Below are 70,464 nucleotides of genomic sequence, written 5' to 3' on the forward strand. Positions count from 1 at the left end.
CAGAGGATATAACTTAAAGCTCCATCAGCGTGCTCATTCTGGTGAGAAACCATATAAGTGTAGTGAATGTGGGAAAAGTTTTTCCAGAGGATATAACTTAGAACAGCACTATCTTATTCATTCTGGTGAGAAACCATATGGTTGTACTGAATGTGGAATGAGTTTTTCCCAAGCAAACCACTTAAAACATCACCAGCTTATTCATTCTGGTGAGAAACCATATAAATGTAGTCAATGTGGAAGGAGATTTTCTCGATCTTATCACTTAAAACATCACCAGCTTATTCATTCTGGTGAGAAACCATATAAATGTAGTCAATGTGGAAGGAGATTTTCTCAATCTTATCACCTAAAACAGCACGAGCTTGTTCATTCCGGTGAGAAACCGTATAAATGTAGCGAATGTGGAAAGAGATTTTCTAGAGGAAATCATTTGGAACGGCACCAGCACATTCATTCTGGTGAAAAACCGTACAAATGTAGCGACTGTGGAAAACATTTTGCTTTAATGGAGTATTTAAAAAAACATGTGGCAACACACTGAATTTTTAGAGTGTCTCCCCTTTGTGTGCATAGTAGAAATCCTGAGAACAAAGTGGATGAGATTCAGCTGCAGTTCAGTGTGAATAGTATGTGTCAGATCGCTTCTGTAAAACTCATTTATTCAGGAAGGAAACTGATCTTCATTTGAATTCAGAAGAATTATTGGTGTTGGTGGGAAAGTATGTACTTCAGGCTGTACTTACCTTACTCTCCTACTGGGTCACTGTCCTGTCTCATTCTGTGTTCTTCATGTGAATCTTGAACTACCGAAATGCCCACGGCAGCCATAGCATTTTATGAAATGGTCACTTGCAGAATAACTGTAAAGTCTGAGATACTGGATGCACATACTGGATGCAAATATTTGTTTTTACATCCCTGACAGGCCAGAAAGCATCAGTGAGTCTAAGTCTTGTGTATGAAATTCACTAAGTATTGTTGAATGAATCCTCTTGGACTCAGCCCTGAAAGATTTAAGAAATAGTTGAGTAATTTATGTATTTACTTTTTTGGTTGAATGTATTCAAACTTTAATTTACTAAAGACATTTACTACAAGAGATTTTACTGTATAGTATGAAAAGTAGAAGTTAATTTTTACTAAGTTCAAATGAAGATAGATTTGCTCTAAGGGTCTGTATCCCAAGTAAACTTTGTAAAAGACTACAATAAAATTTTAATTTCAGTTTTTTGAAGTATTGATGTTCTGTGTGAGATCTGAGCATTAAAAAAACCTACCAGTGTCACAAGGTCTGGATTAAGGATGGCTGCTTAAGTTCAGTCATCTCTTGAGAAACCCTTCTCAACTTCTGTCTCTGTATTAAAGAGGTTGCAAAAATTGACAATTTTTTTGTCAGTCTAAGGGCAATAAGGGTTCTCCAGTCTCCTTGTGAAGGAACAGTAGCTAGCTCAGGGACCCGTTACCTAATGATGCACCTAAAGATGCACCTGATGCAGCCAAAGGCATTGTGGTCTTTAGCCTTCTTTGCTCTTAAGTAAATGGTGAACTTGCTTTAGAAAAATGCAGTAGGGTAAAAGTCCATTAGAAGGCCTTTCTTACTGGCTCATTAGTTTACTCAATGTGGATTTCAAACTCGTAACCAAATCCTAAGGCTTAAAACTCTCCTACTGTCTCATGTGCCTGGCGCTGCTGTTCAGTGCTTCTTCAAGGCCCACAACATCTTCAGTTTCCCTGTCAATCATCGCCATTTGCCTCGTGTCACCATTCAGCACGACCATTAGCATCTCTGTGACTCTCATCGGCACCACCGATTCGGCTGCTTTGGGGGGGCTTTCTTTCATAATTATCCACGTCAAACCATTTTGGTACTTGACAGATTAGCTTAAATAACCCACGAGTCAATATAAAGTACTAAAGTTTTAGGAATTGACTTCAGCAATATCTCCTAGATTGTCTTCCAATTTATGTCCTCCTCAAATTGTAATGGTTCATATTCTTCAGTCAGTTGCTATATGCCTTGCCAGGTACTAACTTCACTATCACCTCCAAACTGTTGTGCGGCACCACTCGAACGTCTCTCCACGGCCTCACGTTGCCTTCACCCACTAGAGCCACTGCTTCCTCTGCCCCACATGAAGCGCTGAAGTTGCAGTGAGTTACCTTCCGTTCTTGATGGAGCTCATACCATGCACAGCAGTGTTACTGCTCGAGTCTAAGGAAATCCTTTCAACTCAAACTTACCTCCACTAATACCTGTAGAAGAATAGCTGGTTAGATAGATATTGGTTAGCGCTGTTGCCTTTAGATCCAAAGCTCACAGGTTCAGATCCAACCTCCAGTTGTGGTACTATTGAGAAAAACCCTATTTACCCTCCATGGCTCTAGTAAAATTACCCAGCTCTACACATGCCATGGGTAAATAATTGTAAGTTGCTTTGGAGGAAAGTGTCCCTAAATTTACAAAAAAAAAAAAAAAAAAAAAAACATAGAATGGAGAGGTGAGCTGGCACTTGGACCTAGAGGTTTAGTTTCATCCTGACTGCGAGTTTTCTGTTCTTCTCTCCTCAGCTGCCACTTCTCTGCAAATCCAAACTGTACAACCAACCAACAAAATGAATCTGCCAAGAGATCCAAGTCATGGAGTTAGCGTCACCAATAAGTTCAAATGGCTCGTTTAGACAGTTCACCTGTTTCTCTAAGTGGAAACACCAATGTATCTCGGGGATTCATCATAAATGTGCTTTCAGGTCCAACGACACACTGTTGTTCATAACCGCTAGCGTAACGTGAATTGAGAGGACCGGGCAGGGGAATTTTCTAACTCCTTTTGAGCCTTTCCGCTCCCCGTATTTCTCTACTCGTCTCGCGTTTTGAGCCTTTCCTCCTTCCGTACTTCCCCCGCGAACCCCATTTATAGGTGCTTCACCGTCACAACATGGCGGACAGCCAGTTGGCTAGCGGTACTTTTCTGCTCCAATTCGCCGCTTTAAGTTGTTCTCTGCGCCTCTTTCTGTAAGTGGGAGACATGAAACCCGTCCGGTTTGTTCGTGTCGGTTGAGCGCTACTGCAGCTGTCAACACATCACTCACAGGTACACTGACTGACTAGCCTAGCCTAGGAGGAGCAGGTGGGAAAACTGTGGCACGCACTGCCTGCTGGCAGAGAGTGTGCAGTGTGTTTCCGATGCTGATTCCTCTTTAGTTTTTTAATCTGTCTCATAATGTCCTTTCTTCGTGTGTCTTTCAGCCTGTATTTCAAAGCAGAGGAGGAGACACATGGATGGACAGAAAGGGAAGTGGACAATGAATGATTCATGATTGAGAGGAGACGAAGAAAGAGGATTTCCCTGAGCAGTACTGTAACGAAGCGCAAGGAGGGAGAGGCGACTGGAGACAAGGATCATCATGATGGCAGAAGCAGGAGCTGAACACCCTTCAGTGTCACTGCACAGCCTCCCATGTGAATCACACTGTTTTGGGGACACGGTGACCTCTTACTCTGAGGACTCAGCAGCACTCATGGATATGTGTGTAAAAAGTGAGCCTGAAGATGCGCACATTTCCCAGCCTGAATATTGTACTGAGGTTCAAGAGATGGGCTCAGGGCTGCACCTGGAGGCCGAGCACATTAAATCTGATATTGTCACGGTCAAAATAATGGAGGACAGTACTGATCTACAGTTACAGTACAGAACTACTGAGGGGTTCTGTCCTCAATCAGAGCACTTAAACTCTTCTGTTTGCCTTTTATCAAAGCAATGCAAGTCAGAGACCCGTGAAGTAAATGTAGGGAAGGACGAGTATGCAGATTTACATATCCATGAATTAAGCACTTTTCCTTGCCTTTTTCCCAAACAATGTAAATTAGAGATGGACAAAATTAAAGTAGAGCAGCATTCTCAGTTGCAGGTGCAACCAAGTTCAGAATCAGAAGTTAATGATGCACATGGCTTTCTGTGTGATATCCAGCGTGGGACAAGTTTTCCTAAAAATTGTCAGTCGAAGCAGCACCAGGTTAATTGTTCTGGTGAGAAACCATATAGATGTGGTGAATGTGGAAAGAGTTTTTCCAGAGTGGATAACTTAAAACAGCATCAGCGTATTCATACTGGTGAGAAATCATATAAATGTAGTCAATGTGGAAAGAGTTTTTCCCAAGCAGGTACTTTGAAACACCACCAGCTTGTCCATTCTGGTGAGAAACCATATAAATGTAGTGAATGTGGAAAGTGTTTCTCTAGAGGAGATAACTTGAAACAACACCAGCGTTTTCATTCTGGCGAGAGGTCGTACAAATGTCAATTTGGAAAGGTTTCTTCTCAAGCAACTCACATAAAACACGAGTTAATTCATTCCGATGAAAAACCCTATAAATGTGGTGAATGTGAAAAGAGTTTTCCGCGATCAAATCACTTAAAACTCCACCGGCGTGTTCATTCTGATTCTGGTAAGAAATCGTATAAATGTATTGAATGTGGGAAGAGTTTTACTCGATCTGGTCACTTAAAACTCCACCTACGTGTTCATTCTGGTGAGAAACCATATAAATGTAGTGAATGTGGAAAGAGTTTTTCCCAGGCAGGTACCTTAAAACTCCACCAGCTTATACATTCTGGTGAAAAACCATATAAATGTATTGAATGTGGAAAGAGTTTTTCCAGGGGAGATAACTTAAAGGTGCACCTGCTCGTTCATTCTGGTGAGAAACCATATAAGTGTCGTCAGTGTGGAAAGAGTTTTTCTCAATCTAGTCACTTAAAACAGCATCAGATTACTCACTCTGGTGAGAAACCATATAAATGCAATGAATGTGGGAAAAATTTTGCTCTGAGACAGTATTTAAAAAATCATGAGAGAACACACAATGTTTTAATGTATATTTCTTTAGTATGAATACTGTAAATCCAGTGAACCCAAGCTGATCAGAAGCAACTACAGTTGTGTGAAAAGTGTACATGTGTAATATATGATTAAATCTTAAAAAGTAAATAGAGTGATGTAGATTTCAATAGAAATACATTTTTGATGCTCGTGGGAATTTTTTGTACTGAGGTTTTTGCTTACACACTGTTTTCTTGGATCACCCATACAACCCATTTGCTGGGCTTGGGTATGATTCATTGTTCTTTCTGCGTGTGATCCACAGACATTAAACCGTTCTTTGAAATTGTCAGTATTTCTGTAATTGTATGCTGAGATTGGGATGGAAATGGAGACAATACATAGTATTTACTACTGTACTGTATATTTTCTTGTATGGTATGAAAATTAGTGGTTAACTTTGTTTCAGTTCAAATAAACATTGACTTGCTTGTGTACATCAGAACCTTGTAAATGAATTAAAATGTTAATTTTTATTTTGTAAAATATTGTTTTTCTGTGTGATCTTTCACCTTAAAACAGAGGTTCTTAAGCTTTTTTATGCCATGGACCCTTTAGGCAGCCTGAAGCCTGTGGACCCCTTCTCAGAATAATATATTTAAATGTAAAAAAAATACACAGGATTAGAAAGGAAACCAATTATACTGAAATATGCTTATCAAAACATAAAAAATTTCAGTTTGAGGTAAGTGAAAAGAGATTTTTCACATACCTCCTGAAATGTATCCAAGCACCTCCTACATTAAGAACTCCTACTTCTAGGACTAAATGAACAACATATACAAAAGCCCTACACCTGAAAAAATTTTCATAAAAACCCAAGGAGATTACAGCCAAAGGAGGCCCTTCCACCCGTCCTTGGTTTTGAAATATCCCTATTGTGTGACGTGACATGATGTTCTTGACCTGCCTCTGTCATACCAGTACAACCATTACAAATCCTTCTAGTGTCTCTGCCTCCTCCTGCTCATATTTTTTGCTGAAAGGAACCCATTTCGGAAAGCTGCTGAAATCTTTCTGCTTCTCCCATTCAAAGCAGGTGGTCTTCTTTATGATCATCTGCATCCTCATGCTCGTCCTCTTGACCTCAGGACACTGGCTTGTTGCTCCGGAGGTCACTGTCGTCAACGTCACAAGAACTGGGCAGCGGTCAAGCCAGTTGAAATCACACACATTTGGATCCATGGGCTACTCGGAAGGAAACTAAACCCGAAAAGAAGGTAGAGCTTCCCTGAGGAGGCACTGGTTGTACCGGCCATGGACGCAACTTGTGTTCAACCGCCTGCCTCGAAAACGGACAAAAATGCATTTTGCGCTTGGATCTTAGCTGAAACGCTGAGGAGCGGTCACTGGGAAAGGCTGTGTTCCTCAACTTCTCACTAACTATACCCATCTGCAAATGTAATGTATTTAAATTACAATTACAACTGCACAATTACAAGTAGGCCTATACTTTACAGGGGTAGCTACAAATAGAATTGCTAGAGGGTAAAAAATGCGGAAATAGGTACCACTAATGACAACGTTACAGGAGTAGTTGCATGTAGAATTGTACAGATACAAAGGTATTGGTGACAAATGGTTAAAAGTCAGTTTGTGAGTTTTTGTTAGCTGTTGGGGCTCGGGAACGTAAAACTGACATTCACCTGAAGCGAATGGTAATTACGTCTTCGAGTTTTGATAATTCACTTTACGGAGTGTTGAACAAATTTCCTTCGTAATTTGTACCTTGGTACCTTCTTGAAGAAATTGCCTTCGAAAGGCGAAATTGTCGTTTAAAAAAAAAAAAGAGCGGTAACTTTTGTTTTTCTCACTCGTTTTGAGCCTTTCCTCCTCCCGTACTTGTCCCGCGAGCCCCAGTTGTTGGCGTTTCAACGTCACGACAGAAAGGAGAGCGGAAGTAGCGGCTCGTTCAGCAGCTGCACTTTTCCCGTCAAATTGAACGCCTCGAAGTGTTTTCTGACGCCTTTTCCGTAAGTATTTTTACACGCGGTGTTTCGGTCGTTTCTGCTCTGGAAGTGGCCGATTAACGCCAGTTAGTGATCCATATTTCATCTAATTTCGGTTCAGCCTTATTGTCTTCAGGAGAACTTTGTTAACGCGGCCCAGCAGCAGCAGCAGCGGTGCGACGAAGTCACAGCCTGTGAGCCTCTGAGGCTGAAACTGACACACACAGAGAATGGTGTATTTAACAGGGTATTGTTACAGTACGGTACAGTAGTGTGCATAGTAGTCGAATAGAGGGTGGACGTGCAGAGGGATCGATCCCACACTGCACTGCATGAACTTGACACTTCCACTGTTCCAGTACAGTAAATGACCTGTATGTAACGCGGTACAAAGTACTGTGTGTTGCCCATGGGCCATGATGTGGCCTCACATTAACAACACAGCTGAGAAATGTCTATGGAAACATCCACTGAAGGTCTAATTCTGGGAATCATGGATTTTGAGTAAAAGGGATGTTTCTCATGGTAGCAGCTATCATTGTTTGTTGTAATTGTGTAAAAAGTCTAAGTTCAAGACTCAATCTTACTGTACTGCACCTCCAGTAATAGTGATATGAACTTTTCTTAGTCCAAAAAAGTTGACAGGAAACGCAGTTGGTGACTCCAGGTTGCTGCACAGGTGAATCTTCCCCTGATGATATAACCGTCGGAGTTTGTTCAGATAAGTAAAGCGGTGCAAAGACCATAGACACCTTGCTTAATTTACATTGTCCGTGTAAAACAATGCTGACAAATTGTGGTGGAATCGAAATTGTCTGAGGTCTTGGCACATTTCTTCATTGCATTATGCGATGTCACCTTTATCAGAGAAATGTGGAAATTGAGCCAGTATCCTCCCCAAATTAGATGCAAACTACCAGGGTATTCGAAGCCAAAATCCAGCTCGGGACAACTGTCAGGCACACCAACTCAAGATGCAACTTGGCCTGTAGTAACTGACATGAACAGTCCTTAAAACCCTCTATCACATCCAGCTCTACTGGCTGTGCCACCGCTTTGTGTCAGAATGAAATACATTTGGAGTCACATACCTCAGTCTGCATGCCACAGATTGATGGTACTTCTTGTTCCTTTTCCTCATATGTCTTCCAGTCAGTGCATATTCACGTTGGAGCAGAGGGGACAGTACGCAGCCAGAAGAATAAGTGAACGCTCAAAGGAGATAAACAGGGCCTCGCTGAGCTGCATGGCAAAGCGCAAGGGAAGAAGAGTGGAGAGGATTGTCATGGCAGAATCAGTACATGAACAGGATTTACTGTCATGTGACAGCCTCAGTTCTGAATCGGACTGTTTTGGGAACGCAGCGAGCCCTTATTCAGAGGAGTCAGCAGTCATGGATATGTGTATAAAAACGGAGCCTGAAGATCAGGACATTTCGCACCCTGAATTTTGTACTGAGGTACAGGACTTTGGTGCTGAAGAGATGGGCTCAGGGCTGCAGCTGGATCCAGACCAAATTAAAACAGAGATTGTCATGGTGAAAATAATGGAGGACAATGGCAATCTACAGCTGTGCAGCACCACTGAGGACTTCTGCTGTTCCTCAGAACAATTAAACTCTTCTGCTTGTCTTTTATCCAAACAGTATAAACCAGTCAGAGGTGGAGTTGTGGTGGAGCAGCAGTCTCACTTACAAGAACCTTCTTGTGCAGAGAAAGAAGTTAATGAAGATGCTCATTTTTGCATAAAAGAAGAGTATGCAGATGTACATGTTCATGAATTAAGCCCTTTACCCAAACAATGTAAGTCAGAGGTAGGTGAAGTTAACGTAGAGCTGCATTCACAGGCACAGAGGCCTTCGAGTTCAGAGACAAGTTTTCACTTTTCACGGCACCAGTGTTGTAATTGTAAACAACAGAAAAACTGTCAGTGTAGGAAGACTGTGTCCAGAGGAGATGAATTAAAGCACCAGCAGCTTAGTCATTCTGGTGAGAAAAGATGTACATATAGTCAATGCGGAAACACTTTTTCTGAAGGAGGTAGCTTAGAAGTTCTCCAGCTTGTTAATTCTGTAAAGAAATTTGAATGTCGTCAGTGTGGAAAAAAGATTTCTTGTCAAAAGAACTTAAAAAAACACGAGTTCATTCATTCTGCCGAAAAGCCATATAAATGTGATCAATGTGGAAAATGTTTCTCCAGAGGAAATAACTTGAAACGACACCAGCTGCTTCATTCGGGTGAGAAACCGCATAAGTGTATTGAATGTGGGAAAAGTTTTTCCCAACAAGGCTACTTAAAACAGCACCAGCTTATTCATTCTGGCGAGAAACCATATAGTTGTAACGAGTGTGGAAAGAGCTTTTCCCAAGCAAATCACTTAAAACATCACCAGCTTATTCACTCTGGTGAGAAGCCATATGAATGTGGTGAATGTGGAAAGAGTTTTTCTCGATCTTATCACCTAAAGCAGCACGAGCTTGTTCATTCCGGTGAGAAACCGTATAAATGTAGCGAATGCGGAAAGTGTTTTTCCAGAGGAAATCAGTTGGAACGGCACCAGCGCATTCATTCTGGTGAAAAACCATACAAATGCAGTGACTGTGGAAAAAGTTTTGCTCTTAGACAGTATTTAAAAAAACATGCGACGACACATTGAATGTTTCAGTGTGTCTCTTCGGTGCAAATACACAAATGCAGTGAGACTAGTTGATGAGATTCAACTGTTGTTCAGTGGAAAAGGAAACTCTTTACTACAGACTTAATTTTTACAAAGGAAGGAAATCTATACATATTTGAATTTTTAAATATTATTGGTGCTTCTGGTGAAGGTTGCAGTCTGTGTTCAAGTCTGAACACTGAACTCCTAAAAATGACCACAACAGCTATAGCCTTTCAATAGTTGGTCACTTGTGGGATAACTGAACTCTGAGATTGCTTTAATGCCTGATGTTTCATTTAGTTCATCTAGGAGAACATCAGTGGCTCTGAATCTTGTGTACAAAGTTCACTAAGTATGGTAGAAGGAATGGGTAACATGTATTTACTCTTTTGTTTAAATGTAGTGAAACCTGAATTTAGGAAAGACATTTACTATAAGATATTTTCTTGTATAGTGTAAAAAAAAATAGGAGCTAATTTTTGCCGAGTCCGTTCAAATGGACAGATTTGCTCTTAAGTTGTGTACCCTGAGTAAACTTTGTAAAGGACTTCAATAAAATGTTCATTTCTGTTTTATGTAGCATTGGGCTTCTGTGTGAGGTTTAACGATGTAAAAATGTACCAGAGGGTCTTGAGGCCTGGAAAAAGGACAGCTACTTAAGTTGTGTCATCAAGAAATGCATAATGTGGTGAATCTTTTCTGCTTCTCTGTCCACTCCAAGAGGTTGCAAGTGACAAATGTTGCTCCTTCTCACTCGAGTCCAACTTGAAACACTTTGTCGGCCTGCTCTAGGAGGCTAAAAGAGCGAAGGAAAGTAACTCGGGGCCTGTTGCCTAATGAGGCACATAAAGATGTACTTGATGCACCTGAAGAGACTGTGGCCTTTATACCTGCTCCTGTGCTCCCACAGCGCTGATGGGCTCTGTGCTGCCTGTGGATACCGAGCACATTAAAACAGAGAACTCAGCTTCAAGACAGACTGCGTTGATCTACAGCTGTGCAGCACCACTGAGGGGTTCTGCCTTCCCTCAAAGCACTTAAACTCTTCTACTTGCCTTTTATTCAAACAGTGTGAGAGAGAGATGGGTGCGGTGAAGGTACAAAAGTGGTCTCAGGCACAGGACCCTTCTTGTACAAATAAACACCTTGGAATAAAGAGAAAATATGCAGATTTACAGGTCAATGAATGAAACACTTTTCCTCCTCCTTTATCCAGGCAGTATAAATGAGACAGGAATTTAACATAGAGCAGCATTCTCACTTTGAGGGATCATGCAGTGCAGAGGCAATTAGTCATAGTGTAAAAGGAGTGTGTCGACAGCAGTATTCTCCGTTACACGGAGCCTCCAGTGCACAGTGAGAAATTAATAACTCTCCAAGTCATAGTAGAAAGGAAAAGTATCCTAATGTGCAGGCTGCGCACAACCTTTCGCAGAGGAATCACGTGAATCTGAAGAGCAGTTGAGTTATTTCTGGAAATGGGATCCATGCAAAGTTACATCCTGTACGATCTGTCACCCGTATTTTTCCAGCTTAAAACCTCAGAAGCTTTTTTTATTCTGGCGAGAAACGGTATGTTGTTTTTTTGGTGCTGTGGAATGTGCAAAAATAGTTCTTCCACCTAGCCTGTTGAAATGACACCAGCGTGATCAGTTTGTGCAGAGAAGTCCTGTCTCAGTATCAGTCAGGTGCTTCAAGAGGGGAGTCATGGCAACTGGGTGTTTATGGTATTTAGGAGTATGTAGTGGAGGAAATGGATACCAGCATGGGACACGGGTGTGGGTGTTGGTCTGTGCCTGATCTTCCCTTGTGCTTTGTATACCGTATGTGGGTGCTCTGCGTTGCCAAGGGCAACCACTTTCCAGGAATGACTGAAGGACTACAAAACGCAGTAGCACCAGGAGTGGGCGTGTCCTCCAGGCGTGTGATTGGCTCTCAAAGTGCGCCCACAGGCTGGGATTCCCTCCCTAGCCGTGACGTCAGCAGGCGAGTGGAGGACCAATGAGGGCGCGTCGCCAGGTGGCGCTGTGACGCACTGAGGGCCACTTTCACAACTCTGCCGTTCGGGCTGTGAGCGTCAGAGCTGCGCCGAGTCTCCGACAGGTAGGTGGTGTTTGTTTGCTCTGTCTAGAGTTTTTTTTTTTATTTTTTATTTTTAAAATTTAATTTAATTTTATTAGTGATTTTTGTTATTACTATTTAACAGTTTCGTAATTATATATACACGTCCCGCCGTCTTGACTTGTGTCGTAGAGCGGAGAGCAAGGGACTGAGTGAGGGAGCTTTTCAGCGCCGCTCCTCTCTCTTTACCTTCACATCATCACACTTTTCACCGCGGTCATGTTATTGGAAAAATATTCAATGAAAAATGGTAAAAACCCTTTGCTTTACTAAACCTGCTTACTCCCGTAACACTGCAAATCTGAGAGGATACAACAGCCTCGTTACCACAAACTTTTTCCACACAACAACACGCCCTAACACTAACTACTTACTTACTTACTTACTTGTACTCTTACAGCCGTGTACTTTTTACCACCACGCCACGGTAATTTAGGATAACTGTCTCGATCAAGGCACTACAGCAGAGGTTTGGATTCGAACCCGGAGCCTTCTGCTGGCCGTTGACAGCTGTAACACAACACTCCCCGTTGCCATAGCAACAAAACACACTGCGCAGCAAGGGATGATGGGAAGGTGTGAAATTGGCGTGTTTTTACGCAGAAATGCTGCACTTTGCTAAAGGGAAATCACTACATGCAGGTAAAATATTTTGCATTATTTAAACAGCCACTTTGAAAATTAGACATTTTAAAGTTTTAAAAAATGTTTTCTGTGTCATCAGATTGTAATATAAACTGACCTGTGAGCACAATGTGACTCGGTGCAGGTTTCAGTAACAGGTTCTGTTCAGTCTGCTTCTTTCTATTATTGTGTGTGTGTGTGTGTGTGTGTGTGTGTGTGTGTGTGTTTATAAGTCATTTAATGGGTGAAGTTCTTCAGTCGTCACCCAGGGAACAAAACTGAGCATCTGCACCTCCGTTTCTCTCCGAACCCTTTTCCTTTTGTGACTCTTCCACAGTCCTCAGTGGCTCCTTTACTCGGGGATTAATTTCAGTGTCACTCTTGTACATGTTTGCTTACATACTCTACCCTGTATTGATGGTAACTGCTCTCCCTTTGCTCGCCTCTCCTCCAGGATCTCGCTGAGCAGTACTGTAAGAAAGCACAAGGAGGGAGGGAAGACTGGAGACGAGGATCATCATGATGGCGGAAACAGGAGCAGGAGCTGAACACCCTTCAGTGTCATTGCACAGCCTCCCATGTGAATCACACTATTTTGGGGACACAGTGACCTCTTACTCTGAGGACTCAGCAGCACTCATGGATGTGTGTGTAAAAAGTGAGCCTGAAGATGAGCACGTTTCACACCCTGAATATTGTACAGAGGTGCTGAGCTCAGTAAAGCATCTGGAGTCTGACCAAATTAAAAAAGAGATCGTGATGGTCAAAATAATGGCGGACAGCACTGATGTACAGCTGTGCAGCACCACCGAGATGCTGTGTCTTCCATCGGAGGAGTTCACGTCTTCTACTTGTCCTTTACCCAAACAGTATAAATCAGAAACAATAGAAGTAAACACACAGCAGCAGTGTCTGTTGCAGCAACCTTCTTGTAGAGAGAAGGACATTAGTGAAGCTTCTCATTATGGCGTAAAGGAAGAGTGGACAGATTTCCAGGTGGACGAACTGGGCGCTTTTCCATGGCCGTTACCCGAACGGTGTAAGTCGGAGATGGAAGAAGTTAAGATAGAGCTGCATTCTCAGTTAGGCGGATCGTCCCCTTCAGAGGCGGCACTCGATGCTGATGATGGTGGTGGTGATGATGATGGTGATGCCTACGAACCTTTATGCCGTATGCAGCGTGGAACGGGTTTCTCTCAATCCTGTCACCTAGAAGAGCAGGAGCTAGTTTGCAGTGTGGAGAAACCATACAAATGTGATGAATGTGGAAGGAGTTTCTCCAGAGTAGACAACTTAAAACAGCATCAGCTTGTTCATTCTGGTGAGAAACTGTACAAATGTAGTGAATGTGGGAAGAGTTTTTCTCATGCACGCACCTTAAAGCAGCACCAGGCCATTCATTCTGGTGAGAAACCGTATAAATGCAGTGAATGTGGAAAGAGTTTTCCCAGGAGAGACAACTTGAAACTCCACCAGCTTATCCATTCTGGCGAGAAACAATACAAATGCAGTGAATGCGGGAAGAGCTTTTACCAGGCAGCTTCCTTAAGGCAGCACCAGCTTCTTCATTTTGGTGAGAAACTCTACAAATGCAGTGACTGTGGAAACACTTATTCTCAGATGAGTCACTTGAAACACCATCAGTTTATTCATTCGGATGAGAAACCCTTTAAATGTGTCGAATGCGGGAAGAGTTTCTCTCGATCTAGTCACTTGAAACTGCACGAGCGTGTTCATTCCGGAGAGAAACCGTACTCGTGCGATGAATGCGGAAAGAGTTTTTCTCAGTCAAATTACTTAAAACTCCATCGGTTTGTTCACTCCGGCGAGAAACCGTATGAATGTAGTGAATGTGGCAAGTGTTTTTCTCGAACTAGTAACTTGAAACGGCACCAGCTTATTCATTCTGGCGAGAAACCGTATGAATGTAGTGAATGTGGCAAGTGTTTTTCTCGAACCAGTCACTTGAAACGGCACCAGGACGTTTGTCATTAACAGGATACGTACTGTATAGTCCACATGGATGGACCTCTGTCTGTCTAAACAGCACCAGCTCATTCATTCTGTGATAAATTGTGACTAATCAGTGTCTCAAGATTTTGTGTCAACCATGTTAATTAAGAAAACAGGGTCTTAGATTCTGGGGAAAAATGGTGTATTTGGAATATATTTATATTGTATTTATAAATAGTGTTTATTTATTAAAGGAGCACCGTGTTGTTCTGAAGAGAAACCATGTAAATGTAATGAATGAGGAAAACGTGTTTCTCAAACTAGGCACTTAAAATGACACAAAGTTTCCAGTGCTGGTGAACACCATGTATGTCAGGAATGTGGGGAAAAGTGGAGTGTGTTTGAACGTGGATGTGACGACACACTAAAGGTTCTGATGTGAACAATACAAGTTGGTGATACATTTGCAGTTTAGCGTGAAAAGAAATTGTCAGATCCTCACTACGTAATTAAATTGGATTTACAAAGGAAATTGGTGCCGGTTTGATTATTGGAAGAATCTGTGGTGAACATGAAAACGTTTGTAGTGCGGTCTATACTTACACACCATTCTCCTGAATCACCTCTGCGGCCCACATGTTGAGCTTGGGTCATTGCCCAGTGTGAGTTCATGCTCTTCATCAGAACCCTGAAAAGTGAGTTCACAACTGAGCTCCAGAATGACCACAACAGCTCAGCTGTTAAGATCATCTGTACCTCAGGCGCATGCTCGTTTTTTGCATATGGAGATTAATCTGTTTTTGGAGACTGTTGTTCCAGAATCTCGACCAAATTGCCTCCTTGTAGTCGCTTAAGCAAGTCTTCCACACAGTGATGGAACTGCAGACCTTTGTGAGTCAGAGCGGACCCAGAAAAATATATTTTTACATTGCCAGCTGTATCTTCACCCAGGAGAGCATCAGTAACTCTGAAGCTTTTGTAAGAAGTTCACAAGCATGAAAGACTGAATCCTTTAGAAGTGACCCAAAAAGTGACAAGAATATTGGAGTAATTTAATGTATCACGTTTTGGTTCAATATAGTGAAACCTACATTTAGTAAAAACACGTGCCATTAAATGTTTTCTTCTGAAGTGTGAAAGGATTACTTTTTTCTATATGTTCAAATGAACAGACCTGCAATGTGCGTATGAGAAGTGCCACATTACAAGCAATTGAGTAACTATTTAAAAAAAAAAAAATGGAAGAAGAAAAAGTAAACTTGGAAAAAATACTTTGGCAACATGAACTTGATTGGTGAAGGTGAATCTGTCTGGTGTTGATCATGCAGGCCTTCAACTTCAGGTGGAAATTGTGGCTGAGAACAGACAAAGTACGGGAGAAGGGGTAAGACTGGTGTGAATACACTAGGGGGGCGGGGTGTGCAAGGGCCACAACCATTATCCGTGTAAAAATCACGGTAACTAAAATACTGAACCTTATAGTATTTTGTACTTTATTTAGGTGCAGTGTGTATTCAGGTTTGTGTGTCTATAACTTACATTATTTAGTTATTTTATTGTGGCAGGTAGAGTATGTATATTTATTTTACACAGGGTGCAGCTCAGGTGTGCGGCTCAGGCTGTTAGAATCGTGCAGAGGGGGATCTCTGGTCTTCTCCCAACTCATTCAGCAGAGTTCTTGACAACTACATCCAACTCTCAATGATAGTAGGGATCACAGAGTCTGCATGGACCCTGTTCAAAACCTCCATTGTAGAAGCAGCCAGGTGCAGCTGTGGCCAAAAGCTTGTTGGTGCTAGTCACAGCAGCAACCCAAGAACCCGCTGGTGGACACCGGCGGTGAGGGAAGCTGTCAAGCTGAAGAAGGAGGCTTTTTAGGGCCTGCTTGGCTCTGAGGACTCCTGACTCAGCAGATAGGTACTGGCAGGCAAAAAGGCGGCTGTGGCTGTGGTTGCAGAACCAAAATCCAGTACGTGGAAGGAGTTTGGAGAGGCCGTGGAAAATGACTTTCGGTCGACCTCAAAGAGGTTCTGGAGAACCATCTGGTAGCTCAGGAGGGGTCGGAGGAGCTTGGCTCAAGCTGTGCTCATGAAAGGTGGAGAAACTCTGACCTCAAGCAAGGACATTGTTGGGAGGTGGAAGGAGCACTTTGAGGAACTCCTAAACCCAAGAGATATGCCTCCTTTACATGGAGTCAGGGCCAGAGGCTTCCGGGGTATCATTGTTCATTTTCCTGGTGGAAGTCACTGAGGTAGTTGGAAAGCTTCACAGTGGCAAAGCACCGGATGTGGATGAGATTCGCCTGGAACTGCTTAAGGCCCTGGATGTTGTAGGGTTGTCATGGCTGACACGGCTCTGTAATGTTGCATGGACCTCAGAGACAGTGCCTTTGGATTGGTAAACTGGGGTGGTGGTCCCTATCTTTAAAAAAGGGGACTGGAGAGTGTGTGCCAACTATCGGGGTATCACACTTCTCAGCCTCCCTGGGAAAGTCTATTCCAGGGTGCTGGAAAGGAGGCTCTGGCCAATAGTTGAACCTCGGATTGAAAAGGAACAATGCGGATTCTGTCCTGGCGGAACAGCGGACCAGCTTTTTACCCTCTCACAGGTAATTGAAGGGGCATGGGAGTTCGCTAATCCAGTCTACACGTGTTTTGTGGACTTGGAGAAGGCTTACGATCGTGTTCCCTGAGAAATTCTGTGGGAGGTGCTTCGGGAGTATGGGGGGCCGGGGCCACTACTGCGGGCCATTCAGTCTCTGTACACACGGAGCGAGAGCTGTCCCCACATACTCGGCATTAAGTCAAGCCCATTCAGTGTGGGTGTTTGACTCCGTCAAGGTTGTGCCTTGTCCCCACTCCTGTATGTGGTTTTCATGGACAGGATATCAAGGCACAGCCGAGGTCAGGAGGGCATTCTGTGTGGGGGCCGAATGGTGACGTCTCTGCTTTTTGCGGATGATGTTGTCCTTTTGGCACCATCACATGGATGCCTCCAACACGCGCTGGAACGGTTTGCAGCCGAGTGTGAAGCGGTTGGGATGAGGATCAGCACCTCCAAGTCTGAGTCCATGGTTCTCTCACGGAAAAGGATAGTATGCCCCCTCCAGGTAAGGGGAGAGAATTTGCCCCAGGTGGAGGAGTTCAAGTATCTTGGGGTCTTGTTCACGAGTGAGGGGAGAAGGGAGCGCGAGATCGGCCGCAGACTGGGAGCAGCGGCAGCAGTAATGCGGTCGCTGTACCGGACTGCAGTAGTGAAGAGGGAACTGAGCCATAAGGCAAAGCTCTCTATCAACGATTCCTAATCACAGGTTTTGTTTTAACAGACATTTTCATCACATGAGTGGCAGCAATCCAGAAAAAGATGCAACAGGAGGTGTCAACCGTTCCTGACGGAGGCAAAAGAGCAGCATCTGCAGCAGCTGGAGCAGGGCTGCACAGAGCACATGGACATGGCTGTGGATCAGGAGGGCTGAGGTGTGGGTTCAACGCAGCAGCACCTAGGTGAAGGGTGGCATCTCATCGACACAAGCTGGGTGGCCTGGGTGCCCCAAAACCCCCCAGCACCTTCGACCCCAGAGCACATCCCCAGTGATGAGCCCTGATGACTAAGAAGGTGTATGACAATGAATGTTTTGTGGTGTTGTATTGAGTGGTAATGCGCTCCTGTTACTTTTGCAGGCATTGAATTTTCTATTTAATGGCATTTTATTCTTCTTTTTTCACTTATTGGTAGTTTAGTGGTTCCAGCTGATGCCTACCCAAAGGTTATATATGTTCAAATTCCATCTCCAGCTGCAGTACAATTGAGCAAGGTATTTACAGAGTTGCTCCAGTAAAATGAAAGTAAAATAAATAACTGAGTAGTGTCACAGTGTAAAAAGCGGCAATTCAAGAAACCAACTCCAAGTGTACGTGTCGCGAGCGCTGCTCTTTGTTCGCGCTGCACTGGCGCGCGGCGGCGCCGGAGGACCAATGAGCGGCCGTCGTCAGGGGGCGCTGTGACTGCGCTCGGCAGCGATTGGCCGCTTTTGGCGGTCGGACTGAGCAGGAGCAGAAGCGCCTGGTGTTTCCCGCAGGTAGGACGTGTTTATACTCTCTTTGTCGTGTCCTTTTCATCCTCGTTTAATTTTGTTTTGTTTTATTTTGTCATTTTTAAATTAACGTGTCCGTGGTGTCGTTTATTTCGAGCGGAGAACTAAAGGGACTGAGTGAGGGAGCTTCAGCGCCGCTCCTCTCTCTTTACCTTTCACATCATCACACTTTTCACCGCGGTCATGTTATTGGAAAAATATTCAATGAAAAATGGTAAAAACCCTTTGCTTTACCCGCGGGCTTTCCGTAACATTGCAAATCTGAGAGGATACAACAGCCTCGTTACCACAAACTTTTTCCACACAACAACACGCCCTAACACTAACTACTTACTTACTTACTTACTTGTACTCTTACAGCCGTGTACTTTTTACCACCACGCCACGGTAATTTAGGATAACTGTCTCGATCAAGGCACTACAGCAGAGGTTTGGATTCGAACCCGGAGCCTTCTGCTGGCCGTTGACAGCTGTAACACAACACTCCCCGTTGCCATAGCAACAAAACACACTGCGCAGCAAGGGATGATGGGAAGGTGTGAAATTGGCGTGTTTTTACGCAGAAATGCTGCACTTTGCTAAAGGGAAATCACTACATGCAGGTAAAATATTTTGCATTATTTAAACAGCCACTTTGAAAATTAGACATTTTAAAGTTTTAAAAAATGTTTTCTGTGTCATCAGATTGTAATATAAACTGACCTGTGAGCACAATGTGACTCGGTGCAGGTTTCAGTAACAGGTTCTGTTCAGTCTGCTTCTTTCTATTATTGTATGTGTGTGTGTTTGTGTGTGTTTATAAGTCATTTAATGGGTGAAGTTCTTCAGTCGTCACCCAGGGAACAAAACTGAGCATCTGCACCTCCGTTTCTCTCCGAACCCTTTTCCTTTTGTGACTCTTCCACAGTCCTCAGTGGCTCCTTTACTCGGGGATTAATTTCAGTGTCACTCTTGTACATGTTTGCTTACATACTCTACCCTGTATTGATGGTAACTGCTCTCCCTTTGCTCGCCTCTCCTCCAGGATCTCGCTGAGCAGTACTGTAAGAAAGCACAAGGAGGGAGGGAAGACTGGAGACGAGGATCATCATGATGGCGGAAACAGGAGCAGGAGCTGAACACCCTTCAGTGTCACTGCACAGCCTCCCATGTGAATCACACTGTTTTGGGGACACGGTGACCTCTTACTCTGAGGACTCAGCAGCACTCATGGATGTGTGTGTAAAAAGTGAGCCTGAAGATGAGCACGTTTCGCATCCTGAATATTGTACAGAGGTGCTGAGCTCAGTAAAGCATCTGGAGTCTGACCAAATTAAAAAAGAGATCGTGATGGTCAAAATAATGGCGGACAGCACTGATGTACAGCTGTGCAACACCACCGAGATGCTGTGTCTTCCATCGGAGGAGTTCACGTTTTCTACTTGTCCTTTACCCAAACAGTATAAATCAGAAACAATAGAAGTAAACACACAGCAGCAGTGTCTGTTGCAGCAACCTTCTTGTAGAGAGAAGGACATTAGTGAAGCTTCTCATTATGGCGTAAAGGAAGAGTGGACAGATTTCCAGGTGGACGAACTGGGCGCTTTTCCATGGCCGTTACCCGAACGGTGTAAGTCGGAGATGGAAGAAGTTAAGATAGAGCTGCATTCTCAGTTAGGCGGATCGTCCCCTTCAGAGGCGGCACTCGATGCTGATGATGGTGGTGATGATGATGATGGTGATGCCTACGAACCTTTATGCCGTATGCAGCGTGGAACGGGTTTCTCTCAATCCTGTCACCTAGAAGAGCAGGAGCTAGTTTGCAGTGTGGAGAAACCATACAAATGTGATGAATGTGGAAGGAGTTTCTCCAGAGTAGACAACTTAAAACAGCATCAGCTTGTTCATTCTGGTGAGAAACTGTACAAATGTAGTGAATGTGGGAAGAGTTTTTCTCATGCACGCACCTTAAAGCAGCACCAGGCCATTCATTCTGGTGAGAAACCGTATAAATGCAGTGAATGTGGAAAGAGTTTTCCCAGGAGAGACAACTTGAAACTCCACCAGCTTATCCATTCTGGCGAGAAACAATACAAATGCAGTGAATGCGGGAAGAGCTTTTACCAGGCAGCTTCCTTAAGGCAGCACCAGCTTCTTCATTTTGGTGAGAAACTCTACAAATGCAGTGACTGTGGAAACACTTATTCTCAGATGAGTCACTTGAAACACCATCAGTTTATTCATTCGGATGAGAAACCCTTTAAATGTGTCGAATGCGGGAAGAGTTTCTCTCGATCTAGTCACTTGAAACTGCACGAGCGTGTTCATTCCGGAGAGAAACCGTACTCGTGCGATGAATGCGGAAAGAGTTTTTCTCAAGCAGGTACCTTAAAACAGCACCAGCTCGTTCACTCCGGGGAGAAACCGTACAAGTGCGGTGAGTGCGGAAAGAGTTTTTCCAGAGGAGACAACTTAAAAGTGCATCAGCTTGTTCACTCTGGTGAGAAACCATATGACTGTAGTCAGTGTGGGAAGAGCTTTTCCAGGCGAGATCACTTGAAGCAGCACCAGCGGACTCATTCTGGTGAGAAACCATATAAATGTAGCAAGTGTGGGAAAAGTTTTACTTTAAGGCAGTATTTGAAAAATCACGAGAGGACGCATGGAATGTTTTAATATATGTTTCTTTAGTATGAATAATGGAAACCCTGTGAAGCCTATGAGGTTGGTGACTCCCCCTCAAGGCCACAGTCACTCAATCACGATTGTCTGAGACAAAACACACATTCTGCACATGAAATGTCCAGACTCATGACTACTTTCCAGGGCTATTATTCAGTCTTATTTTTGGGCTCTGAGGAACAGTTTTGCACAGAATAACTAACTTTGAGAATAACTAACATTTATGATGTGCACTGGACACTCAGTAATGTTACATCCCTGATGTTGAGCCTTCATTCACAAGAGGATCAGTAACCCTAAATATGAAAGATTGAATTATGTTACACTGAGTGATTCAAAATGAAATAAGTGTATTTTATATCTCACCTTTTTATTTAATCTATTGAAACCTGAATTTACTGAGTTTTACTACTGGATGATTTCCTCTGTAAAGTAAAAAAAAATAAGATTGTGTATCTCAGAACAACTTTGGGAAAAACAATAAAATTATCATTTCTATTTTGTATATTATGTTTTTTTCTGCGTGAGATTATTTGAGCATAAAGCACAATTTATCTGTTATCAGTAAAACAGGTCTTCTCAGTGCGGGGAACCAAGAAGCAGAACCTGCTGGTGAAAACCAGTGATGAGAGAACATGAAGTAGCTCAGAGAGTCCTGGGCAGTGCCTTTGAAGGAATCTCCTCATTTGCTTGAAATGTACTGACAGTCTAGGAGAGCCACAGAAAAGGTAGTTGGTGAAACAAAAGCTTTAATCCATCAGACGATGCCGACGTCAGAGACTCTAAGACTGAACACTTTGGCACATTGCAAGATCATTCAGTTCCTGCGGAAGTCTCCTGGTCAGCCTCTTCAATGCAAACACTTTCCCTGCACAATACACAACAGCTGCTCAATATATAATGTGTTTGACAGTTTCAGTATAAGAACATGTTTAATTTGAGGAGAACTTGATCATGACTAGATGTGTTGAAGACTTTCAATATATACTAAGGGGATCTTTAACAACCTGAGTATCTTATGGAGTCAGTGTTACCAACAAGTTCAAATGGTTCTTTTAGACAGTTTACCTGTTTCTCTAAGTGGAAATATCAATGTATCTCGGGGCTTCATCACAAATGTGCTTTCAGGTCCAACGACACACTGTTGTTCATAACCGTTCACGTAGTATGAAATGACCGGACCGGGCAGGGGAATTTTCTAACTCCTTTTGAGCCTTTCCGCTCTCCGTATTTCTCTACTCGTCTCCCGTTTTGAGCCTTTCCTCCTTCCGTACTTCCCCCGCGCGCCCTATTTATTGGAGCCTCACCGTCACAACATGGCGGACAGCTGCTTGTCGGCCAGCCGTACTTTTGTGCTCCAATTCGCCGCTTTAAGTTGTTTTCCGCGCCTCTTTTTGTAAGTAATAGATATGAAACCCGTCCGGTTTGTTCGTGTCAGTTGAGCGCTGCAGCTGTAAACGTATGTACGTGGCACTAGACTAGCCTAGGCTAGGTAGGTACGAAAAACTCACTGGTGCTAGCGCTCAGCGCTGCCAGGTGCTGCTGGTCCATGATCATCAACGCTCACGTCTGCACTCGTTCTGTACTCACGGCGAACACAACACTCCTTCACTGAATAAAGGGCTACAGCGCAACACACTTTCCCCCTTCTTACTGCTCAGCTCTTCTAAAAAAATACTTTAGCGGCACACATCATGATCCGATCGCTGCCGGTCTTAAGTTATTAGTAATATTTGAGTGAGTGACGTGCAGGCTTTTTTCAGTTAATTTGAGGAACAATTGTTGTTATACACATTGATTATGCTCATGAAGGAAGTTTTCAAAGAACTCTTAATTGCATTTAATTTTAATGGTGCAAATTCGAAAATAATATTCAGACTATCTGAGCTGTTCTTTACCTTCTCCGGGTGTAAGACCCCCCATGTTTGAAAATTGTTCATGCGTCACACTACTTTCAAACATCCCTTTTTCAGTCATGATTTATTATGTTAATGTTGTTTTTGTTCTGGTGTTTTATTCTCTTGTCTTTGGGGACTGTGGTGGTACTATGGGACCCATACAACTTTTGGACTGGGTTTCGATATGGGTTCAAATTCAGACAGTCTCTGTGTGGAGTTTTTATTTATGTTCTCCTTATTTTTACCTCGGTTTCTCCTGGGTGTTCTTGTTTCCTCCCATGATCTAAAGACATGTTTCAGGTATTTTATGTAAAGCTTTTTTTGCCTTTTTTCTGCTTACAGGATTTACATTTTCTTTTTTTGCATTAGGATTCATTATTGTAGATGATATAGGGTCGTTGAGATTTCTGAGAGATGATTGATGGCCAGCCAGCACACAGCTATGTGACTACAGATGAGCTGGAGAAGTTGCGCCGTGCTTGGGAATTGGGGATTCCGCTCACTTTGTGCGATACTTAGCATCAGAGAGGTCTGTATTTTGAATCAGTTTTTCTGTTCCTTTAAGGTGCTTCTGATAAGGAAGAGCTGAGACTACTATTTGAATTTTCTGATAGAAAGCACATTTCTATGGAACTCAGATTTCTCATGAAAGGAGCCTTTGTTGCACAAGGGAAGCTGTATGTGATATATAAACCTATACTTCTTGCATATGTCCCTTAATATGTCATTATAGCAATATGTTCTAGATTTCCTCAAAATCTGCTTGTTTAAGATTTCTGACGTCAGTATTCACAGTACACTCGCTGGGTCCACAATTCAGGAATATAATTGGAACCGGAAATCTGTTAATTACTTCTTCGTTTGGACCAGATCCAACCACTACCATCATCGGTAAAGGTTTATTGATACAGGTGTCCCTGGATTTATTCATAGGATTTTCATCTGTAAAACACTCATCTAAACTTACAACAAATTTTTAACTGATTATTCATTTAAGTATTACATTTTCATCAGCATTGTCTTCTAGACCTGTCCTGGAAGCACAAGGTGTGAGGAAGGGAACAAACACTGTGTAGAGGAAGCCAGTCCGTCATATGACTTGGAGATGCATTAAAATTGAAAGTAATTTAAATACTATAGAAAGTAAAAATACATCATTACCAAAAATTCCTGTTTAATGCACACTGTTGAATGATTTTATCCATAAACATGGGGAACACTCTTCATGTTATTGATCACCAACACTAATACACACCAGACACGAGCTGTACACAAGGTAAAAGGGAGATAAACTAAACTTGTACATTATTCTGTCTGAATGCATGTCGCTGCCAACTAACGATTGGAAGCAGACCTTTTAGGAATTTAGAGAAATAAAGAAAATGTTATTACAAATAAACAGAAAGATAATTGTATCTTTTTCATTGAACATTTTAAGTGTCACATAACCCAATCTGTATTCCAGTTTTTATAATTCCTCTTCCCTTCTTCATCTTTCCCCCAGTGAATTTTAATTCCCAAGCAGAAAACACAGCACATGGGCAGAATAGAAATGAACACTGACAGGAGCCAAACAGGATTTCAGTGAGCATCATCCCAAAGCACAAGGAGAGATCACTGGAGAGGATTGGTATGGCAGAAGCAGGACCTGAACACCCCCCACTGGCATTCCATGGTCTTCCATCTGAATCAGACTATTTTGGGAACATGTTGAGCTCTTACTCGGAGGGGTCAGCAGTCATGGATATTTGTGTCAAAACTGAGCCTGATGATCAGGACATTTCCCACCCTGCATATTTTGCTGAGGTACAGGGCTTTGGTGCTGAAGAGATGTGTTCAGGGCTGTGCTTGAACACTGACCAAATTAAATCAGAGATTATAATGGCCAACATAAAGGAAGACAGTGCAGATCTACAGCGGTGCAGCACCACTGGAGTGTTCTGCCTTCTCTCAGATAATTCAAATTCCTCAACTTGCCTTTCATCCAAAGAGTGTAAATCAGAAACAGGTGAAGTGCAGGTACTGCAGTATTCTCAGTTACAGGAAGCCCCTTGTACAGAAAAGGAAATTAAAAAAGCTACTCATTATGGCATGAAGGAAGAATATGGGGATCTACAGATTCATGAAGTAAGCACTTTCCCTTCTTCATTATCCAACCATTGTAAGCTAGAGAGAGATGAAGTTAATGTTGAGCTGCTTTCTCAGTTTCCGAGCACATCTCCTATTGAGACTGCAGGTAATGAAGCGGGAAATTACAGTAAGAAGGAGGAGTACGCTCATCCTCAGATCAATGAATTAGGTACTTTTTCTTGTTCATTATCTATAGAATATAAATCAGAAATGGATGAAGCTGATGTAGACACACAGTCTCGTTTAGAGGGATATTCTGCAACAGACTCAACAGTTACTGAAGCTGTAGATGACCTTTTACACAAGAATTCTTTGAAGCTAGAAAACGGTATAAATATTATAGGCGATAATACCCAAAGAAAGAGTGCACTGGATCAATCTGTGGTGCCTGTCACTGTTGGTATAACTCCCCAAGCTCTGAAAGAGTCATGCCAGGATGGTGTTACCCATGAAGCCCAGAAATGGCAATGCCTTCATTGCAGAAAGGTTCTTAAAAGTCGGTCAGGCCTGAAAATCCATTTGCAGATTCATTCAGTTGACAAATATTTCTGCATGCAGTGTGGAACAGCTTTTTCTCGGTCTAGTCACTTAAAACGGCACCAGCTTGTTCATTCTGGCGCAAAACTATATACATGTAGTCAATGTGGAAAGACTTTTTCTAGAAGAGATGGCCTAAAACGGCACCAGGTTAGTCACTGTACCGAGAGGCAGTGTACACACAGTCAGTGTGGGAAGGACTCGTGTTGGTCACTGTTGGACCAACATGAGTCCTTTCAGTCTAATAAAAAATATAAATGTACTTACTGTGGAAAGAATTTTTCGAGTCAGAATTATTTAAAAAGACACGAGTTTTTTCACTCTGGTCTTAAACCACATAAATGTAACGAGTGTGGCAAGAATTTTTCTCAGTCTTGTAACTTAAAACAGCACCAGATTATTCATTCTGGTGAGAAACCATTTAAATGTAGTGAATGTGGAAAAAGTTTTGCCCTTGGAGGCCACTTAAAACAGCACCAACTTGTTCATTTTGGAGAGAAACCGTATACCTGTAATCAATGTGGGAGGAGTTTTTCCAGAGGAAATAACTTAAAACGGCACCAACTTATTCATTCTGATGAGAAACCATATAACTGTAGTGAATGTGGAAAAAGTTTTCCCAGAGAAGATCGCTTTAAACAGCACCAACGTGTTCATTCTGGCGAGAAGCCATATATATGTAGTGAATGTGGAAAAAGGTTCTCCCGAGAAGATCGATTAAAACAGCATCAGCTGGTTCATTCTGGTGAAAAACCTTATATATGTAATGAATGTGGGAAAAGTTTTTCCAGAGCTGATCGCTTAAAACAACATCGGTTTGTTCATTCTGAAAAAGCACCTACATAATTTCATAGTTATACTGGAAACAATGCGATTCAGATTTGAATTCTTAGTGCTCATTGGAAAGTTTCTTGTACAATCTATGCTTTACTACTGTTCTTTATCTGAACCCCCAAAATGTACTGGAAATGACCACTACAGCAATTGCTCCGTCATGACCGTTTGGACTGCGCGATACGTGCTAGTTTTCTGCATATGAAATCCAGCGACTAATCTGTTTTCCAGATGTTTAATCTTTCAGTGAGTTGAGAAACAAAGAGATGTTTGCCTTTAATGAGGTGGTCCTATTCAGAATGCCTGAAAGTTCAGGTTTTTTTGTATGCGCACTAGACATCAGTAACTTTTTATAGGACGATTACAAAGACTGAATCCTGTTATACTCTCTCAAATTTGGATGCAGCTTAGTTAGAAAATTTGAAAAATACATTAAGTCCTGAGCCTTAAAAATTTCACACATTTTTCTCCACAAAGCATGCAAAATTCCTGCTTCTTAAAAATGAAAATGTTTCGGTCCAAGTCTACAATATCCAGATTATTCTGGGCATCTTTAAATACAGTCTTAAAACCCATATGTTCAAAATCCCATATAATACATTTACGTGCTCCTTTTTTTCTTTTTTTTTTCTTTTTTTCCCCTCTTGCATTTAATATCTTTTCTGGTTTTATTCTTTTTTTTTTCTCAGTAGCACAGGTCTGTGAAGGGTTTGCATGTTCTCTGTGTTTGCATGGGGTACAGTCCAAAGACATATTTCAGGTGAATTAGTGATTGTAAGCTGCCCTTAGGATGTTCCTATATGAGTGAATGAATGTCCAGTGATGCAGTGGTGATCCATCCAGGGTGTACCCTGTCTTGAGCCCTAGACTCTGGGGATAGTTTCCGGATTACCGCAGCCTTGCATTGGACAAGGTGTCAATTATAATGAAGGATGGATGAATTGTTCTTTCATTATTATATTGTATGTTGTTATTTACGATATTTATTCTAAATTTCTTTAAAGTTGTAATACATAGTCCGTCTAACATAAAGCACTTTAAGAAGCTGCTTTTAAAGGAGCTGTAAAATTAGAACAAAGCAATCTTTATAATTACTGTAATTAGCTGAGCTATTTGGAAAGTATTACCTGCAATAATTAAGAAATCGCACAGTCATTTGTTGATACTGCCTTTCAATAGAATTTTGTGCCTTCAGAATTATTTTCATGCTTTAAATTGACTTTCATTTGTCTATGTACTTTTTAAGCACTTTCAAACTTTGTTCTAAGGGCTTGTTACATTACATTTACATATTTAGCAGACACTTTTCTCCAAAGCGACTTCCAGTGAACTCTATGCAGTGTTATCAGGCCACATACCTTATTCACCAAGGTGACTTACACTGCTAGATACACTACTTACAATGGGTCACTTATCCATACATCATTGTTATTGTGATAGATTCTGGTTTTACACTATAATAAAATGTCATGAGTTTTCACACGAGGAGCCATCCCACACACTGCGGGAAGCTGCTCACTTTGTGTCAAACTTGGTGTAATAATGAGAATTGAAATTTCAGACAAGTACTGTATGTCTTGTGAATTATGCAAATTTTATGGTACACATTACATGTTCTTGTGAGTTTTTGTAAGATAAACACTTGTTATGCTGGGGAAGACTTATAAAGACATTTAGTATTGATGAAGTGTACTGTAAAATATTTTCATTATTTACTCTTATTGACATGTGTTCATTGTATTATTCATTCTCTTTTATTACTGTTATGTGTTTTGTATTGCTTTTCTTTTTCTTGTACTTATCACTGAGCTCCATGCTGTAAAAAGTTTTAGAACAAAGCACATCAACAATTCCACAAACATGGATTGCAGACTAAAAGACCTTGGATGGCTTTTGTTTTGCTTACAAGTCGACTGGAAATACATTTTACGCAATATTAAAATATGATATGGACGAGCAGAGGCACACGGGCCGCTAACATTGCCGTGAGTGTATGTCCTTTGCAAGTCTTTGTGTACGTCAGGGATGGGTAACACCTGGTGCAGTTGTGCATAAACGGTAATAAAAACATTTTCAGATGTTTTTGCCTCATTATTGAGTCTCTGAAGAACCGAGAGAAACGGTCAATTTCAACAGTCTTATAGCGCGCTGGACAAAATAAGTCATGTGAGAATACATGCATGTCAAGGACCTAATAGAGAGCAGGGCCTCCCTTTGCCTTCGGAACAGCTTTAGTCCTTGTCGGAGCGCTGTCGGACAAGTCCGCGCACGGCGTTTGGCTGGATATTGCACCGTTCCTCAAGAAGAAAAATTCTTTCAGGGATGAAAGAGGTGGAAGTCTATTAACTGTTTGAATTATGTTTCACCCTCTTTCCTACATTTGCACAGTTTAGTTTGGAGAAAGCAGAGCAATTCTGGGACGTGTCCACCTATCCCGCTCAGTGAGTGTCAAGATGCAGCGGTTCTTCTTCTGTACCGGTGCAGTTTGTCCACATGTGGCACATGCTGTCATTATTTTTGGTTTAATTTTTGATCCTTCGCCCTTGACGGCTGTTTTTGTAATGGATGCGCCCGCAGTTGGCGCCAAAAAGAGACCGTGTCCGCGCGAACCGTGGAGGACCAGCGCGTGCGCGTCGCCAGGGAGCGCTGTGATTTTCGCTGAGGAGCCCTTCGGCACTCAGTGCAGTTGCTCTGTTTTGTGGCAGAACCGCGCAGCGTTTTCCACAGGTGAGGCGTGTTTTCCGTCTCTCTTCCTTCTTTCTCTTTTATTGGCGTATTCGAGCGATTTTGTTACCTCAGGAATTCCGCTCTAGCGTCAGCGCGCGCGCGCACTCGCTCGCTCTCCCCGAGTTCCCTGTTCCGTGTTGTGTCCCACCGACTGGACTGGTGGCGTAACGCGCTGCTGCTGCTGCTTTTTCGTCACTTCACTCGAGTCCAAAAGTCGTCCTTTCGGCTCTTTCTCACTAATAAGTCAGTGGACACATCAGTCAGTATTAGTTAGTGCCTTGAAACTGAACAGAGGCTCACTGAGTAATGAGTAAAAAGAACGCTGCAGACCATTCTTTTTTTAGGTAAAGACTCGTGGTAAAAATGCTAGGAATACTGTTACTTACGTCACAAAAATGACAAGTAAACACACTTAAGCTTGTCTAAAAATCTTTTTTTTTTTTTTTGTTTAAGTTATCACGGTATTCAAGTAAGCTTCTTTGATTCATGTTCGGCTTTTTTATGTTCACACAATCACAGCTAGCAGTGTTAAGAGCGTTTTACTGCATTGAATTTGCCCAAATAATTTCCAATTGTGAGACCAACCAAATAAACAGCAAAAATAAGAGATCAGTCTTGTTACAAGTCATTCTCTTTAACTCTGTTTAACTGCAGCACTACTGACTGGCCCATAGTAAAATCCCAGGTAACAAGGTATAACATGGTACAGGTGATTTAGTTACCAAGCTGAGCAGGGTTGGAAAGTTATATCGTTTTTTTTTTAATTCCATCTTAAAACCTGCCAGATGAGCAGGTGAGAATGTTTTGTAAACTGCCAATGTTGACAGTTCTAGAACGCATGAGAGGTCTACAAATGAAGAGCCACAAATCACCGTAACTTGTGTTCTTAGTCAGTGTCGATGTGTATCGTGTGTACTCTGATACTGGCGTTTTGTGGCTGGCGAATATCACGGTACATGTGAAGAAGTGTAGGAGGATCTGTATCCAGCATACCTTTTTGGTTGGAGAACCCCCATGCAACAAGACAGCTGGTTCCATTGGGAAAGAGTGCTGTGTCATAAGGAGAAAAGGGGATAAAGCAGACAAAACTGTCCAGCTTTACTGTAAAATTAGGAAAATGTGTTCGGTCCTCAGAGCTTACGTTCAGCTTTGTATCGCGATATTAAATTCCAAGTAAGTTCACAAAACCGGTACCTAGATTTACTATAACTTCGTACTTGAGTGCTTGTCATAATCTTCCCTGAACCTACACTTGTAGTCGTTCCCTGTGTCCAGCAGTTCTTCTTTCTAATGCCATATGCCATTGAAAATTGGTACTTTTTTTACGAGACGTGTGTGGTTGCTGCAACACCTGGACTGTGTTTTGTGATGTGATTAAGTTTTGGTTTGAGCCGAGCTCAATTTGTGAAGTTTGAATGTTTTCCCCTTGTTTGGATGGCTTTTCTCCCATAGCCCACGGATGTGTTTGGCTTAACTGGTGAACACATTGTCCATGATGTATGTCTGTTACATTAATAATTGTAGTTGGTTTATTGTGGTATATTTAGCAATCTAATGTAAGCCACCTTAGATAATACCATGATTTAAAAATCACGTAATGATTGTGCATCACTGAAAGTAATTACAACTTTAAAGTAACAATTATGCAAATAAACTTTTGACAATACTTTGTGTTTAAATAGATTCAGTGTTTCATCATGAAGTTTTTTTTTTTTTGCAAATACCATTTCTGTTATACACTGAATAAGCTTAAATTAATAAACAAAGGGACAACTTATTCAGTAACTTAATTCATAAACAATCCATTCAAACTTTTGTAAAATTCAGTTCTAGTAAAACTTTAAGTAGAATTTCTGAGCAAAATGTATTTTGCTCAGTTCAACTGTCCTTGATTGGCACTCAAGGAGGGACAAAACTTAAGAAATTCTGATTGGTCACAATAAACAATGGCAAATGAAATTCACACATCAGAGATGTTTGTTGTGTTCAAGGCAAAAGCAACTTGGTTAAAAACTTTTTTAATTTTAATGATGTCTTTCTTGACTTACATGTGAGGTTGGTAAGCTACTAGGAATTAGATCTATTTATACAGCTTTTTTTTTTTTTTTTTTTTTTTTTTTTAACTATCAATTCAGGGCAAGTACCTTGCTCAAGGATACTACAGCAGGAGCTGGGATTCAAACCTGGTTTTTTGGAACGCAAAGCCTTGGGCACTATGCCACCTGCTGCCCTGTAAGTAAATGACATCCAAGACACAGTATCATCCACGGAAAATGTACAGGCTCGCTCACATGAAGAATGCTCATATTACGAGAATGTGCACTTGTTAGCACTTATGTTATGTGCCCTAAAATTTGCATAAACAGCTGTCAGCTCACACTTCTGCAAAATTTCATTCAACACGTATGACCAGCCTCCCCCCAAGCTTGGCGTGGTTCCCTCCTGCCGTGTGCTCACGGGAATCTCATAGTAACTGCATAACTTTTTTTATGTACAATTTCATAATGGACTAAACCATGGTGCTGTTGGCTCACAGCTCCTAGCTTGTGCAGTTAGACTTTGGTTTGATCACTGATCAGTCTGATTGTGTACTTCCTCTGGGTGCTTCGGTTTCCTGACACAGCGACCTACAAGTGAAAGGAAACAATCACTCTTCCTTCTCTGGCTGCCCACTTCATCATCTCCTGAGCCCTTTACCCCTTGAGTAATGTGGGGATAGGTCCCAGGAGTGCATGAATAGAACAGCGCCTGACATTGCTGTGGCTGGTGATGAGGAGCTGTCCCTGGTGCTGAAGTTATCCCACCTTTCTTCGTGTCCCATCCACTCCCATCAGTGGCAGACCATTGGTTTCCATGATCTCTGCTCCAGATGTAGAGAGAGAGAGAAGAGACCTGAAGAAAGAGAATAGAGAGCAATCATATGTCAGTGTAGATCCTGTTGTGAGGAAATCCCATTCCTCATATGTTGTTTTTGTCTAAGGGATGGCCCAATCTAACTTGCTTGAGTCCAGTAGCCCAGCTGTAGGGTTGCGCTGTACCCAGCTTTCTTTTAGATTCGCAAAGAGGCCAGTTTCTCATAACTTCTGGAGGACTTTTGCTACCCAGTAAAGGTGGTCTTTCTTGGATAAGGGTTTAGTACCTGGTCCATAATAGAAAATGTGGCAGGCATAATTCCAAAAATGGAGGACTCATGGAGTAGCCCATCAGGAGTGTAGAAAGGTTTCCTTTGCTTCAGTTAAGAGTCCAGGAACACTTAGCAATAGCCTTTAGTGAAGTCTTATGTTACAGTTGTATGGGTGAGTTATGGTTTATGTGTAGTAAAGGAGTCTCTGAACAGGTTCTTTTCTGAACTTAACCCTAAAATATATAATGAGTAATCTGGCCACCCTAGAAAAACGGCAGTGCATCTGCACCTTAAATTTGATTAAATCATAATGTTCCACGTTGTTTGAGAGTGACTTCCTGGAGAAGGAGGCTGCTTGTTTAACTGATATGAGTATCAACAATACTCAGTACCATATTTATTCAGTGACCATTTTCAGTGACAGAATTGAACATACTCTTGGTCACCCGTTCCAAACTTTGTGGCCAGATATTGATGGCAGTTTCTGTTCCCTTTCCTCCTGTGTCTTCCAGTATGTTTTAATCCCAGAGCAGACGAGATGGCACATGGACAGAAGAGGAAATGGATACTGAGAGAACACGAGTAGGATCTCATCGAGCAGCGTAACAAAGCATAACGAGGATCATCATGGCAGAACCAGGACCTAAACACCCTTCGCTGTCACTCCGCAGCCTCCCATCTGATTCAGACTTTTTTGGGAACATAGTGACCTCTTACTCTGAAGGGCCAGCTGTCATAGATATGTGTATAAAAACTGAGCCTGTTGATCAAGACATTTCCCACCCTGACAAGTGTACCGAAGGACAGGGCTTCAACGCTGAAGAGATAGGCTCCGGGCTACATCTGGATACGGACCACATTAAATCAGAGATTGTGATGGTCAAAATAATGGAGGACAATACTGATCTACAGCTGTACAGCACCACTGAGGTGCTCTGTCTTCCACCAGAGCAGTTAAAGTCTCCTACTTGTCTTTTATCCAAACAATGTAAATCTGAGATTGGCGAAGTGAAGTTAGAGCAGCATTCTCAGTTACTGGAAGCTTCTTATACAGAAAATGAAATTAATGAAGTTGCTCATTATGGCATAAAGGAAGAATATGCAGATTTACATGTACATGAATTGAACTCTCTTCCTTCTCCTTTATCTGAGCAGTGTAAATCAGAGACAGTTGAAGTTGAGTTTGAGCAGCATTCTTTGTTAGAAGGATCATTCAGTTCAGATTCAACAGTTCATGAAGCGTTAGGTGAGCTTTTACACAAGAATTCTTTGAAGCTGGAGAAGAGTTTCAGTGTTGCAGGAGATGATGTCCAAACAAGCAGTGTTTTGCAACAATCTGTGGTAGCTGTCACCAGTCATATATCCTACAAGGCCAGTAAAGAGCCATGCCTTGATGGTGATACCCACAAAGCCCAGAAATGGCAGTGCCTTCAGTGCAGAAAGTTTTTTAAATGTCAGTCACATCTGAAAATGCATATGCAGATTCACTCGGGTGACAAATATTGTTGCATGCAAGCTTGTCATTTAAAAAAGCCCCAGCTTATTCATTGGGGAAAAAAGTATAAATACAGTCCATGTGGAAAGACTGTTTCCCGAGGAGGTACCTTAAAAGTGCACCAACTTAGTAATGTGAAGAAATTTAAATGCTTTCACTGTGGAAAAAAATTTTCTTGTCGAAAGTACTTAAAAAAACATGAATTTATTCATTCTGGTGAGAAGCCGTATAAATGTAGTCAGTGTGGTAAAAGTTTTTCCAAAGAAGGTAACTTAAAACAGCACCAGTTTATTCATTCTGGAGAGAAACCATATAAATGTAGTGAATGTGGAAAGGGTTTTTCCCAAGAAGGCAACTTAAAGCAGCACCAGCTTGTACATACTGGTGAAAAACCATATAGGTGTAGTGAATGTGGAAAGAGCTTTTCCCAGGAAGGAAACCTCAAACAGCATCAGCTTGTTCATTCTGGCGAAAAACCATATAAATGTAGTCAGTGTGGAAAGAGTTTTTCCCAAGGAGGTCACTTAAAACAGCACCAGCTTGTTCATTCTGGTGAGAAACCATATAAATGTGGTGAATGTGGAAAAAGTTTCTCCCAAACTAGTCACTTAAAACAGCATCAGCTTGTTCATTCTGGTGAGAAACCATATAAATGTAACGAATGCGGAAAGAATTTTTCTCGATCAAGTCACTTAAAACAGCACCAGCTTGTTCATTCTGGTGAGAAGCCATATAAATGTACCCAGTGTGGAAAAACTTTTTCCCGCGGAGGTACCTTAAAACTCCACCAGCTTGTTCATTCTGGTGAGAAACCTTTTGAATGTAATGAATGTGGAAAGAGCTTTTCCCAGATAGGCCACTTAAAACAGCACCAGCGTGTTCATTCGGGTGAGAAACCGTATAAATGTTGTGAATGTGGAAGGAGTTTTTCTCGAGCTAGTCACTTAAAACAGCATCAACTAATTAAGTGTATGATAAACAGCATACATGTAGTCAAAGTGGAATGAGTCTTCCAGTTTTTTTACTGGTTAAATCACCCATTCATTCTTTGAATTGAATGCTTTTTCTTGTGAAATTTAAAGGAACTTGTTCATTAAAAGCATATAAATGTAATGAAAGAGGAAAGATTTTTTTTCATGATGTTTGTTGAAACGCAGCCAGCTTATTTATTGTGATGAGAAACCATGTAAATGTACTCAACATGGAAAGAGTCTTGCTCTGTAGAAGTGTTTCAAAACACATGGGAGAACACACTGAAGGACTTCTGTATGAACCCCACAAGCTGACCCACGAAACCAACATGGTGAAATGACTACATTTAAGAGAAATGTTTACTACATTGTTAAATCAGTTATACAGAGGAAACATGCAGATTTTAGTTGAAATTCTGATTTTAATTCAAATTCCTGGTACTCATGAGAAGGTTTGAACTACTACCCTGGAACCCAGATACTTGGCTTGGGTTACTATCTAGAATGACCCTGTTTTCTTCGTCTGAAACCTGAACATCCCATAAATTTGCCCCAAAATAACCACAACAGCCGTTTCCAATCATCTGAGGCCAAGATACACATCTTAATTTTTTGCACATGAAATTGACAAACTGATTTGTTTTGGCAACTGTTTTCCAGGGATTTTTGTACAAATGGAAAATTGCATCCTGTTACAATGATTGACTCAGAATGTAACAAATATAACTGAATATTTTATGTACACTGACTCCTTGTGTTACAAATGAGATATAAATTTTTATAGTACAAACATATTACAGTTTATTTTTAATTGTTTTTTTTCATCAGTCCAGTTACTAAAACTTTTTTGAATTTTTCTGTTGGGAGTGACCTGCATTTCCACATCCAGCTTCTAGTTGGCAGTAAAACACAAAAAGAATAGAAATAGCTCTAATTTGGCTTTTCCACACTTGATAGCTCATGTCTGGTGTTCCTGAGAACTGGTGATCAATAACAAGATTTTTTAAAAAATGTTGCATTTGTGTATGGGGTAAATAATGCCAGCCACTATTGATAATGGATGAAAGTGTTAAGTGGAGGCACCTCTGTATTAAATTTTTGTTCATTGTGACCTAGTGGAAAAAGTGACTTTGGAATTACAAACAGCCTTCCAACGCAACGACGTGCTCTGAAGTTGGGGAGGCAGTGTACTACTTTTTTGGTTAAAGTATTGCAAACATAATTTACTAAAGACACTTGCTGTTAAGTGTTATTCTGTATACTCTTAAAAACTAGTGGTTAATGTTTGTTTTACTCAGTTCAAATTAACACAGACTTTCTTTAAGGTTGTGGCTTTGTTGTAGACTAAAATAAAATGTTAATTTGAATTTTATTTAGTCTAATTTTCATAAGATATCTATTTGAGTAAAAAAGCAATGTAACTTCTCAGAGAAGAGAGCGTACTTGCTTTTTCTTCTGCTTTTATAACCATGGACGTATCTACACAGGTCCACTGTAACTACATCAGAATTCCTAGGAAGGATGGGCAGCCACTGGTAGTTTATCTTTTGCCCCTTCATCATGGATGGCAGTTTTTTGTTTTCCTCTCCTCAGCTGACAACTAGCTCACTTGACCAACACGGCTATAAATCATCATTGTTCTGTCGTGTAATATTTATTGTTCAGGGCTCTGTGTCATTCTGCTTTGCCTTCTGTAGAAATAAATTGAACTGAACGGAAGTATGTGAAACCGAAATATTTCAAAAACTCAAGATTAAACTCTCCTAACATCAACATACTGCAATAAATAGTTCAACCCAAGAAACAACAGTGCCCATAAACAGCTAATTTCTACAGCGATGCCATATTGAAAAAAAGACACTTGATCCCAACAAACTGCAACTTAGTTCAGTTCTTAACAAGGTTCTTCGAGGAAGCCTTTATTATTAAGTCTTTATTATAATATTATAGGATAATAACACATTTTACCATCCCACACTACTGAAGGATGCCCCAGTGGAGCGGGAGCAGGTCCTGGACTGTAAATAGTTGTCACGTGCAGAAAAGAGAGCTGGATAACACAAATAGTTGCGGAGGGGTCTGTGGGGGTGAGCACTTATTGCCGCTTGGTCGAAGGCTCGTTTGAGGTGTGGGACCAAGAGGAAGTTGGTTCCTCGAGCCAAGAGCAACTTTTATATTGGGATTTACTGGCTTTAAACTTTTGCTGTTGTCCTGCGGTTTAATGATTGTGTGCTGGTGCGAGACAGACCTTGAAGGTTAACTTGAAGATGTGATTTAGGGTTAGTGAAACTGAAATGTGCCAAGAATGAAGTCATTTATTTATGAAATGTTTTTATAGTATATAGTTTTATGATGATTTGTAGTTCTTTCTACTTTATTGTGATTTTATGTTTTGGATTAATAAAGTATATTTTAAAAACAAATTAAAACCGAAAGACTTCAACACATCAGATGACCAGCCTGCCGAGGTCTCCTGACTAACATCCAAGAAGCAAAGATTTTTCAGATTTTTCTAACGCGTACTTCTCTGTTTGTTACATTTTTAGAGCCTTTCCGCTTTCCGTACTTTTCTACCCGTCTCGCATTTTGAGCTTTTCCGCTCCCCGTACTTCTCTTTCCGTCTCGCGTTTTGAGCCTTTCCGCTCTCCGTAGTCCCTCCAAGAGGCCAATTTGTTGGCGCTTCGCCGCCGCATCATGCAGGACGATGGAAGGAGCCGCTCTATCGACAGCTGCGTTTTTCTGCTTCAGTTCGCCGCTTTAAAGTGTTCTCCGGCCCTCTTTCTGTAAGTAGTAGACATGAAACACGTCCGGTTTGTTCGTGTTGGTTGAGCGCTGCAACTGTCAACATGTCTCACGACCGGCGGAGTCACTGACACTGACTGAGCTGTGGCGCCGCAGAAAATTGAGCAAAAAAAATGTGTCAAATCTAGGCTTCAGCACAAGACTTTGTCTCTTCTTACTCTTCATCATTGTTTCACTTAACACTCAATGAATGAAACACGCAGTTTGCCACAGTTCACCACACGCCGAAGAAGCTCGGGGGGGGGATTTTGAATAACAAACACGCTGAACAGAAGCAGAAAAAGCGTCAATCGTTTCCTTTAATCAATGATGTCAAACTCACAACTTGTTGTTGTATTACAGTAGTAGGACTGGTGGCATTAAAGAGTCGTCTTAGTGTTTTTCTTTCCGTTGTTCCTGCTGAAATAATGTCATGTGTCCAGTAGGCTGCTCTTGGCTTGAGAAAATGCAGAAGCGCATCAGTACAATATGAGAAACATCCCTGAAGTATGAACCTGTCTGCGCTCACATACGCCCACCTGTGCCACATATATAGTATACTGATGGTGCTTTTTTCTGTCCCCTTTCCTCCTCCGTCCCCCAGCGAACATTAATCCCCGAGGAGAGGAGAGGACACGACGCATGGGCAGGGACACAAGGAAACCCTGACAGGAGGTCTCTCCGTGTAACAAGCTGTGTACCGCAGGAGAGGAGACTGAATAGGATTGCGATGGCGGAACCGGGACCCGGACAGGCTTCGGTGGCTCTCAACAGCTTTGCGTCTGATTCAGACTCTTTCGCAAACACGGTGACTCATTACTCAGATGTCATGGATATGTGTATAAAAACGGAGCCCGACGATGACGACGCTTACTTCAATACTTATTGTACCGAGGAACAGGACTTCGGTGCTGAAGAGGTGGACTCGATGCTGCATGAGGATGCTGACCATATTAAGTCTGAGATTGTCATGGTCAAAATCACGGAGGACAATACAGATATACAGCTGTCCAGCACCATGGAGGGGTTCTGTCCTCCCTCAGAGCAGTTAAACTCTTCTGTTTGTCTTTTATCCAAACAATGCAAGTCAGAGGCAGATGATGTTAATGTCGAGCAGCACTCTCAGTTACTGGTTCATTCTAGTGAGAAGAGATATAGATGCAATGAATGTGGGAAGGGTTTTTCTGAAGCTAGTGACTTGGATCTGCACAACCTTATTAATTGTGGCACTCAGTATAGTCAGAGCAGTTGGAGCTTTTCTGCTGTCAAACCATATAAATGCAGTGAATGTGGAAAGAGCTGTTCCACAGAAGGTAACTTAAAACAACATAAGTTGGTTCATTCTGGGAAGAAATTTAAATGTGTTCAGTGTGGGAAGAGTTTCTCTTCTGAGAAGTACTTAAAAAAGCACGAGTTTATTCATTCTGGCGAAACACCATTTCAGTGTATACAATGTGGAAAGTGTTTCTCCCACGGAGGTCACTTAAAACAGCACCAGCTTGTTCATTCTGGTGTGAAACCATATAAATGTAGTGATTGTGGGAAGAGTTTTTCCCAAGGAGGCCATTTGAAACAGCACCAGCTTGTTCATTCTGGTGAGAAACCATTTATATGTGGTGAATGTGGAAAGAGTTTCTCCCAAGGAAGTCATCTGAAACAGCACACGCTTGTTCATTCCGGTGAGAAGTCGTACGACTGTGATCAGTGTGGGAAGAGTTTTCCTCAGCCGCGTTATTTAAGGCGACACCAAATTATTCATTCTGGCGAGAAACCGTACGAATGCAGTGAATGCGGAAAGTGTTTTTCTCGAACGAGTCACTTAAAACAACACCAGGTTGTTCATTCTGGTGAGAAGCCATATGAATGTATTCAGTGTGGGAAGTGTTTTTCCCATCGAGGTAATTTAAAAAAGCACCAGGTTCTTCATTCTGGTGAGAAACGGTATCAGTACAGCGATTGTGGAAAGAGTTTCTGCTCAGAAGCGATTGTTGAAAACGCATGAGACGAAACACATGGATGTAATGTATATTCCCCTAGTGTTAGTAGGGTAAACTGAGAGATGAACCCAATTACAGATGTCATGTCTGGACAGAAATCGTGAAATCTTACTCTGTGTTCGTGCTGCTCCTTTCCAGGGGCACTCAGTTGCTCAGTCACCAACATTGTCATGATTCGGGACCAAGAGGCACTTGCTCGTTTTTTCTGCATACCACATCTACAGGCTATAGTCTGTTTCCCGGAGTTTGATTCTATGAATTTCTGTTGTTTGTATGTTCAGAAGCAGGCGTTCATGTAATGGTCCATTTAATAACTGTGATGTGTGAGATTTACTGTGTGCCCATTGGACAGAAAGAAAAGGTACAACCTTGATGTTCCAAACAGTTGTGCCTTCAGTATGAGGAGGATCAGTAACCGCGACATTTGTATTAAGGTTAAAAAGAACGTCACAAAAAAGGGGACTCAAGATGTAGCAAGAAGAGAAATGAGCTGATCTTATGTATTACTTTTCTGGTTAAATTTATTGAAGCCTCATTTTCCTAAATACATTTAATATATTAATATAGTATTACTAACACAAGTAATTACAAGTTCTCTAGTATAATGTAAAAACCAGTGGTTTATTCACTATGTACAATAACTTACTCTGACATTGTGTACTTCAGAACAGCCTTGAAAAAGACAAAAATAAAATGTTAATTTGCATTTTATGCAATATCAGTTTTCTGTGTGATATTTGACTATGACGACAACTTCTGTTTTCCCTCAAAGTAGACTGAATTTAAAATGAGGCATGCTATCCTATTCTGATCTGTTTCATAATTGCCTTTACTTTAATGACACAAAGTATACATAATGGAGTAACATCACTGATGTTGCCTTGCATAAAAACATTAATTCATCCTAGTTTAACAAACTTCTGTAATATTTTGTATTTTAGATTAAGCTAAGAATCAGTTTTGTTCCGCCTACGTTTATTCAGCTGCTGACACAGAGGGCGGAAGGTCCCCCTTGGGCACAGAAGGGGGCACCAGAGGCACCTCGGGTGTGGAGGGTGGTGGCAACACCCCTTGGAAAGAGTATGGTAAAGGGCTTGTGAGGATTGGAAGCTATCCCCTCTGCCTTTGGAACTGCACGCATCTCACCGCCTTCTATGGACCCAAATGGGGTAAAGAAAAACTACATAAAGTCTCCCTTCTTGTTTTCCTTATCCAACCCTTTGAGCTGGAGATACTCAATATTTACACCCTTCAGTCATCTCCTCAGTGGCTATTGGTGGGGATTCAAGGGAAAGTCCTCCTTGCAGTGCCAAAAGCTCACAGATGTGCTTGAGGTGCCCTTCTGTCCTCAGATCTTACTCTTCTGCACTCCTCTGGAGTGTTGACAAGCCAAGGTCAATGACTGCATCCCTCTTACCTGGCTTGTGTGAACAACCAGGAGTCTACAAGATGTTGTTGTAGAAACTGATTTCATTTTATTTTATCTGTCTGGAAGATTTCTGAGCTGCTGCCTTTCAACCCAAACGTTTGAATCCCACCTCCAGCTCTGGTACCTTCAGCAAGGTACTTATCTGAGATTGCTATGCAGCTGTAGGAAAGGGGTGAACAATTTCAGGTAACAACATTGCAAGTCACTTCAGGAAAACGTCGTGTATATGAACTATCTTACTGGAAACATAAATATGTTTCAGGGATTCGTGAAAAATGAAATGTACGTCCATGACAATCTGTGGCGCTTTGTAACCCATTGCGTACCGCGAAATAAGTCCAACAGAGGCAATTTTTCTCGCGTGTTTTGACCCTTTCGTCTCCCCGTACTCTTCTACCCATCTCGCGTTTTGATCCTTTGTACTTTCCGTACTTCTCTGGCGGGCCCATTTTATTGGCGCTTCGCCGTCGCAGCATGAGAGACCGCGGGAGGAGTCGCTCGTTGGACGGCTGTACTTTTCTGCTTAAAATTACCAGTTTAAAGTGCTTTCTGTCCTGTTTTCTGTAAGTACTTTTGCATTAAATACTGCGGTCTTCGTCGAGTCGGTTCTGTGTGTACCTCAGCGGAGCTTAATTCCCTGTGACCGACGACGTCCACCTACACAATGATTCAATGAGGCCTGCTGCTCCCTCCACTTCCAGGACAAGTTGTGATCAAGAAAAAAAAAACCATTTGTGATCAAGACTCTTTTCGTATCCACCTCTGAGCCCTTGCTTGGTTCCAATCCCACTTCCTCCTGCGTTGTACATGGGGCACACTGCGGTTAGGCTGTGTGTGTTTGCTCTTAAAACACCACCAAGGCTTAGACTAGTTGCTGTATCATCGGGTTAGTGATACTAGGTCTCTGGGAACGTTTGCACGTGGGGTCTCTTCTAGATCTTTCATTGGAGCTCTTCCCACGGCTATAATAATTCAGTGCAGATCTCTCTCTGCATTTCTGCTTCATGACTGACCCCAAGATGGTCTAATGTGCTCCTCTCTACTTTGCTCTCCTCTTTGACTTTTTTTTTAAAGGATTGTCTGCATTTTCATCCTTTGCTCTTAGTGTGATGTTACCGGCACATAGTTTTTCCATGAATTTTGAAATCAAAATTAAATTTCATACATTTCCTGTGATCATGCCCCCCTCTCTCAAAGCAATTCCAGCACCTTACAGCATTTTATGCTTCACTTGCATGATGCTTTGATTTCAGCTTTTTTCAGACATGCTTTGGACACATTGTCAAACTTTTTTTTTTTTTAAAATTAAAAAAAAATCCCTAAATTGAAAATTGCATATCAAAAGCCAAGAGCCGTTTATACCGAAATTTTGGATAAAAAGTGTTCGGAAATCAAGGGATGCCTCTATATGTATATGTTATCCAACCCCTTCATAATTAATTTCCACTTGCTGTGTAAAAATAAGGTTTTGAAGGTGGGATATACAAGAAAACAGTGCAAAGTACTTAAAATCTGTTTATTTTTGCAGGATTAAGCTTTCACTTTACACATTAAAGAGTTTTTTTTTTAACGAATATAACCAGGAAGTTTAATATGAATAGTCTTCATATTGAGATTCTAAGGTTCTTGTAACATATCTTATTGTTCTTTCTCACATAGAACTCCTCAGTTAATCAAAATTATATTTGTGTGCTTCTGACCTGGTCCTTTTTGCTCTTCTCCTTGGTAATGTTGCTTCTAAAAAGTAGTGGGTAAAATACTTCCAAATACTTACTCACAAAGAAAATGCAGTAGTATACGTGCACCAAAGAGGCTTGTTTGTTGTAACACTTCTGACATGGCCATTGACATTATCCAGCATCACTGGACTGTTAAACAGTTACAATGTGAGTATTACCAGATGTACGTACCACATACTGATAGTAATTTTTCTTCTGTTTCTTTATGCATTTTCCAATGTATTTTAATCCTGGAGCAGAGAGCACAGCATGTGGGACAGAAGAGCTAATAGACACTGAGAGGAGACAAACAGGATGTCCCTAAGCTGCACATCAAAACACAAGGAGTGAGCACTGCAGAAGATCACAATGGCAGAAGCTGAACACCCTTCAGTGTCACTGCACAGCCTCCCATGTGAATCAGACTGCTTTGGGGACACAGTGACCTCTTATGCTGAGGACTCACCAGCACTCGTGGATATGTGTGTAAAATGTGAGCCTGAAGATTGTACTGAGGTTCAGGGCTTCGGTGCTGAAGAGATGGGCTCAGGGCTGCATCTGGACACTAGTCAAATTAAATCCGAGATTGTACTGGTCAAAGTGCAGGAAGAAAATGCAAATCTACAGCTGTGCAGTACTACTAAGGTGATCTGTCCTCCCTTAGAGCAGTTAAACTCACCTATTTCTGTTTTATCCAAACAATACAAATCAGAAACAGATGACATGAAAGTAGAGCAACATTCTCAGTTTCAGAAAATTTCTTGTGCAGTGAAGGACATTAGTGAAGCTGCTTGTTGTATAAAGGATGAGTGGACAGAATTGAAGGTGAATGAATTAAACTCTGTTCCTTGTCCTTTACCAAAACAGTGTAAAACAGAGAGAGATGAAGTAAAGGTAGAGCAGCATTCCCAGTTAGAGGGACCTGTTAGTACAGAGTCAGAAATTAGTAAAGCTTTAGATCGTAGTGTAAAGGAAGAGTGTAATAATGTGCAGGCTGCACATAACCTTCTACAAAGTAATTCAGTGAAGGTGGAGAACAGTATAGATACTGCTGGAAATGATATCCAGACATGCAAACAGAATTCTTTAGAACAACCTGTAGTACATTCTGGCAAGAACCCAAACACCTGTAGTCAATGTGGAAAAGTTTTTTCCTGCAGAGGTCTCTTAAAACAGCACCAGTCTATTCATTCCAGTGAGAAACGGTATAAATGTAGTGAATGCGGGAAGAGTTTTTCCCAAGGAGGCAACTTAAAACAGCACCAGCTTGTTCATACTGGGTTGAAATTTAAATGTATTCAGTGTGGAAAGAACTTTTCTTCTCAATATTACTTAAAAAAACATGAGATTATTCATTCTGATGGCAAACCATACAAATGTAGTGAATGTGGAAAGTGTTTCTCTGTCAGAGGAACCTTGAAACGGCACCAACGTGTTCATTCTGGTGAGAAACCCTATAAATGTAGCCAGTGTGGGAAGTGTTTTTCTCATGAACATCCCTTAAAACGACACCAGCTTGTTCATACTGGTGAAAAGCCATATAAATGTAGTGAATGTGGAAAAAGTTTTTCCCAAGGAGGCCAGCTGAAACTGCATGAGCTTGTTCATTCTGGTGAGAAACCATATAACTGTAGTCAGTGTGGAAAGAGTTTCTCATGTAGAGGTCACTTAAAACAGCATCAGCTTGTTCATTCTGGCTTGAAATTTGAGTGTTTTCAGTGTGGAAAGAACTTTTCTTCTCAATATTACTTAAAAAAGCATGAGATTATTCATTCTGGTGAAAAACCATATAAATGTAGTGAATGCGGGAAGTGTTTTTCTGTTGAGGGTACCTTAAAACGGCACCAGCTTGTTCATTCTGGTGAGAAACCATTTAAATGTACTCAGTGTGGGAAGTGTTTTTCCCAAGGAGGTACTTTAAAACGGCACCAGTTTATTCATTCGGGAGAGAAACCATATAATTGCAATGAATGTGGACAAAATTTTTCAAGTAAAGCTCATTTAAAACAGCACCAGCGTATTCATTCTGGTGAGAAACCATATAAATGTAATGAATGTGGACAAAGTTTTTCAATTCGAGGCAACTTAAAGCAGCACCAGCTTGTTCATTCTGGCAAGAAACCGTATAAATGTAGTGAATGTGGACAAAGTTTTTCAGTTCAAGGTAATTTAAAGCAGCACCAGCGTGTTCATTCTGGAGAGAAACCATATAAATGTAGTGAATGTGGGAAAAGTTTTGCTTTGAGGCGCTATTTAAAAAGCCATGAGAGGACACATGGAGGTTTTAAATGTGTCTCGTCAGTGTGAACTGTACAAAGTGACAAACTCAAGCTGAGAAGATACAGTGGAGGTTAAGTGCAAAAAGAAAGTCAGATTTCTACTACTTCAGATATACCAGTGAAATAAAATTTTGATTTCTTAGAACTCATACTTATCTGTCATGAAATGTAATTCACCAATGATTTTGTTGTCCGTCACATGGTAATGGGACATCTTTTAATTTTGTCACCTCTCCCCTTGTTAATAGGGGATGTCATTTGCAGACAGAGAGAGTGGAGTAAAACTGTTTGGGGTTTTTTGGACCACCAGTACACAGATAGCAGACTAAAATGACTGTGGCCTGAAATCCTCTTCAGTTTCCGGAGGTGGGCTTGAGGACGATGGTGAATGGTGCACTGTGAATGTGGAGACGCTGCTGAGAACAACAGTCTTTAAGGCGGGAATCCTTTGCTACTATGCTTAGTGTGGATGAGTTTGTCTTGCTTTTATTTGTATGTAGCAGTGACTCTTTAATGTTTTTTTTACCCTGTTTGTATAATAAAGTGAGATTGAAGAGTCAGTGTGTTGCCTGCTCAGTCTGGAGAGTCTGAACTTTTGATCTATTCTGTCCCCTTTGGCGTGTCAAGTTTGGGTAGATGTTAGGATACACTTGAGGATTTCAACTGCATTATCATAGTGCTTTCTTACTGTTCGTGACCCAGATCTCCCCTTGATACTTAAGACACGTTGGCCTCTGGGAACGGGTGCCAAAAGGGTCGTGCATATACATACTGTATATATCTATGTAAATGCAGAATGATGATGGTCTTTGACTGTATGAAACAGCTTTGATATATGAAATAGTGATTTTTCTTAGTATATATGCTTGAGGCACTTGAATGTAGCCCATCAAAGAGTAGCCTACAGTTGGCGCTGACCAAATTCAGTCCTTGGCTATTGTCTTGTTTTAAGAAGTCTAGTACTGGCTAATGTGCCAACTGAAGGAGGCGTGGAAATGTGAGCTCGGCTTGTCTTTTGGTAAAGATGACCAAAAGGCTCACCTGTTCAAATACAATCATATTAGGAAAGACTTTCACTTCCAGTTTTCTCAGGTGCAGACCGTTCTTCTCTAAATGCCACATTTACTCCCAAGCAAATGTGGGGAAAACTATCTAGCCCATGAATTCAGTGAAAACTCCAGGGCCTGAAGGCTTTGTTACAGATTTATACATTCAAGATACACAGGAAAAGATGGTATACCCCATCATATATTACAACGGCTATACACAGACCCAATGCAACCAACAACATGAAGCCCCAGAGAACAACATCTATCTCCAGGACTCGAGACCAAGAAGCTTCACTGCCTTCTCCAACCAAACCAGCAATAAGAACGTTTGTAGTACAGTGAGAAATTAGAAAAGAATTTCTGCCCTGGATTATGTCCTATGGTAATGAGAGCCATGTTTTGGAATACGGCTTCAATCCGTCTATTTCGAAGGAAGACAAACATTGATTAGAACACTTTTCAACTAATTTGTTTGCTCAATGTGGATTTTAAAATCATAAGCAAAACTTTGGCATGAGTTGGAGGCTATCCTCCCAAAAATCCTAACACCTGATCAACCTACAGGTCTGAACGGCAGGTTTGGCTCCAACAGGGTACTTTGTCCTGTCAATGTTACAGACTTCGTGGCTGGGAAGCAGGAAACTGCTTTTATTATCACTCTCGATGCAGAAAAGGCATTTGACAGGTAGAAAGGGGTTTCTTATGCGAAAGATAAAAAAAAAGGTAGGTTTAAATCCCAACTCCAACTGTAGTTCCCTTGACTTGAGCAAGGTACTTGCCCTAAACTACTCTAGTAAAACTACCCAGCTGAATAAAAGGGTAAATGATTCGTAGGTGTGTTAGCACTGAGAAAAGCATGAAGTGATTGGTAAGTTGTCAATAAATGCTCTTCAAACGCTCCCTGGACGACATGTTGTGTTCAGCCGGGACTGTGGTAAATACCGGACGTCACAAAGCGGCCTTTGCCACCTTTGCGTCCATAACTGCTCAAAATGCTGCAGTTACCTCGTTCTCGATCTCTACTTCCGGTTTCCTCCGCTGCCGGACAAGCGCCCATTGCTCCCGGCGGACGGATGTGTGGGCGCGCGCCGGAGGACCGCCGAGCGCGAGCCGCCAGGTGGCGCTGTGACCGACCGACTGAGCGCGTTTATTACTGTTGGCGGCTGCGCTGCGCTGTTTCCTGCAGGTATGAGGTGTTGCTTATCCGTGTCGGGGCTTCATTTAAAACAAAACAAAGCAAAGAACATTTTACTGTACTGTTTCTAACAGCAGCGTTAGTTTAATGTGACTGACGAGCGTCTCCGTTTTCCGTGTGTATGTAATGTGTGCCGCGTAGCGGTTCGCAGCCCCGTTTTTTTTTTTTTCCCACCACAACAACAACACCGAACCGGACACCTGAAAGAGGAGTTTCACGTGTCCGGTGTTGTTGTTGTTGTGATTATATATGTGTGTGTCCGTCCATAAAGCATGGGTGAAGTTCTTCAGTCGTCACCCAGGGAACAAAACTGAGCATCTGCACCTCCGTTTCTCTCCGAACCCTTTTCCTTTTGTGACTCTTCCACAGTCCTCAGTGGCTCCTTTACTCGGGGATTAATTTCAGTGTCACTCTTGTACATGTTTGCTTACATAACATACTCTACCCTGTATTGATGGTAACTGCTCTCCCTTTGCTCGCCTCTCCTCCAGGATCTCGCTGAGCAGTACTGTAAGAAAGCACAAGGAGGGAGGGAAGACTGGAGACGAGGATCATCATGATGGCGGAAACAGGAGCAGGAGCTGAACACCCTTCAGTGTCACTGCACAGCCTCCCATGTGAATCACACTGTTTTGGGGACACGGTGACCTCTTACTCTGAGGACTCAGCAGCACTCATGGATGTGTCTGTAAAAAGTGAGCCTGAAGATGAGCACGTTTCGCACTCTGAATATTGTACTGAGCTTCAGAGCTTCGGTGCTGAAGAGATGGGCTCAGGGCTGCACCGGGATACTGAGCACATTAAATCTGAGATTGTCACGGTCAAAATAATGGAGGACAGTACTGATCTACAGCTACAGTACAGAACTACTGAGGGGTTCTGTCCTCCATCGGTGCGGTTAAACTCTTCTACTTGTGTTTTACCCACACAGTATAAGTCAGATGACAATGGTACAGACGAAAACACACAGCAGCAGCATTTTCAGTTACAGGAACCTTCTTGTACGGAGAATGAGATTAATGGAGCTTCTCGTTATGGTGTGAAGGAAGAGTGCGCAGATTTGCCGGTGCGTGAATTATGCTCGGGTCCTTTATGTAAACAATTTAAATCAGAGAGAGATGAAGTTAAGGTAGAGCAGTGTCCTCCAGTGGAAGGACCAAACAATACAGAGACGGCAGCTGAAGAAAGTACCGGTGACCTCTGCCAAAAGAATTCTCTGAAGCGGGAGAAGAGTATACTTACTGCTGGAGATGATGCCCAAACTTGGGAACAATCTGTGGGGCCTTTCCATGTTGGTAGAACTCGCAAGATGAGTACACGTCCATTTCCTGATGGCGTTACCTGTAAAACCCAGAAATGGCAGTGCCTTCGATGCAGAACGGTGTTTACGAGTCGGTCGGACCTTCTGAGCATCAATGTGCAAATTCGCTCGGGTGAGCAGTATTGCTGCACGGAGTGCGGAATGACTTTTTCTCAGTCTTGTTGCTTTAAACGGCACCGCCTTCTTCACTGCGGTAAACACTATGAATGTAGTGAATGTGGAAAGACGTTCTTCCAGTCGGCCAAGTTCCAGCAGCACCAGCTTATTCACTCTTACGAGAAATCGTACAAGTGCGGCGAGTGCGGGAAGATTTTTTCTCAGCAGCGTTATTTAAGAAAACACCAGGCGATCCATTCCGGTGAGAAACGGTATAGATGCGCTGAGTGTGGGAAGAGTTTCTCGCAAGCGAATCACTTGAAGCAGCACCAGCCTCTTCACTCTGGGGAGAAACCGTATGAGTGCAGTGAGTGTGGCAAGAGTTTTGCCCGAGAAAGTAGCTTGAAAGTCCACGAGCGTATCCACTCTGGCGAGAAACCGTACAAGTGTCGGGAATGTGGGAAAAGCTTTTCCCAAGGAGGCAACTTGAAACAGCACACACTTATTCATACGGGGGAGAAACCGTATGAGTGTAGCCAGTGTGGAAAGACTTTTGCTCTGAGGCAGTATTTAAAAATGCACGAGATAACACACTGAGGGATTTAGTGTTTACTATGGTACGGTAATAGGTGAAGTTTGAGGGCATGAGCAACTTCAAGGACAATGATGTAGAGCTGCAGTAAAGTGTGTAAGAAAAGGTCAAATCTTTACACATGTAAATGGGATTTGTAAAGGCAACATGACCGAAATGAATCCTTGATGCTCATGGGAAGGTTTATTTGTACAATGTCCTCCGACATGAACCGTGAACCCTACTCCCCTGATGTCCACCAGGGTCACTGTCCATTCTTACCCTGCTCTTCTTGTGAACCCGGATCTTCCCAACATCGCTGCGAAATGACCACAGCGGCCACTGCTCTGTCACGAAAAGTAACCGCAAACAAAACTCCTCTCTTCCTGGGGGGTTTTATTAATGCTCTTCTTTTCAGGTGGTCAAGAGACAGTTTTCTGTGGACACCGGCCGACGACTTCTGTTCACGAGGTTGAGAACTGTGTGCACGGCGGACTAAAATAATATATATTTACATCAATCATCAGTTCAGTCATCACCCAGGGTGGGGTTAGTAATTTGTTCACAAAGTGTGGAAGATTGAACCCTTGTACACTGAAGGGACTGAGCACATAGCAGTGTAATCAGGTAATGTGTGTGTTTTTGGTCTCATGTATGGAAACCTGAATTTACCGCTCTTTCATTTGAAACTCCTGATTTTTTTTAATTATTATCCAACTTCAGAATTACATAGACCTGCTCAAAGTTTATCTTCTTCAAAATGACTTTGTGAAAGACTAAAATAAAATGTTGAATTGTATATACAGTATCAGTTTTCACCGACAGAAATTATTCACCCCCCCCAGCACTTTTTCCCAGCACTGAATTGCGAATTGCAATGGATTTGATTAGACTTTTTTCACACTGATCAAAATTAACCTCTTTAATGTCAATATGAGGCCTCATTATTGTGCAAATAAATATTAGTTACAAATGTACCAGGCGCCATAACTGAGTGCTTAAGTATTCACTCCATGGACCGTGACACACCTGAATGAGCTGCATTGCGTCTCTTTGCTTTAGTGTTTTTGTTGTTGTGTCATTTGTATCTTGTAGGACTCCAGCAGCACCGCACCCAAGTGCTCCGCTGGAATGGCGATACAAGGCTGAGCTGAGCATGTTTGTCGTCACGGATGTCACGTGTGTGACGGATGCACTCAGAACTGGTGCTGCAGTCTCAACATCAGGAGACTTCACTGTCTTCAAGAGGAGGCGTTTGAGCGTTTAGGGGAAATTCTGGTCGTGTGTGTGTTTGGCAGTGACTGTGTAGCGCCCCCTGTTGTCCAGCCACACTGGCAGTGCTGTCTGTAGCGCCCCCTGTTGACCCCTATGCTCATGGACGTTATACAAGTGTTTTGAGTCAGAAGGAAGACACACAAGTTTTTTTTTCTTTTCCACTCAAAAGAGACTCTGATAGTCATCGTAAGGCACTGAATGACAGCAACTTTCTAAGAGTTCAGCCACTGCAAAAAGCATCTTATAAAACGAAATCCGAGAAAAAGCCAGGGTGTGGGAAGCTGTCAGCGAAGTTATGTTAGTATATGATGCAGCTGGTCTGCAGGGGGGCAGAATTTGCACTGTGTTTACCACATTACTTCTCCGCTAATTGCACGTGTCTCACAAACCAGAGAGTGATGCTACAAATCAACAAAATGAAATGACAACACAGTATTTTGCCTGTTCCCTTTTGCTCCACAGGGGGTGCGGTGGCGCAGTGGGTTGGCCCACAGTCCTGTTCTTCAGTGGGTCTGGGGTTCGAGTCCCCCTTGGGGTGCCTTGCGACGGACTGGCGTCCCGTCCTGGGTGTGTCCCCTCCCCCTCTGGCCTTACGCCCTGTGTTACCGGGTAGGCTCCGGTTCCCTGTGACCCTGTATGGGACAAGCGGTTCTGTGACCCTTTTGCTCCAGGTCTTTGATGAATCAAAATGAGATCAGTCATCCTGTGAATATCCAGCAATATTAATATTTTGACAAAAGTAAAGAATGAAAATTGATAAACGCATCATGCTAAAGCACACTTGCGCACTAATGTGCGTCTGTCCACCTACAAGCGCTAGCACATGGGCAATGGCGCTCCGGCCTCGGGTTCGAGTGTGCCGTCAGAGCCCCAGGCGGGACGCGGTTCCCTGTTGACCCCTCGGGTGACATCAACGCTGACCTGGGGACGGCCGTGGCCTCTCGTGTCGCAGAACATTGAAGTATGGTGACATTTTAATGCCAGCATCTCATTCACACTGAGAAGGGGGACACGTTCGAACAGACAAGTCACTTCAGCGCTTAATGCACACGCTCATCGGTGCTGTGCCGCTGTCGCTTCTCGCCTTCGCGACTCCTCTCCGAGCTCAAGGCCCACGAAAAAAATGTCCAGATCGACAGATGTCCCCATTCCCATTGTCCCTCCATCGCTTTTGTCCAGCCGCTGTATCTCCAGTGTAATAAAAGGAGGGGGGTCTGGCACGGCAGTCACGCTCCCCCGTTGTGGGGGTGGGCTCTCGACTCCCGTCGAAGGACGGCGCTGTCACACTGAGTCCAGGTGCGAGTGCCTCTCACGCGCGTCAGGAGAGCAGCACGCGACACACAACGCACCCCCATGAGGGAGCAGGTCACATGCAGAAACACGCACGCTCACAAACACACATGTTGGCTCAGACAAAGGCCGTGCGTGGGCAGGCGGACGGACGGACACACATGCGGTGCGCTGATGAACTGCACAGCACGTGCGCGTCTGTGGTCTTCATTCTTTTGTACTTGTGGACTGAATTCAACAACTCTTGATTTGCTTCGTCTGCAGATATTAGTTCAGGTGCTCGAGTGTTTATCTGTTTTTTTATTTACGCACTTGTACTGTATATGTGCCGCTGCAGCCACATGCGACTTCTCTCACAATCAGTAAGTTTTTCTCGTTCATCAGTACATTCATACACTGAGAAAGGAAACGGCAGAAGAAGGTCTCGCTCGGTGAGGAGAGGAAGCAAAGGCTATAAGACTTGCGCACGACAATTCAACCGAAAACACCCATTAAAACTGAATTCCCTCATTTGCCGCTGAATTGAAGCTCGTTTACTTGGCTGAGGGGGGTGCGGTGACGCAGCGGGCTTCGCTGGGTCCCACTCTGTCGTGAGTCTGGGGTTCGAGTGCTGCTTGGGGTGCCTTGTGGCAGACTGGCGTCCCGTCCTGGGTGTGTCCCCCCCCCCAGCCTTGGGTCTGGCGCACCTTGACCCTGCTCAGGACAAGCAGTTGTAGGCATTGTGTGTGTGTGTTATTTGGCTGAGATGTGTGTTCTCAGTTCCGCTGCAAATGGTTTCAAAATAACTTGGGAGCCACTAAAGTGAATCATGTTTATTTTGGGGAAAGAAAATTGACGAAGAGACACTCCTTCCTGCTGGGGACCCCTGCCCCCCCCCCCCACACCGCACTATGGAGTGCACCTCCACCTCGTGTGGATCTCCTCGCACGTGGCCCTGACCGACACTGGGGGGACACGGGGAATGTGACGCCTGGCCTTCAGACTTCAGAAAGCTTGACCGGGAAAAGAAATAAAGGACAGCCTTAAACGAAAGGACGGAAATTGCCGGAACTGTGCGCGGCACCGAGGGCCTTCGGCTGCCCGTCCAGGACCACCGCTGTTGGTCCCTGAAATGACAGGAAGCGATGTCCAATGGCACAGCAGCGTCTCTTATTATCCAAGCCGAACTGTTCAGCTGTGCACTTAACCCCGCTGTCTTCAACGGTTTTACTGCCGCTCGGTGTAAAAATGTTGCAGAGACACAGAAAGGAGTTTTTATTATGAACCACAAAGCAACTCACAATATTAGGTTTTAAACCATGCTGCTCTTTTTCTATCCGTGTGCAGTTTCCTCCACGAAGTTCTCATCTACAATCATGGCCAAAAGTATTGGCACCCTTCCGCTGTTTGATCGGGGTGTCAGTAATTTTGTCGGTGTCATTTCTGTTCATTATCCGACTAAAAGGAAATATTAAGTTATGAAGTGAAAACATTAACATGAAATAATAGTGGAGACCAAATCCTCCTGTAAGGTTCTTTGCAAAACAATGCAGGGGTGCCAATATTTTTGCTCATGACTGTCCCTGTCTATGCAGCAGGACCATTTTTACTGTAACTATTCGTGGTAAGATACCTCGATCAAGAGTCTTACAGCAGGAGGCAGGATTGGAACCCACGTCCTTTAGGAGCACGGCACTGCCTCCGGCCGCTACGGTAACAGGAGCCGCGTGTATGATGAAACAGGAGATGTGCTGTATGTCGTATTTCTGCACGGTTTGTAGATCGGTGTCCTTTACACACTCTTGAGACCTTCCCTAAAGGTGTGTTACACACCTTGCCGTTGATCGTATAAGGGCCCCGTGTCTGTCGGCGTGTGCGTGTGTGTGCGGCAGCGATACCGCTGTCACCTCCCTGACTCAACGGCCTCTTGCTCCTCCTTCCTGGATGCCCATCAATGGTGTGTGTGTGCGTGCGTGCGCGCGTTTGGCCGCGCCGGTGTGTTCCCGCAGCAGCGTCCGGCCGAACCTTTGACCCGTCTCCAGTAGACAAGGCACCGACACACAACAGGACGCACACACACTCTGCAGTTCGGCGCTTTATTCCGGCTCGTTCTTTACAGGAAGGCCGCCCTGCGGAACCTCCACAGGTAAAAACACGGTCATTGCCGTACGTAGGGCGCGCGCCGGTCCAGCCGGCGCTCGGCTCGCAGTACAAAAGGTCCATATCCACGGAGTCGGGCCTTCGGTCACCGAGCGAGGCACCTCTGCGCCGCCTTGCCGGCCCCCCGGCCCCCCAGCACCAGGCGCAGGTCGCTGCCGAAGCTGGGCCGCCGCGCCAGGGGACGCAGGGCTCCGTACGGCACGTCGCAAGGGGGCGCTCTGCTGCGGCCCGCGCGCAGCGCCTGGTACGAGCGCATGGAGACGCTGCGGTGGCGCGAGGGGCGCGTCTCGCTGGGGAGGCCGCCGCGCGCCGCCACGGCCTCGAACACGTCGTCCAGGTTCGCGCGGGTCTTGGCGGAGGTCTCGAAAAGCGCGCAGTCGCCCGCGAACGCGCGGCACGCTTCCGCGCGGCTCACGGCGCGCGCGCCCGGCTCCAGGTCCGCCTTGTTGGCGCAGACGACGGTCGGCACGCGCGCGCTCCCGCCGGGCTGCGCGAGCTTCGCCTTTGCCGCGAGAATCTCCTCGCGCAGGGCGCGCGCCTCCTCGAAGGAGCCGCGGTCGTCCACGCTGAATACCAGGAGGAAGATGTCCCCTGCAGCGAAAATAATAATAATAGTAATTATAATAACAGCAGTATGAATATAATAATGCAATTAATTGTAATGCACTCGCACGGTCACTTTCATTCACGTAGGCGTTTATGGAACTAACGACAGGGTAATATTAGAATATATAATGTAATATCATATAACATGGCTCGTGTACAGTGAGTCACACACACAGTATATCTGTGTGACTCTTTTGTCCAAAGTGACTGGAAAATGTTGCGCAGAGTTGATACACAGACAGTGTGTCCACAGTTGGCCGTGATGATGATGATGGTGCTGGTGGTAGTGGTACCGGTCTATCTATCTATCTGTCTATCCATTCATCCATCCATCCATCCATCCATCCATCCAACCATTCATCCATCCGCTGCTTCCAGTTGGGCGCGGCGCCCACCTCACCTGTGAGGATGGAGAGGCGGCGGCGCGCGGGGAAGCCCCTCTCGCCGGGCGCGTCCAGCACGTCTATCTGGTAGGTGTGTCCGCGGATGCGGTACACTTTGCTGTGGAAGTCCTCGGCCGTGGGCTCGTACTGCTCCTCGAAGGCGTCCTGCAGGAACCTGCGCACGATCGCCGTCTTGCCCACGCGCGGGGCGCCGAGCACCACGATGCGCCGCCGGTTCTGCGGCTTGGCGGCGCACAGTTGCTCCTCGCGCGCCTTCCAGCCGGGCAGAAGCCGGAGCGCGGGGTGCGCGAGCGGGCGCCGCGGGTTCCGCTCCGTGGACGCGTGCGGGTGCCCGGCGCTGGAGGAGCGCGCGAGGCGCGCTTTCTTGTCGCGGCGCCTCCAGCGCGACGTGACCATTTTTATAATCCCCACGCCGGCCTTGGAGATGGTGGACGCGCTGAGCGCGCACGCGTTCTTGTACTCCAGCAGGTGCGCGGAGGAGCCCGCGCACGGAGGCTCTGCGGGGAACGCGCACTGCTCGCGGGCTTTCAGCTCCATGACTGTGCTCAGCGCGTTCAGCGTCGCGCGGACGACGGGCGGACGAGCGCTGCCGTGTGCTGTGCGCGCCTCCGCGGCAGCCTTTATAGCCCCGCGCGCGCGCCCCTCACCGCGTCCACGTCACCGCGAGCGAGGGAACAGCAGGGCTTGTCGTGTTCCTCCCGAGAACGCGCAGTCTCCGCTCGTCTTGGAACAGCGAGGACTGGTCGCCAGGGCTGCGCGTCCACACGATCTGGGGTGGGGGGGTGGGGACAGGTGAGGGGACAGGACAGTGGTAGGACACAGGTAGAACAAGGGACAGGAGTGCTCATCGGTTACATGTGCAGTGACAGGAGAGGGAGGGGACAGGACACAAGCAGAGGGGACAGTGTCCAGGGTGCTCTGACGTCACTGCGGTGTATTTCCTATGAGATTTTAACACACAGAGACAGAGACTCACACTGAATTCTGTGCAGAAGAACCGGGGCGACACGTTCTTTGCGTGGGGTGGGGGGGCGCATGGAGCTGCTCCCTGCAGTCCGGCACACTGATTCGAACCCCACTCCTACTGTCGTCCCCGTGACAAGAAGTGCAGTAAAATTCCCCAGCTATTTAAATGGATAAATCGGGGTAAACTTTAATGTGTAACATGGACAAAGGTGTGAGAAAAAATAAAGTAAATAATGATAGAAATAAGTAAATGTTACAAATAACATGTCACGTACTGGAGGACCAAAAACATGATCAATAATGCGCACACACACACACACACTACGTGGACACGTGTCAATTACGTCAAAATAGATGTTGATCGATATTAAACGATACGTGTGTGTAGAGTGGACACCTCGACACCCCCTGCCTCACACACACTCCGGACACTTCGGTTTGGCTTCATTTCACTTAGTTCAGTTCTCGTGGCGGGCAGCGAAGGCGGAAGTGTACTCCCGTTGCCATGGATACGGCTGGGACGCGCTCGAGCCTCTCCGCTTTCGCTGTCGCTGCGAACAAGAACCGCGGTACAGTGACCGGAGTGTGTGTGTGTGTGTGTGTGTGTGTGTGTGTGTAACGCGGCACTGGTTCACACCACACTTACACACCTACGTCACGTGCTCGTTCGGCCTCGCGACTCGCCATCATGTCCAGCCTGGGCAGGTCCACGGGAAGGAGCTCGAAGAAGGAGGTGCCCCACCGGACGCCCTCGGGTAGGTGTGCGCGCAGGGGTCCGCGAGCGTGACACACTGTGACAGTGACACCGATTCATCCGTCGGACACCTTTTCCCGAAGCCACTTACTGTGTTTTTACCCTTTTGTACAGCTGGCTCATTTCACTGGGGTAATTTAGGGTACGTACCTTGCTCAAGGGCACTGCAGCCGAGTTGGGATTCGAACCTGCGACTTTTGGGTCAAAAGGCAGCAGCTCCAACCACCACGTGACCAGCTGTCCCCCAGTGCCACGATGTCCAAAGAACGTCCCCCATCCGTTAGGGACCTGTGACGGACGCGTCCCCGTGAGCGCGAACGGAGCACGCGGGTCGAGGTCCTGCCCTGGTCGCGCTCACCCTAACGAGGCGACGCCCACACGAACTGAACTTACCTGGTCCTGCGGGTAAACATAGTAAACGCAGAAGGTTACTTTCCCCGTCAGGAAAACAAACTACAGACATATTTGATGCAATGATTTACATGACAGTGACTGTGTGGTGAAGGTGGCAGAGGGAGTAGAGCTCCTCCCTTGTCCTGGAAGGTCTTGGGTTCGACTCCTTCCTCCTCCTGGCCAACCCTTGATCAGGTTTGTACAGCAGACGTCCTGATGTGTAAACGGGTAAATCGGTGTACAAGTGTACCATTGTGCACTGCTTTAGAGAGAAGAGTCGCATTTGTGAAAATGTGACCATAACTATGTTACTCTGCCTGCTTTGTTAATGAAAATAACCCGTTTTACTGCTCCTCTCGTGCAGACGGAGAAACGGGGGGAACAGGTGTGCAGATTGCCGTTGCCTTGGAAACGGGCCTTTGTCTGTGTGTCGGCCCGGTGACGAGTGACACTTGTGTGCCGAGAGACGCCGCTCAAGTGCCCTTGGTGGCGCAGCGTGACACGAAAAGTGGTGTTTACTATCACCGCTGTTGTTATTTATTCGCACACTCAGCCGATTACACTGTGATTTAGCAATTTATGCAGCACGGTCATAATATTTACTGCATCAGTTCAGGTACTTGGGGGGATTCCAACCCCGGTCCTCTAAGTCCAAGGCGATGGTGCCAACCGCTGCGCCACCTGCTGCTCTCGCTCATCTTACTCTGTGTAGTAGTAACATCACGGTCAGGAAGGTCCTGGATTGTGGTCCAGTGTGGTCCAGTGTGGTTAGTAGGCCCTTGCAGTGCGCAACTGGAATCATTTGGGGTGATGCTGGGGTGAACTTGGGCAAACTGCAGTTGTCCTCACAGGCAATAGTGAACAAAGTGAACTCACTGTTTATTTTATTCTTTTTTTTTTTTACCTTTGGTCAGTTTTTGGACCGGATCAAACTCACCACTGGAACTCACTTTACTGTCCCGCTGTGGTTCGTGGTCCGTCCTCTCAATGTGAGCAGTGCGATACGGGTTTCTCTCTGGTAACCAGTCAGGCGGCAGTGGGACACCGGCCTTGCAACCCCAAAGCCGTCAGTCAGCTCCCCTCTTACAGGGGGCTCTGTAGTACGAGCCTCGAGTCCCGCAGAGTGCGTCGCACAGTGCGGTCCAGTGCGGTGGGCGTCCCAATGCGAGTCCCAGTGCTTCATCGCTCAGGCTCGAACCCCAAGGGCGTCGCGGTCCGGAGGAGTGGGCGACGCACGTGGCGGAGCGAGAGATTCCGGGGCCCTTCGTCACTGCGCTCGGCTCACGGGCGGGTTAGGTAACGCGGCTACACTTGACGACCACGCGCTCCGAACACGCATTCGCTGTCCTGCGGGTTGGAGCAGCGGGGAAACCCGGAATCCTGCCCCGAGTTCTGCACGCTCTCCAAGCGTTGTTGATTTAACGATGTGAAGGAGTCCAAGAGAAGCCTTGGAAAGAAGGGTCAGCGGGGCTTTGAGGTGACGGCATCATGGGCACGGGGGGGTCTACTCCGCCCTGGCTACACGAGGTGCCACGTCCAGCCCTCTGTTCTCCACCTGTTCCACCTGGTTTCTGAGACTGAGGTGAAAGGTGAGCGATGAGCATCCCCTGCCTCCTCCCTCCCATCATCACGTCTGTGTCCGTCTGGGTCGCTGATCTCGTCGCAACGCTCGATTTACCCTGAAAAAACGGAAAGTAAGAAAAACTATACAACTGACAAAAAACGGACAGAAGCGGTTGGGTTGTTGCTATGGCAACTGATGTATGCCGATGTGCTGAACCCCACGTTCTCGGAATTGCATAACAGTGTTAGAGTTGCTCCTCTGAGGATCCTGGGTCAGCGGTCACTCGGGGACTGGATAATACCGTGATTCATTACCATGTTGCTATTTTCTCACTTTTGGGGGGGATTCAGAAATACTCATTAATGTTGTTAAGTGATTTTCTTTTCCCGATTTAAACCACAGGTCCTTGGACATTATATTATTTCCCAGTTATGTCATTATTGTCGTGACTATTAAAAAAACAAATTGCTTTGCGTGAAAAATAGCATTTTTATGTCCTTGCACTTGTATGCTGGTCCTGGAACCATGGAGACAAAGTCTTGAAAGACTCCATTGAGAGAAGCTGCTACTTGGTTGAGCAAGGAGCATGCTGCTCTTCACCAGGTCAGGATGCTTTTTGCCTCCCCCAGTAATACCACGTTGTGAAGGTGGTGCGGCACAGAAGCCCTACCTACCTACCCACCAGGATACTTTCCAGATGGTCTACATATCTTGAGAAAGGGAAAACCCTGCAAAATGACAAGTTGCTCAACAATTAGTTATCTTGAAGTTAAGGAGAAGATTGAGAGCTCAGGTGGTTGAGTTTGATGATCAGCTGACCACTAGTCCTGGGACTTTGGGAGAGAAAGTTTCACTGTCAGTTGGAGTAACATTGCGAGCACATGGCAAGAGAAAAGTGGGGGAGTGGGATGAGGGTGTAGATGTGGTCATCACGTGACCACAACCGATAGGTGGTCTTGATTAGGTGATCACTTTGTGAAAGACCTCGACTCTTGGCCGGTGACCTTTTTGGGTTTCTGGTTGCGTCAAACCCATCTATTGTAGTTGAGGCTCCACTGCCATCTCCTTTCTCCTCACCACCATGTGGACAACATGTAAATGCACGTTTCGGTTGATTGAATGCTCTATGGAGAACTTTCCACCTGGCCTGTAGATTGGACCACAACCTTCATGTTGGTCCAGTTGATCTCTTATCCTCTTCATGAGCTTAAATTTGTGATAGTAATATCTTGTGTCTCGTCTCCTCTACCATCTGACAGTTTGTTTGCAAAAACAATGCAATCTGTACGTTGGCCCTCGGTGGTCTTCCATGGCCAGAAGTTTCACTGATGTTCTAACAAGTTCTGTTTGTTTGCATTTCAGAGAAGAAGCGACTGAAGACCTCAGAAGAGTTCTCAGATGAACAACCCCATAGCCCAATCCTCAAGGGGGAGGACATTCAGGCCCTGGCCATCCGATTGGAGGACCTGGAGAAGGTAGGAGAAGATTGGTGGGTGGGTCGGGGGTAACAGTAATGTGAGGGTTTTGGATTGTTTTACATGTTTCCGTGTGTGTGTGTGTGTGTGTGTGTGTGCGAACATGTAGCTACGGACCCCGCAGCCCCCACAAGAGAAAGCCCCTGGACTGACTCGGGTTCTGGTGAAGAGAAGGCTTCCTCAGGAGGAGGAGCGGAAGATGGTGAGGGTGGTCGTGGCCAGGCCCATTCCACCTGGGACCCCAGTGGTACCGCTGGACTACACAGGTGTGAACACACACGGTGGGATCCAGCGACACATTAATAACAACATATTTTGAGTGATTTCACTCGATCGAAGTTACTGAGGAAACATTGATTCCTTGCACTTCTGTTGTTCACTTTTGAGTTGTACGTCACTTCGCGCAAAAGCATTTCCTAAGTGAATAACTATATGTGTTTGCACAGCACGTTGGCGATTCCCGTCGCGTGATGGTTTTGCTGAACCGAGCTCCAAAGTCAATTGCATAAAAGAACCGAAAATGTTTCGTCTGGTGACATGCTTTCGTTCGCTGTTGGAGCGAGTGACAGATAGAGGATGTGTCACTCGTCCAGGAATTATCGCTTAAATACCGGCGCATGCATGAGTTTTTGGTCCGTCGACCTGCGATGTTATTTTCGTTGCAGGTCTTGGGGGCCCTCGGTTTGATGCCAAGGGTATGATCCTGCCCCACAGCATTCTGGGAAGCCTTGAGGACTTCAGAAAGGAAATGGAGACCAGAGGAGAGATGGAGGTCAGTGCGTATGTGCACATGAGGCTCCGTTACTTTATTGTGTTACCGTGCAGCTTGCAGAAGGTATGTAATCGACTGTCTGGTGAAGTATTGGCGCCTTTTCACTGTGAGCACAGTGGAAGGTGTCATTCTGCACAGAGCAAGTTCTATCACACACACACACACACACACACACACACACACACTGGAGCACAAATCCAATTATGCAGTTGTGTGAAAACACTCTTGATGAAGGGCGCCCGCGCGTCCTTGCTCTCCGAAGAGCCATTCATCACCAATCCAATGGCTGCTGGGGTGAGGAAAACAGGAGCGGGAGTGGGAGGTGCCCGGCAATCACCCCCGTAGCGACGGCTCGACACGCGGACTTGCCTCATGGCTACGCTTTGTTGCCTTTGGAGGCCCACGCGGTGCTTCTCTGTGGGTCCAGCAGAACTCCTGAGTCAGAGCCGCAGGTTCACGGAAGTTCCATTGAGTGCCGCACACACCGGCCTTCAGATGCTCTCGGTAGAGATGCCCAACGCTCAGATGAATGGATGGGAACTGTTCCCGTGTTTCCGAGGAGCAGCCTGCAGCTCAGCTCTGAAAGAAGTCATGTCATTTCATGTCTTGGCGATATCTCTAGGGCTACGAACGCTGAGGTGTTCTCCTAACACTCCGCAGTGAGAGTGTGAGAGTGAGTGCTTTTCTCTCTCTTCTCTTTCCCAACCCAGCTAGCGAGACGAGTGCCAGTGCGTCCAGCAAGTTGCCCCGTGGCGTCAGCCATGCAGAAGGTGGACACTCCCGAACCGCTTAGTCCCCCAGACCAGCAGGTCCATGCTCTTCGGCACTGGAAACACCACATGAATGAAAGGCGGCGCCAGCAGGATTTCCTTTCCCGTGAGTGAGGTTCCCAAGTCACGGTGACTCCCGTGATTCCCTGATCAGCCCACTGCGTGGAGCAGGACTGTGGAGGTTACCTGTGGTTCTTTGCTTATCCCCCTTTAGGGGCAGTGCTATCGAAACTATCCATGAGCCCCCAGTCTTCGTCTCATAGATATGGTTGACTCTTGCAGCTCTTGAAGTGTCTCCACCTTCATTGTCTTTGGTGGTTCTTGCAACTGTGTGTTACAGAGGTCCTTGACAAACCTGTCCAGAACCTGCTGATGAACCAGTCCAGCCGGTTCAGAGAGACCCAGGAGGAGCGGGAACTCATCAGCCGAGGACTCCCTGCCTTGCTCTTCGGCCAGGTCTGAGGCCCTTTAGCGAACCCAGCGACATGCGCCAAACACTTGGAATTTCTCTAGTGCCGCCTAGGACGCTGTTGTCTCTGCCTCTCTTTCCTCTTCTTAACGTTCAGGATGTTCTAGCGTTCTTCTCCTGTCTTGTATTAAAGTGCTTCTCAGCTTGCGCTCACTGACTTACTGTCCTATCATCGTCAGGCGTTCTGTGGGGGTAGCGAGTTCTGGAACATTCCCAAGCGCATTGGGGATGAGCTCAGTGGCATCATGGCCACCCTGACCCAGACGGAACGAGGAAATCCAGAGCCCATCGCACACATCGGGCTGCCGAGGAGGATTCGAGAAGAGTCAGGTACATTTAGCGCCTAGACAGGTAACTCGGGTAAACCTGGTGTGCATCTACTGGTAGAATCAAAGTAGGTGTAGCAAGTGCCCTTAACGCAAGGATGATGTGGTCGAGGCCAATATGTAGATGGTGTGAGGTTGGCGTGTGAAAGGACTAAGGACGATGTCTGGGCGATGTGATGTTGACTTGGCAGTGGGCCGAGACCGACACGTTGACGGTTGGAAGCCAATATCTGGACGATATGTGGTTGACATGAGAATGGCTCGAGGCCAACGTGTGGATGAAATGTTGGCGCAAGATTAACCTGAGGTTGAATTTGGTCTCTCCTCTACTTCTCTACCCAGGCAGCGTTTTTCCGGATGACTCTCCCTCCGTCTTCCAAACCTGGGACCACAGCCTCTACTTGCAGCAGCGGCGGCAGGAGCTCAAGGAGGTTCTGAAGGACCTGGACTTCAACCAGCCTGTGAGAAACAGCCCATGCGGTGCCTTCGTCGCTCACTTGGCTGCACTCGACCTTCCTGCTGAACATGTGGTTTGACGAAAGCGAACCTCGCCGTCTCCTGTGACAAATGTATTTACTTGTTATTACTGTCAGTTTATTGCGTTTATCTCCAGTGCACAGATCACTCTTGTCCATGGACATACAGACACATCCTCGCGGGTCGCTGTGCTTCTCTGAAATGATTTGTCGTGAAATTGCCTAGAAAGTGTCCAAGAATCGCATTAGATTTTCCACATTTTCACACTGGGCTGTTATTTGGGTGGATGTGCTACAAACACACTACTGACAGCTCGTAACGCAGTGATCTGAACTCTCGCAGTTTTATATTAATTTATTTTCATCGTATTTTATTAGTTATATCATATTATGTTTCAAATTATTTCTTTTTTCAGGAAGGGCACTTTTTTTTACCGTTTCCCCCTGCAATTTGATGTATGACATGTACTGCAAGTCCCCTTTGGCGAGGCCACGGCCGCTCGGGACCGAGTAAGAGATAGCGTTCCGAAACGTACCATCCCGCACCGCACATGTTTGTGCGGCGTTGGGCGCTGGAACCGGAGCGTCCTGTGCCTCCCTGTAATTGCCCAGTGCCGCTGGAGGACTGGCTAATGGCGCTGGAGGTGTGCCGAGGCGCACCGAGGTCCCGACGCCTACCCGTCGGCCCGTCGGGCTACAGCGGTGGGCTGGCACGGCGCCAGCCGAAGGCTCCCAGCGGCCCGAGCGCAACCGTCGTTAATGACCGCCGGTCACCGGGGCCGATTAGCCGCTCGAACGCTCCATCATTAGCTCTCCGTCTAGGTGTGTGTGCAGGAAGGCAGGGCGGTGTGTGTGTGTGCGTACACACGTGCAAGGGAAGCGCTCCGCTCCGACACGTGCCGTGCACACGGCAACAGTGAGCGACGTGTCAGAAAAGAAGGGCCGACGCGCAACAGCACACACACACACACACGCACACACACACATCCCAGCGCTTAATGAACTTTTTACACCTCTGCACCATGTTCCTCTCGAAGCTGGGGGGGCTGACGGGAGAACTCGGTGTTCCCTCGGTAACAGCTGGCGTTGCGAGGCGCCCTTTCAAAATCTGGAATTACACAACGCGGGGTGGAAAGGTGGAGGGGCGGGGCGGGGCGGGGCGGGGTGGGTGGTGGGGGGGGCGCCGAGGGAAAAACAGTCAAGCCTGGACTGTGGCTGATTGAGGCCTGATCGGAACCATTATGAGTAAGAATGCTGCCCAAAGCACCCGACGCAGCTCTCGAACCTCCAGCCCTTCGCAGTGTAGCTGCGTCTCGAACCGAGAGCCCTTTGGGAAGCGCCACATGCGCTGCACGATGACGTCCGCTGCCGCACTGCAGCAAGACACCATGTTTACCGTACACTCAGTAAGAGTAATATGAGAGTAATGCGACTTTTCACACATCAGACCCCCCCATTGCGTGATTCTTTTTCTGCCCCTCCGACGACACGTCGGGTATTTCTGGCACACACACTGAGTGGAGGCACTGGCGAGCGAGCCGTGCGCGACCCCCCCTTCTCCCGCCCCACGCTGACCATCTCGCCCTTTCCACCCTCTTTTGCCGCTCGCAGGAGATCGACGGGCTGGAGGTCATCGGGAGCAGCGGGGCGTTCACCTCCGTCACCGCCGAGCGCTGCCCCCTGCTGGAGGAGGAGGCGCCGCACGAGGAGGAGGGCAGCGAGCAGCACAAGGAAAACCTGTGAGACGCCACGAAGCTCGAATGGCCTCGTGCTCTGGGATGCGAACTCGTGCTGACGGCGGCTCCGCGTGTTGCGACCGGCCGACTCGCAGATTTCCGAACATATTGACACCTCGCGGTTTGTTCTAAATTTCATCTTCTCATCAGTCACTAGCATTCGTGCCTAAGGCAGACGCCACTTGCGTTTTCGCGGCCGGCCGATAGGTGGCGGTAAAGAGCAGCCCAACAGGAGGGCCGTGTATTCGTTCCTTAGACCCCATCGGTCCTCCTGGGGTTTAGGTCGTCAACAAGGGGCCTCCAGACCCTCCGTCCTGAGCCTTTGCTTCTCGCTGGATCCAGGTAAGGCCCGTCTGCAAGGGCAGCGCGACAGAACCGATTCAGCTCACCGCCGCGGCATTTACAGCGCCCGTCTGGTGTCCAGTGACGAGATGAGGAAGGTCACACGAGTTTATGGGGTGAAACCGGTCAACGGTTGGCACCGAATCGCGTCTCGTGGAGGTGACGCGCATTTATTTTGTCCCGAGTTAGTTCAAATACAAGTAGTTTAAAATTAAATTTGCTTAATTTCAGGGAAGCTTGCAGTCAGTACTGAAATGAGAAGAGAATTTTAAATTCCAGCTGTGTCTGACACCCAAAGTGAGGGATGTCCGTATTGTTAAGCTTTCGACTGAGACTTAGTGCCAGCGGTGACTTCAGAGTTATGAACAGAAATGAAGAGATTCCAGAGTTACAAACGAAATGAATTACACACCAGCGTCACGCCCCGGTCTTGTCCGTCAGTCGAGAAGCCGGTGTTTGGACTCCGGGCCTTCGCTCCTGGTCCTGGAGGACCGCAGCCTTTTGGGCCGCCTGCCGTTCCTCGCCGGTTGTGTCGCCCGGTGTCCCAGCGCTTCGCTTCTGTCGCCGTTTTGCAGAGACGCCCTGGTGCAGGAGGACGACGTCCCGATAGGCGGTTTGCTCGTTCCCGCCCTGCGCTTCTGCGGTCAGCCCGCCCTCTGGACCGGCAGTCCCTCGTCGCACCGGGTAGGGAAGGGTCCGGGGGACGAACACACACGTTTCTCTTTATTAAACCACGTTTAATTTCTAAATCACGGTCGAAAGACCCCAAACAGACAATTGTCCTCAAGCCAAAGTGATAATCACACACTAATTCTTCTGATCAATTCTTCTACTGCTCTCAATCCATGTGATCGAAACACGAATACATTTCGCCCGTCAAACGGCGTGTTCCCGAATGTCCAAGACCCCGATAATAAAACTAATTGTTCCATCATTTTGTGAAATTCCAATTGCATGACTGGAACATTGCACATAAATGAGACAACTTTAGGTCTGTATGTGTGTCCATATACGTCGTATGTGTGTATGAATGCACGTAGCAACATCGTGTGCTGTCCAGTCAGAGTCACTTTTCCTCTGGGATTAATAAACGTTGATTGATTGATTGATTGATGGGGGGCGTGGTGGCGCAGTGGGTTGGACCGGGTCCTGCTCTCCGGTGGGTCTGGGGTTCGAGTCCTGCTTGGGGTGCCTTGCGATGGACTGGCGTCCCGTCCTGGGTGCGTCCCCTCCCCTTCTGGCCTTACGCCCTGTGTTACCGGGTAGGCTATGGTTCCCCGCGACCCTGTATGGGACAAGCGGTTCCGATGATGTGTGTGTGTGTGTGTGTGTGTGTGTGTGTGATTGATTGATTGACTGGAAGCTGTAAAAAACACTCTCCCTTATTACTTCCCCTAAAGCACAGTGTTTTCACCACGGGGCGAAGGAGCACACGGCGAGGGCCGAGTGTGGCGAGGCGATAACTCCGTCGCCGTTCTCCCGTCTCCCTGCAGGGGGAGCTGGGCATCGCGGCTCGGCTCACGTTCGAGGCGCCGACGGGGCGGCGGGCCTCCTCGAACCTGGAGCTGCAGAACGAGGGCAACACGGCCCTGTACTACAGCTGGAAGCGCCTGGCGCTGCCCCACAGCTACCCCGAGATGCGGCGCATCACGAGCGCACAGCGCTTCTACTTCAACGGCAGCACAGGTGACGCGCGCTCGCACACGCACGGACAGCGGTGGCCCTGCCCCTCGGCCTCCGTGACCCCGCTTTCCCCCCAGGAGTGATCCTGCCGGGAGAAACGCGACGCATCCAGTTCATCTTCAAGTCGACCACGGCGGGGATTTTCAAGGAGATGTGGGGTCTGAACACACACCCGGTGCTGCTAGGGGGCGCTCTGGTGAGGGTCACGCTCTGGGGGGTGGCGCTCTGCCAGGACAAGAACGCCGAGCGGCGGCAAGCGCTGCAGGTGAGCCTCTCTGGACGTGTCTGTGTGTGCCTGTATCTTCCATCATTGTATGTCATTAAAGTAAAGGACATTTTCCAATAAAAATAAAATATTTTCTGATCACAGTGAAACATAGAGCTCCCGACATCATAAAAACCATTCGATACACTGTGTGCTGGCCATATAGACAACCATTTCTTCAGAGTCTAACCCTAACCTGACCCCTAACCCTGTGTCCCTGTTCGCCGCAGCGCGACCTGCTCAGGAAGGAGGCCGTGTTCGTGTGCCGGCGGCTGCTGACGGAGCTCATCGATGCCTTGCGCCCCCCAGAGAGGCCGCGCTCCCCGGCGGAGCTCTATGTCACCGAGGAGCAGCATTTCCACACGCTCAACCCCAAGGTGCGTTCCCGCAATGCACCTCTTCACACGCATCCTTCGCTAAGAGCGCACGTACGCGGCGCACCGTCGCACTTTCCCAGAACGCATCGCTCTCCAACTGTGACTCCGGTAAAATGACTCACTCCGGAGGTTCGTGATGCTCACGATGCCACGATGTTAGTGTGCGGGGAGGTCAAAGGTCACGCAACCCTTTGCCCATCTCTCCCGGACAGCGCCGTCCCTTGGGCACGCCCTCTCGTTACCGCGGTGACACCAGGGAGCTGGGCTTAATTGGGCCCCTTTAGTGGGCTAATTGGAGTCGATCTCCAATCTGGGGCAGTGGGGGCCCCTGGGGGGGCGACCCACTCCGCTATTACTCATTTGCACCCGAGTTAAAAATTCATACAGCACCTTAATGGAGGCATTTTGTCATCTCGCTCTGAGCGCACCTAAAAATAGAGACACGTACACAGTGATTACACACAACAATGACAGCAGGGCGGCGTTTCCACGGCGATTACACACAACAATGACAATAAAGTCCCTCCTCTCTTGTGCTGCTCGTCCTGTTATCTGCTGCTACTCCTGTGCTCCTGGTCAGATTCCAGAATGATCTCTGCTCACCTGCTAATTCGGGGCTTCAATTTCTTGCCCTTTTGGTCAGTTTTACGTTCGGATGCGTGATGTTTCACATGAACTGAACCGTCTTCTACCGGAGACTGATGATGTGTAAGTGGACAGACGGACGCATATATAGATATACAGATAGATAGACAGACAGACATAGATATAGACAGATGGATAGAGAGGCTGTCCGGTAGACAGGGTCTTTGTTTATCCTCAAAGTCTGCACCAATGAGCTGAAGTGAACTGGAAGGGTAAACCGGCTCTTCCCGTCCCTCGCTTTACCCCCCGCTTCCCGTCTCCTTGTCAACGCGTCGTCGCCGACAAGCCCTAAGTGCTGCATACGAGATGTGCGCGCAGGCCGCCTGCCGGCTGTGGGCCAGGCTCCGTATTAACGCCGCGTCACACATGAATATTTTACGCGAACGCAAGACTGCGCTGTTTAACGGAGCCTCGCGGGGCCCCTGAGGACCTACTTACCGTGCATCACCGCGGTACTTACTGGGCCATCTCCACCACGGCTCACATCGCTCAGCCCCTCACCCTTCACCTCTGGTGCTTTTGCTCGGTACCTTGTGTCAGGCGGAGCGTTTAGCTCTGGGCTCCAGCGGCGCAGGGAGGAACTAGGGCTGTCGCTCGGGTGCGAATCCCCATGTCCTCGTACATCCCCCAAGTGTGAGACACCCGCCGAGCCAATAACTTCCTTCTCAATGACTCTCATTCGCAGAAGTCGTGTCCACAGGCTGCGCCTACGTTTACGGTGTCCGTTTACCGTACTGGGGGATGGGGGGGCACTGACTGTAGCACAGTGCTCCGCAGCTATTGGCAATATTAATATTGAAAATACGCAGCGTGAGCAGCACATGCGATGGGTGACGCTTTGTGCTCGACCACATGGGGAAGCCGTGCGCTTTGAGTTCAACGCTTGATATTTTTTCCACGCTGCTCGACTGGCGTCCCGTCCTGGGTGTGTAAGTGGACAGGCCATGCGCCCTGTGTTGCCGGGATAGGCTCCGGCTCGCCGCGACCCCGCTCGGGACAAGCGCTTGTTGACCTTGCTTGCTTGGTTGGTTGCTCTCTTGACGTGTGCAGTTTTTCCGACGTCTCGCGGGACACACGCACCTGTGTTCGAGGATAACGTCTCGGTTGAGTTCCTCTCTCTGTTCGAGGGCCATCGGGTGGTATTATGGTCAGATCTGTCACCTCGCAATCAAAGAACTTGGGCTCGAATCCCACCTTCTGCTGCAGTACCTATAATCGAGGTGCTTACCCTGAGTTAATATGGTAAAAGTGGCCTCGCTGTATAAGTGGGCAAATCAGGGTAAGTAACCTGCTGCACAAACCTCATGCCCTTGAAGAAAGGGCTCAACAAACGGTACTTTATTAATGATGAAGTTGTGTGTCTGGGTTTCCTTGTACAGCGTTTGTACTCTTAATCCAGACAGCATCTCTCATTGTCCTTCGCCCTGTGTGTGTGTGTGTGTGTGTGTGTGTCCTGCAGCTGCACTTCCATCACAGCACCGTAGAGCAGCTGAAGCGCCTTTGGGGTCAAGCGACAGGGTGGGCGGAGCCAGTGAAGGGCAACATACCCCCAGAGCCACTATCTTGGGACCTCTCCGTGTCCAGCCTGAGACAGGTGTGTGGATATACGACATCTTCATATGGAATTTTCCAGCACATCCATCGTCCGAGCCTTCTGTTTATATTCATATTTTAAAAATGGGCAATGGTATGTGAGGAAGCGGCCTGTTTTGTTTGGGTCATGACCCCACTGCCACTTCCCATCAGGCTTTGCTGACCATGCCGGAGGGGGACTGCAAGGAGGAGGCATTGGTTCAGTTCAACGCCCTGCTGGTGGAGCTCCATGGTCGCCCACAGCAGGCTCCGCCCCTGTCCCCGCACGCCATTGGGTGAGTGAAAGGGCTGAGCGAGAGGGACAGGACATGCCCAGAGGGATTGTGGGAGATGCAGGGCTTTCCACACGTTGGCCAACCGTGATCCACTTCCACACTGTACTCACACTGCAGTTCACTCCCCTTCTGTGACTGTAATTATTTTGAAGTCTATTAATGTGCTGCTTTCTCCTGCTAGGAGCTACATATTGTTGAAGATGAAAACATTTTTCCAATTATTTACTTGGAAATAGATTTTCTTTACTTTTTTCCTTTTGCGGTGGAGCTAACCCCGCTTGCGGTTACCTCCGAGCTGTTAGATGGTAGGAAAGTACGTGAAGTGCGGGGTCGCCTCAGTTCAACTCGCTCCCACAGCGTGTGCAGCCTGTGTGTGCTGTTCCTCAGTGTCCGTTTTCAGTCGTCACCTAGATGAGGGGAGCCGCACGTCTTAACGGGACAAAAGGGTCAGCGGTCGCCATCCAACAGGAGTTTTTCAGAAAACGTGTTTTTTAAATTTAATTTCTATGTTTTTTTGTGTAAAACGTGTATTTTAATTTCAGTCATTTTAGATCAGTTTTAAATAAACATGTTTAATTTTCATTAAAATCTTGAAGTCTTACCTAGTATTGTAGCTATTTTTGAGGGTTTTGCAGACCCTCGTCCGCAAGCAACCAGAGGGACCTCTTTATCATTAACCGTTAATCGGTTGTGACCCTGGGCTTGAAACAAGTTTGGAATTACAAACAAATTGAGTTACGAACAGTCTGTGCACCAGGCTGCAGTTGTGGAGGG

At 45.4% G+C, this 70,464-nt stretch overlaps 4 protein-coding genes across 12 annotated transcripts in view; 3 read left to right on the top strand and 1 right to left on the bottom strand.

Moving 5' to 3' along the window:
• The first annotated feature begins 2,936 nt into the window (after window positions 1–2,936).
• On the top strand, window positions 2,937–35,313 carry LOC108931897 (zinc finger protein 501-like). 9 transcript variants are annotated; one of them, XM_018747984.2, is made up of 6 exons: window positions 12,335–14,219; window positions 16,453–16,467; window positions 20,095–20,881; window positions 25,540–25,658; window positions 25,821–26,342; window positions 33,910–35,313. In XM_018747984.2, exons 1-6 carry the CDS (start codon window positions 12,756–12,758, stop codon window positions 34,693–34,695), a joined length of 3,693 nt encoding a protein of 1,230 aa, XP_018603500.2. In that variant the 5' UTR covers window positions 12,335–12,755; the 3' UTR covers window positions 34,696–35,313. The 9 variants fall into 9 exon arrangements, with proteins under 9 accessions (XP_029108113.1, XP_018603500.2, XP_029108099.1 ...); XM_029252283.1 differs by lacking the exons at window positions 12,335–14,219; window positions 16,453–16,467 and having other exon boundaries at window positions 18,965–20,881; window positions 33,829–35,313; XM_029252263.1 differs by lacking the exons at window positions 12,335–14,219; window positions 16,453–16,467; window positions 20,095–20,881; window positions 25,540–25,658; window positions 25,821–26,342 and adding exons at window positions 30,548–30,566; window positions 31,205–31,301 and having other exon boundaries at window positions 32,706–35,313.
• Window positions 35,314–41,319: 6,006 nt separating this feature from the next.
• Window positions 41,320–70,464, top strand: part of LOC114909086 (zinc finger protein 11-like) — a 334,553-nt gene continuing 305,408 nt past the window's right edge. The window contains exons 1-3 of the mRNA XM_029251968.1: window positions 41,320–41,429; window positions 42,845–44,865; window positions 48,619–49,090. Of these exons, the coding sequence (XP_029107801.1) occupies window positions 42,954–44,865; window positions 48,619–49,090 (2,384 nt within the window). The 5' untranslated portion in view covers window positions 41,320–41,429; window positions 42,845–42,953. The remainder of the gene's footprint in view (window positions 41,430–42,844; window positions 44,866–48,618; window positions 49,091–70,464) is intronic.
• rasd2b (RASD family member 2b) lies at window positions 53,498–55,391 on the bottom strand. The gene is made up of 2 exons (XM_029252582.1): window positions 54,806–55,391; window positions 53,498–54,390 (listed from the first exon to the last, which is right to left on the bottom strand). Exons 1-2 carry the CDS (start codon window positions 55,344–55,346, stop codon window positions 53,885–53,887), a joined length of 1,047 nt encoding a protein of 348 aa, XP_029108415.1. The 5' UTR covers window positions 55,347–55,391; the 3' UTR covers window positions 53,498–53,884.
• Window positions 56,246–70,464, top strand: part of mycbpap (mycbp associated protein) — an 18,513-nt gene continuing 4,294 nt past the window's right edge. The window contains exons 1-16 of the mRNA XM_029252107.1: window positions 56,246–56,530; window positions 59,849–59,961; window positions 60,071–60,227; window positions 60,627–60,733; window positions 61,444–61,609; window positions 61,844–61,959; window positions 62,152–62,302; window positions 62,641–62,759; window positions 64,386–64,513; window positions 65,428–65,536; window positions 66,346–66,538; window positions 66,613–66,800; window positions 67,031–67,177; window positions 69,282–69,416; window positions 69,569–69,690; window positions 70,448–70,464. The exon at window positions 70,448–70,464 is cut by the window's right edge and continues 87 nt beyond it. Of these exons, the coding sequence (XP_029107940.1) occupies window positions 56,464–56,530; window positions 59,849–59,961; window positions 60,071–60,227; window positions 60,627–60,733; window positions 61,444–61,609; window positions 61,844–61,959; window positions 62,152–62,302; window positions 62,641–62,759; window positions 64,386–64,513; window positions 65,428–65,536; window positions 66,346–66,538; window positions 66,613–66,800; window positions 67,031–67,177; window positions 69,282–69,416; window positions 69,569–69,690; window positions 70,448–70,464 (2,035 nt within the window). The 5' untranslated portion in view covers window positions 56,246–56,463. The remainder of the gene's footprint in view (window positions 56,531–59,848; window positions 59,962–60,070; window positions 60,228–60,626; window positions 60,734–61,443; window positions 61,610–61,843; window positions 61,960–62,151; window positions 62,303–62,640; window positions 62,760–64,385; window positions 64,514–65,427; window positions 65,537–66,345; window positions 66,539–66,612; window positions 66,801–67,030; window positions 67,178–69,281; window positions 69,417–69,568; window positions 69,691–70,447) is intronic.

This window comes from Scleropages formosus, chromosome 1 (genome assembly GCF_900964775.1).
Source record: "Scleropages formosus chromosome 1, fSclFor1.1, whole genome shotgun sequence".
NCBI lineage: Eukaryota > Metazoa > Chordata > Actinopteri > Osteoglossiformes > Osteoglossidae > Scleropages > Scleropages formosus.

Coding starts and splice junctions, on each gene's coding strand:
- LOC108931897 (XM_018747984.2), top strand. CDS start 12,756: ATGATGGCGGAAACAGGAGCAGGAGCTGAACACCCTTCAGTGTCATTG. Junction 20,882..25,539: donor ATGTAGCAAGTGTGGGAAAA/GTTTTACTTTAA, acceptor AGTGTGGAACAG/CTTTTTCTCGGTCTAGTCAC. Junction 25,659..25,820: donor ATGGCCTAAAACGGCACCAG/GTTAGTCACTGT, acceptor AAAAGACACGAG/TTTTTTCACTCTGGTCTTAA.
- rasd2b (XM_029252582.1), bottom strand. CDS start 55,346: ATGGAGCTGAAAGCCCGCGAGCAGTGCGCGTTCCCCGCAGAGCCTCCG. Junction 54,391..54,805: donor CCGCCTCTCCATCCTCACAG/GTGAGGTGGGCG, acceptor TTTTCGCTGCAG/GGGACATCTTCCTCCTGGTA.